Genomic DNA, 72089 nt, shown 5'->3' on the forward strand with positions numbered 1-72089 from the left:
AGGCCTTGCGATTTCGGGTTGATGAGTTATCGGGATGTCATTCGTGACATGTCGGTTTCTCATTGGCTCGGCGTCGCGGCGCTGTGGGACCCCTCTCTCGGTCATCACAATTGAATTGCAGATGTAACTAGTGTTCTGCCCATATTGGTCCAATTTCTGTTCTAGCATGCGTACCCCTCAGTGAACTATTGATTCATATGTAGCTGGAACTATAGAAAGAGAGCAAAAAGCTTCTACAGAAGCTTCCAAAGCTAGACTCCAATGAGGCTATGAGAGCAGCAAAGCTAGACTCCTTAAGTAAATTTTTGGATGTATATAGGAGAGTAGTATTAGATGTACTCCTTTTGTGGATGAAAGATTACCTTTACACAATCTATTTTGGTGCATGATGTGGATTAAAACAATTTCTTCTATATATTGATCAACTACTATTAATTTGATTATTTTTTATTCAGTTCCAGCAAATATAATACATTGAATCATTCTATTACGACAACAATAACCACAAAAAAACTGTCGTATGTGCACAAAGATCACAATGACCCCAAAATAAAACTGTTGTCTGAATTTATAACAGATAACAGATACTTTGAAAAACTGTCGTTTGAATAAAAGTCACACAATAGCTATAAAATAAAGCGACCTCTTAATCGCAATCACACAACGGTTTCTAAAGCCCGTTGTCTGAATAATAGTCGCACAACAATTAATGCTGTCGACATGCTATCGAGCCGTTCACATGACGGTTCCCTACAATCGACCTTCATCAGACGACGCCTCGATATATAACGGTTTAGCTCTATATCAGATAACGGTTTTTAGTCGTTGTCTAATTGAATTTTGTAGTAGTATATCTATCCTTATGTACTCGTGGTTGCTGGAAGATCAAGTAGGGTAGCTAGTTATTACAAACATTAAATGTGCATGCTTTTCACTGTCAAGGCAACAGTCTTTCTCTTCTATAAACCAAAGCAAAGCCCATAGAGTTAACGGCGGCTGGCCTTTTTTTCGGGCACCAATCCTGGTGGTCAAGTGGAAAACTGATGTATTCTTTCCAGTGCCTTAAGCCACAAAAAAAAAAATATTGCCACTAAATTTAAAATGTTTCTTGGCGACTTTTCTGATATTGAATCCAGCGACTCTTATTAAATGTATCTCCACTATTATAAAAGGGATTGAGGCCTGAAGTTTTGTGTCAAAGATTTCACCAAATTATGATATGTTTAAATTAACATTAAATAAATGAGAACTCATAGGAAAAGCATCTAAAAAACGTAAATATTGAAAAAATTGAAGAAGTGAGCGCGGTAGAAAGAAAACTTCCACATTTGTTCCTCCTTCAACAATAACACATCATTGCATTAATATGAGGCTAGTGTTTATGAATAGTGTTGAAAGAATACAAGGCAAATTAATACACGTATGAGTAGTTTTTTTTAATCTATTTTAGCCGTTGCTCCAAACTCTGAAGTGACTCTCCTTTATAATTTTAAGGATTAAATTATGTTTAGTCCCTGTACTATGACCATTTTTTCGTTTCAGTCCCTGACATTTTCAATTAATCTGAAAAGTCCCTAATGTCAAAATTTCCGTCTGATTGGTCCTTCCCACATCAAATTAGGAGTTGGTCTTAGGTGAAACGTCTAATATACCCCTCAGTTATTTCTTTTTCATTTTTAATTTCTTTTTTCTTTTTCTTCTTCTTGTTCCTTTTAATTTCTTTTTTTCCTTTTTTTTTCTCTTCGTTTTGCGTACTTTCTCCTTCCTCAACCTACCAATCTCATTCCGATCAAACTCCACAACCAATCTGTTTCTCTCCCCAAATTGAAACCAAACCCATAAAGACCTAGCTTGGCGGTGCAGAGATGGACATCGAGCAAAAGCAAGAGGCTAGGAGCTAATCGATCACTTCTTCACCTTCTCTGAAGCCACCTCCCAATGTTGGGATCCCCCCTCGCCTCCATCGTCGCTGACGCCATCTCCCAAACAAAAGCAGATCCCAATCAGCTCGAAAATTCGTAGCTAAGCCACTCCCCTCTTGTTTTCACCGCCTACTTCTCTCTCTCCCACTCAAATCTCACTTTCTCTCTCCACATCAAGTCTCAATTTGGAAACTTTTCACTGAAAACTACCATTTTTCAGACCCTGAGGTTTTTGGGTCTTGCTCAAAATGGTGATTTGGACTTTGGGTCTAGTTGAATGATGGTGTTTGATGGCCAAGTTGACCAAACCAGAAGTGAAGAAGAAGAATAGTGATGGAAAAGAAAAATGGCCATCGACGTGGAGAACAATAATTGGGGTTTCAGGTCGATCTGGATTGGTTCGCCGACGTGGCTCTACCGATGCAGCAAGATACGATGGTCATTAAAAAGAAAAAAGAAAAAGAAAAAGAAAAAAAGAAAAATAAATAAAAAATAAAAAAAAATTAAAAAGGAAAAAGAAAAAAGAAAAAAGAAAAAAATTAAAAAAAATTAAAAAGGAAAAAGAAAAAAGGAAAAAAAAATAAAAAGGAAAAAAGAAAAAGAAATAGCAAATGGGTATATTGGGCATTTCACATAAGGCCAACTCTTAATTTAACACAGGAGAGACCTACATGGGGGGAAATTGTAAGGTCAGAGAGTTTTTAGATTAAATTAGAATGTGAGGGACTGAAACGATGAGAGAGACAAAGTGTAGGGACTAAACATAATTTAATCCTAATTTTTAATTAACTATCTCTCTCCCAAATATAGAGAGAGCATGATGAGGCTCTTTATAATTTAAAAATTTTATTTGAATAATTTTATGTAATTTATAAATATATTTAAACTATTTATTCTTCATTCAAAAATAATATAAATTCATAATTAGGTAAAATAAAGAGAACGATGCAGATGTATTTTAGAAGTGGCTAACCAAAATAACTTTTTAACTAGTTTGGTTTAAATTTAACTAAAAATGGTTAGCATTGCTAAAGATGCTCTAACCAATAATGTCATACGACATACGTATAAGGGTGGAAGTGTGGAACTTCAAATTGAAAATAGTGATTAAATATTAATGCCCTTTTTTGTTTACAAATTTTTGCTTTCAAGGCTTTTAAAAGGGAAGGCTTTTTATTCCTTACCTGTTCTTCTCTAATCGTCTTGTTTGATTGATTTAGAGCAAGATATTCACAATCATTTATGATGTTAATGGGTAAACAAATAAATTCTTTTTCTGGGCGAGAGTTCTCCTCTTCTAACTCTCCAGCCCTAGCGTCGCAAGAGAGAAAAGCCAAAAGCACCAAAAAGTTTTCTGTCTAGCGATGGCCAGGGATGGTGTCGGCATCTCCGCGTTGTCACTGTGCTCACTGTCGGATGGGCACTTCAATGCCCTGGGCTAAGGTTATGAGAGAAGATGTTTGGTTTGAGGTTTTGATGTCGGGTTGGGGCGGCTTTTCTGGGCGTCTTGTGGTGATCCTTGTGCAGGGATGGGGCGTTCCAGATCTAGTGGTGACGTGGATCTTGGAGCGTCTAGGCGACGGTGCGGCTCATGGGGAGTGGGGAGTGGAGTTGGGGCAGGCAGTGTTAGCGTGTTGGAGCTCGACGGCACGGCTCTTGGCAGAACTCTTGGTAGCGTGGCTCATGCTGAGACTCTGTGGCGGAGCAGCTCGTGGGCGGCGTGGCTCGTGGAAGGACTTATGGGCTGCACTGCATAGGCGGCTGCAAGCAGGACTTATGGGTCAACCCTGGCTTGCTGGGCCTTGAGTTAGGCCTCTTCTTGGGACTGCCCTCTAGAGCGTAATTTGGGCGGGGTTTTACCCTAGGCCCATACCTAAGTTTTTAGTTTTGTCTAATTACAATAATTCCTTGTATTTAGGAAGCTAAATACCGTTGTGCACTCTATGTGTGACTATACTTAAGTGAGACTAACTGATTTTTACAATGTTGTTGAGTTTTAAACAGAAAATTAAAGAAAGAAAAACTAAAATTAAAGACAAGAATGAGCAATGAGATTTCTTTAAGTTTAAGTACAGATTATGAAGCTGCTAAAGCATTGAATCCACCACCTAATACTTCATATTCTCTAGTTGATACTATTGAACACCTAGATTACATGCTAACAATTTCCGTACATAGCTTTATTGATCCAGACATATGCCAAAGTTCTTCTAACCTATGAATTCCAACTTATTGATCATGTATAGAACTCAAGTAGCCAAACTATGATTTACTCCACTTAATGATCAGGTTCAAGCAAACATGTTCAACTCCATTAAGCACAAAAGAACTAGAAAATCATAAAAACAAGAATATCGACTATGATCAAGCACTTGTATTCTTAATTCACAACTCTTTAATCACAAGATTGAATTCTCTTTTGGCACCCTAGAAAACATCTACTCATTGATCAAGCATCATGTTCTCCAACCAAATAACTCATAAACAAAACCTAGGTCTTATTGATCCCGAGCGAAGATTTTGAATAAAAGTTCTATTGAAAACGGTGATTAAGAGTTTAACATAGAAATCCAGAAATTCAATAGCAAACCAACTAAACAAATAGAATAGTCATACTAGGGGCTTTATCTCAGCCCTAGCTTAGAAGTTTAGCAATCCATAACTATGAAAATGTGATGCCCCAGAAATTCGTATTTATTTTCCAAGGATTCCGGAATCTAATTTATGGTTGTTGGACGGTTTCGTGGCTCGTGGACGGAGCGGAAGTGTTTCGGACGAATTAGTTATTGAAAAGTATGACTTTAGGGGGGGTTCAAGGTTGACTTTTGATGCATTGGGATTCTCCAAAAACTTCCTTCACGAAAGTTGTAGAGCGCGTTGATACGAGTTCGTGGACATGTGGAACGCGAGAATCGGAGTTCGTATGAGAAAGTTATGAGCGTTTGAAATTTTGGGAAAGTTCTATAAATAGGAGTTTCCATTTTCAGAAACTTACTATTTCCATTTTTTGCATTTTCCTTTTCCGGAAACCAGAAACCTCCGTTCTCTCTCATCACCTGTGCTCGACCCGACCCGAACCCGGTGATCCGACCTGGTTTTTTCCGGCGAGCTCCGGCCATCTCCGGCGACGAGACTTTCCAGATCAGTTCGTCTCCTCCGTGCGCTCCTCCCTGTGGTGTTCTCTAGTGCCAATTCTCGGTGGTAGCGGCGGTAGAAGGCGGTGCAGGTTGGTGTTTCGGACCCGGCCAGAAAACAACTCCGGCGATTAGTGGCTTCGTGTTCCTTGGTTGAGTTCAGAATAGGCTTGCTGATCGATCTGTGGTGTTTGTTTTGATCGGTTACGTGGAAATCGGTTTCAACTCAGTTGGGATTACTGTTCACGGCTTGTGAGGTAGTTTTCGATCCCGTAGGCTTGTTTTCTGACTTCGATCCAGTTATGAAAGTTCACAAGCATGCTTAGATGAAGCTTTTTGATATTGGGAGTTTTGTGAAATATTGAGTTTTGGCCGGCGGCGGTGCGCCATCCCTGTGGCGGTGTTCCGGCGGTGTTCTGGCCATATATGGGTCTGTTTCTGGTATTATATGTCTCTACTTGTCGATACGAGCGTTTCGATATATAATATGCAAATTTTGGAGTTCGAATGGATTTGTTATGATTTTTGCCGTTTCATATCAGTGAATTATTCGATCCGTGAGGATACGAGCGTCCGATCGACTTGTGGTTTGGTCACATCTATCGTGGGCGCATTCCAAGACTTGGGAGTCTCGGATGTGGTTTGCCTCGATTGGCGCCACTTTGGGGATTTTAGTTCAAAGCAGGGGTTTCGAACTTAAATCAAATGTGAATCGTTACTGATTGAGATCATTGGTGATTAGGCTTCTAAAGGTGAATTGGACGAGTTGTTGCTGATAGTGTTAGTTCAGTTCTGTATAGAAGACGCAGCGGGATTCTGAGGTGAGTAATCTCACGAAGTTCATTAACGAACGGGTTCACCATACTGTTTTGAGTTATTTAGTTAACTGCAAACTATAGTTGGTATTAGTAGGCATTCCTGAGCGGATGACTACGTAATATATATATTTACGTGAATATATATGTTTTGGTGGTTTGTGGATTTTGAAACAATATGCATGAAATGATGCTTTTTATTGTTTTGGGTTGTGGCTTTTGGAAACAAATGATTGTGGAAATGTTGATTTGATTTGTTTTGAAAAGCGTGTGATTTGTGTGTTTGAGGAACATTTTAGTTCGCGGGTGGTTTATTTAAATATGGGTTTTTACGGGGAGTAATTGATACGGATCAATTACGGGGAATCTTTCATTTTAGATTCGTGTAACATTTTGGGTCCATTGTGACTCCTTTGATGTTTTGGTATTTATCCGCGGTCCAAAGACTTACGAGTCAAGGATCGTGGGTCACAAAATGTGATCGTGGGTGGGAAAATCGGGACTTCATGCCTTTGGCCGGGTTAGTTAATACGATCAGTAGAGCTCTAGTCTGTCCGCCGTGCTTGTTTATTGATTTAAACGTGATTTGAGTGGTTTATCCCGTGCTTGTTTATTGATTTAAACGTGATTTGAGTGGGTTTATCTCGTGCTTGTTTATTGATTTAAACGTGATTTGTGTGAGTTTATCTCGTGATTTTGTGGGTTTATCCCGTGATTTGTTTATTGATTTAAACATGATTGGTGTGAGTTATTCTCGTGATTGGTGTGAGTTGTGTGGGGTTTGAGTTACTCATACGGGCTTGCAAAAGCTTACCGGGTTTGTTGTGGCAACCCGGTGCACCAATCAAACGGTTAGGGTTAATCCTGCAGGTCAGGATAATCGTGGCTGAAGTGGGGGTTGCATACTTGTAGCTAAACGGTAGAAGAAAATTTTGTGACTTTACCGTTATTTGGACTTCCGTTGTAGTAAGCTCTGAGGAGGATTTACGTTTTATCTTGTTGTTGACAATTTAATTCGTAAGCTTGTGTAATATATAAACTCTTTGGAGCGAGTGTATATTAACTTTGAGGGTTCAGGGCATCAATATGTGTGTAAGTTTAAGGAAAAAAGGATTTCAGGTATTTTGTATTGATGACTGGACGTTCACGCATATATAATTATGGGGTTATATATATCGATTTTCATGTGTGTAAAATCAGGGGCGTGACAGAAACGCATGATTAGATCAAAGAAATCATGAAACAGACAATGGAAGAATTAAGGAACTCAGAACCAGCGATGGTGAGAGCTTTTTCTTCTCCTTGTTCTCTGCAGAATATGCTGTGTCTTTCATCTCCATGCATGCTAGGTTTTCTGCCCTATATCTCTCTTCTCAAATCCTACTTGACTTTGGGCTTCTTAGGTCTTCTAGTCCTACTTGGAATAGATTCCTTCTCTCCAAAGAAAACGCAAGGCTACTACGCAAGGAATTACTCCAAACATTTAGACACAAGCCCGTCAAAGTGCTAAGAGCATGCACTTGGGCTTCACAAATCAGATTCCGAAAAGATATGCAAGATCAGTCAGAATCTGCCTTCCCGAACTAGGTTCGCTTAAATCATTATAACTTCTTCCAGAAGGATGCGAATCCACTTCTGTAAAATTATTCAGAAAGCTAACATCCGTATCTTTCCAGTGGTATAAAGACTCGTCTGATAGTTCCTTGTGAGAAGGTACAGTTTAATACTTGAAGTTGACGCAAAACAGAGACAATCTGGAAAATCAGGATGGCCAGCATCCTTTCAATCCTGCTTGACTCTAAGCCCAAATCTTTCGCTTTCTCCAATTTAACCTACAAAACAAAACACAAAGTAAAAGACTCAAAAATGATAAGAACTAAGCCTAGAATCCGATTAAGGGTATAAAAATGTATGAAATTATGAGTTATCATTTAGTTTCTATTCCTAAACATTCAGGTCATATGTATGTATACGGGACATCTTAATGTGTATTCCCTGAAGAGCATCGGAAAGAAATTCTGTGTTACCTATACTTTCATCAGGTGCATATAGTTTTAACATTTATTAGCACAATTATGACCAAATCTTTCCATTTCGATCAGCAACTGTATAAAGATTAAAGAATCTAATCTTTAGTGTATATTTCGGGTACTTCAGAATGACGATGGTGGCTGGAGACTACACATCAAAGGTCATAGCACCATGTTCAGCACAGCTCTCAGCTATATTTGTATGCGTATTCTCGGAGAAGGACCTGATGATGGTGATAGGAGCATAATTATGCTATGATAATGTTGTTAATTCCCATATTTACTTGTTAGTTTATCTTATTTTCTGGTTAATTTAGTTGTTTTTATGTTTATTAGGTTTTTCCAACGCAAGGAAAGAATAAGAGCAAAAGGAAGGAGATATGTGCAAATAATGGAGTCTTGATGAATCAAGGAAGCTTAAGGCAACATGAAGAAAAAGATATTCAGTAATTAATTCTCTTGGCTGCTCCGATTGGATAGAATGATGTCAATGAATCCTAAATCAATCATAACATTAATCAAGGAGTTAGAGTCCCAAAAGGAAAGAAGAAAAGGTTACAAACTGAATAAATTTCTCCTTGGACGTGGAAGAAACCTACCATCTCACATACGAAGAAGCATAGACGCACAAGAGCTGGAAAGAAGAAGAACTACAACCTTGCCAAAAACGATCGATCGCTGCACACCAGAGATCGATCGCCGATCCATATTTTCCAATTTTCTGATTTTTGTTGTCTTCTTTCTCCATGAACTCCTTTTTGTTTTTATTCCATTATGTGTAACTAAATTTCCAGTAGTTAGGGGGCTGTTGAAGCCCCTAGACATGATCCATAACATGCTTTGATATTCAATTGTTTTCCAATTAATAAAGTTTGAGGTTTGTTTACCGATTTCTCATTGATGAATTCTATGTTTGTGTGCTTTGGAGGCCTACTTAGTATGCATGCTAGGGTTCTGATACTTTGATTGTTTGATGCCTGGATCAATAGTTGGATTCCTCAAATTATGAGAAGTAATGGTAGTTTTAACTAGCAAGTAAACAAAACCCTAGGTTTAGCAAGGCTCTAAGTTATTTGCGATGCCTAGTGATTGCTCAAACTCTTTTCAAACTTAATGATTCTGCATGTTTAATCTAATAAACGTACCTTTAGGTTGCATTGCTTGGGAATAGTCTTGGTGTAGAGCGCTTCTTGCCTAGCGTGCAAAGTAAGAAAGAGTAATAGGGTGCTCAAGCGTACCGAGCCAATCTGAGTGTCTTCACTAAGTTAATTGGTAGTAAATTGGACAAAGTGTGTTGTGTGTGATTGTTGGGGTGATACTTCTTCCTAGCTAGTTCATTATCTTGATCTCAACCATTCTCAAATCAGCTTTTCTTTATTTTACGTTCTGTTCTCTGTTTTCCCATATTTATTTAATATAGTAATTCAACTCCAAAATTGACCAAATTTTGTGTGCTGGACGCCTTGTGTGTCCAGTACGTCTCTGTAAATTTTAGTATTTTTCTGGGTTTTTTAGTTAGATTATTAGTTTTTTTTCAACTGCTGTTCAGTAGGAACTGCAGTCACGTTTTGTGACTTTTGTTGAAGCTTTTAGTTTAACTTAATCCTCTGTGGGAGACACTTATTTATGTATATTACAATCGACATATTTGCAGGAGAATAACGAAAATCAATAGGTTTAAATTTAGCTATCAATTTTTGGCGCCGTGTCGCCAGGGATTACTTTTATTCTAATTGCTTCTACTAGTTTGTTTAATTTGATTTCTGTTTTAGTTTCTTACTTAATGTTTCTTTGTTTGTGTTTTCAGGTGTATGCTTACTCGTAGAACTGCTCAAGGAAATCTTACGCCCTTGGATTCAGAGATAGAACGCACTTGCAAGTCGAATAGGAAGCAAACGAAGGGAACTAGTTTGCCAATAATTGACGACACAACGGCGGGTTCTACTTCTTCACAAGGGGAGGAGGACGAGAATACACCACCAAACTCACCTGCACATTCAATTCACGAGGACGAAGAGGAACCCCCAAGACTCGACATGGCATTGAAGGATGCTTTTGTTCCTACAACTTCGGAATGCCCCTCATGCATAGCTTACACACCTCCGGGCAATCAGGCCTTCTCTATTCCTATGCAGCTCTTGAACTCGTTGCCTAAGTACTCGGGCACACCATCTGAGGATCCTAATGTTCACATTAGGGAATTCTTGGATATTTGCAAGCTGCAAACCATTCAAAACATCCAACCAGAAGGACTCAAGTTACTTCTATTCCCCTTTTCTTTAAAAGATTATCCAAAACGTTGGTTGTACTCGTTACCTGTAGGTATCATCACAACTTGGGATGAAATGGTTAAGAAGTTTTTGAAACAATATTTCCCCGCTCAACTGACAAACGACTAAGGAGGGAGATTCAAAACTTCACTCAAAAGGATGGAGATACACTATATGAGGCATGGGAGGAATTTCAAGAGTTGCAGAGGAAGTGTCCCCATCACAACTTCAGTCTGAATGACCTTGTCCAATTTTTCTATGATGGATTGGACATAGCTAATAGGGGCAGCGTTGATTCTGCGTGTGGAGGGACTTTCATGAATAAAACCGGTCAAGAAGCATATAATCTTGATTTGGCTGACAACAATAGACAATTCTACACAAGGGATAAACATACAAGAGGACATAGAGTGTATAAAGTTGATTCAAGGAACCAAATGGTGGTTGTAGAAAGAAAGCTTGACATGCTAATGAATGCCTTAGGAAATGGCATTAAGGCAACACCTCAGGTATGCTCTATTTGTTCCTGTTCTGATCATACTACTGATAGATGCCCTATGTCTTCTTTGTCAGAGGAACAGGTGAATTACATGGGGCAACAAAGGCCCAAATATGACCTTACTCTAACACGTACAATCCGGGATGGAAGGATCATCCAAACTTCCGTTGGGGCGGTAATGACAACGTGGTTCGACCTACTCAAGGTGTCTACAATGGACCACCTGGATTCCAACAAGGGGCTAGGCTGCAAGTCTATCAACAAACTCCTCCTCAACAATCCTCAAGCAAGTCCTTGGAAGAACTAGTGAAGGAGATGACTCTGAACAAGGCATCTTTCCAAAAGGACACCGCAGCTTTCATCCAAAGGACTGAGATTCAGTTTCAAAAGCAAGATGCCTTAGCTTAGCAACATGGACAAGCTATCAAGAACTTGGAAAGGCAAGTTGGGCAACTTGCAACGGTGATTCAAACTAGACCTCCTGGCACCCTCCTTAGCATAACCGTTCAAAATCCTAAGGATGGGAGCATGGCTGAGCTCAATGCAATCACTTTAAGGAGTGGTAGACAATTAGAAGAAGCTTCTAGGCACCAAAAGGCACCAACGAAGGGTCAAGAAGAGAAGGAGGAGCAAAGAAATACAAAGGAGGAAGAGAAAATCATCTCTGGTGAAAAAACGATCGATCTCGGGAATTCCAACGATCGATTGTTGACAACCTATAAACCAAACGATCGATCTTGCCAATCCCAACGATCTATCTCACGGGGGCCGATCAGAATATTCATGTTTTTTCTCCTCCAAAGGTAAAAGATCCTAGTCCTCCTAAGTTGGCTACTTCATGCATTCCTTTTCCTCGCAGGTTCATGAGCTCTAAGAAAGATCAAGAAGAGAAGGATGTCTTGGAAACTTTCCTTAAAGTCCAAGTTAACATCCCTCTCTTGGATGCTATTAAGCAAATACCGCGATATGCTAAATTCCTCAAGGAGTTGTGCACTAACAAAAGGAAGTAAAAGGAGAAGGAAACCGTTGCTCTAAGTGAAGAAGTGTCCGCTGTGCTCTTGAGAAAGCTACCTCCTAAGTTGAAGGATCCCGGAAGGTTTACAATCCCTTGCACAGTTGGGGAAAAGGTTCGGTAAGGCTTTATTAGACTTGGGTGCTTGAATTAATCTAATGCCTTTCTCTGTCTATGAGTCTTTGCATCTAGGTGAGCTCAAACCAATACCGGTAACTATCCAATTAGCGGATCGCTCAATTGCTCTTCCTAAGGGTCTTGTGGAGGATGTCTTGGTTCAAGTTAATCATTTGATATTCCCCGCGGATTTCTTTGTGCTTGACATGGAACCCGAGCCGGTGCCATATGACTTACCACTCATTCTTGGTCGTGCATTCTTGAGAACCGCTCGCACAAAGATAGATGTCTTTGAAGGAACCTTGACCATGGATTTCGATGGAGATGTTATAAGCTGTAATATCTTTGAAGCTATGAGGTACCCTAGTGACATTCATTCCTGTTTTTCTATTAATGCTCTTGAATTTTTAGAGCAGGACACCTTTGATGCGAGTGTAGGGGAAGACCCGCTCAAGAAAACATTAGAACTTGGTATAAACTCCCAGCAGCGATCGATCACAAGGAATGCAGCGATCGATCGTTTGTTGTCTACCATAAAAGTTGCTGCTTCTTCTTCTATGGTTTTCGATGAGGAATTGATTGAAATAGCTGCTGCCCTTGATGCTCCACCTTATATCCTAGCTAAGTTTAGTTCTAAATTCATTCCTCTTCCATTAACTGATTAAAAACTTGCTCCTTCTGTGGTCCAGTCACCCAAGTTAGAACTCAAACCATTGCCCGAACACTTGAAGTATGCCTTTTTGGGAGAGAATGAGACATTACCCGTCATCATTGCAGCCAATCTTTATGTGAATGAGGAAGAGAAATTGGTGAGAGTCCTAAGGGAACACAAGTCAGCAATTGCATGGAGCATAGCAGATATAAAGGGAATAAGCCCTTCCATGTGTATGCATCAGATTCTCTTAGAGGAAGGCACCAAACCATCAAGAGAGGCTCAAAGACGTCTCAATCCGCCTATGATGGAGGTAGTAAAGAAGGAGGTTCTCAAACTCCTCGATGTGGGCATCATTTATCCCATCTCTGATAGTGAATGGGTGAGTCCGGTCCAAGTTGTACCTAAACGTTCTGGCATCACAGTTGTGAAGAATGAAGATAATGAATTGGTTCCTACCCGAGTTCAAACCAGTTGGAGGGTTTGCATTGACTATCGCAAACTCAACACTACTACACGTAAGGACCATTTTCCTTTGTCTTTTATTGATCAGATGTTGAAAAGACTTGCAGGTCATGCATATTATTGTTTCTTGGACGGATACTCCAGTTACAATCAAATTACTATTCATCCAGAGGACCAAGAAAAGACAACTTTCACATGTCCTTTTCGGACATTCGCATACTGGAGGATGCCTTTTGGTCTGTGCAACACCCCCGCTACATTCCAAAGATGCATGATAAGCATATTTCTGATATGGTTGAAAAGATCATCAAAGTCTTCATGGACGACTTTTCTCTCTACAGTGACTCTTTTGATTCATGTCTATTTAATCTATCTTTAGTTCTTAAGAGATGTCAAGAAACTAATCTTGTTTTAAACTGGGAAAAGTGTCATTTTATGGTGCAACAAGGTATAGTTTTGGGTCATATTATATCTGCTAAAGGGATAGAAGTAGACAAAGCAAAGATAGATCTTGTACGCTCTTTACCACCTCCCACATCCATGAAGGAGGTGCTCTATTTTCTTGGTCATGCAGGTTTTTATCGACGCTTCATTAAGGATCACTCGAAGATCACAAGACCGTTATGTCGACTACTTCAAAAAGATGTACCTTTTGCCTTCGACAAGGAGTGCATGGAGGCATTTGAAAAGCTAAAGAAGATGTTGACTGAGGCTCCTGTGATCATGCCACCAGATTGGAGTCTCCCATTTGAGCTTATGTGTGATGCATCGGACTATGCCGTAGGAGCTGTTTTGGGGCAGAGAGTCCCTCATGTTATTTACTATGTGTCAAGGACGCTCAACGATGCCCAACTCAATTACTCCACCACAGAAAAAAGAATTATTAGCAATTGTTTTTGCTTTGGAAAAGTTTCGTTCATATCTTTTGGGTACTAAAGTTATTGCTTTCTCTGATCATGCAGCCCTTAGGTACCTACTTACAAAGAAGGAAGCAAAGCCTCGGTTAATTAGATGGATTCTCCTCCTTCAAGAATTCGATTTGGAGATAAGGACAAGAAAGGATGTGAGAATGTGGTAGCTGATCATTTGAGTAGGCTTGTGCATAGTTCAAAAGAGGAAGAACATGTATTACCATTGAAGGAAACCTTCCCGGACGAGCAATTGTTTGAAGTACAAGAATTGGGATCAGAAGGTAAAACGATCGATCTCACCGTCCAAACGATTGATCTCGCTAGGCACCCAAAATTTTCTTCTTTTTCTTTTGAGCCATGCATGGTTCACGGACATCGTCAATTACATGGCAACCAAGCTAATTCCAGACAATTTCACTCGAGCTCAAAAGGATAAGTTTATCAAAACCGTAAGACAATATGTTTGGGATGAGCCATATATACTTATGGAAGTTTTGTGCAGATCAATTGGTAAGAAGGTGTGTCCATGAATCTGAATTTCATTCTATACTAACCTTTTGCCATACTTATGCTTGTGGAGGACACTTTGGAGCAAAAAGGACTACCTTGAAGGTCCTTGAATATGGGTTCTATTGGCCTACATTATTCAAGGATGCTTATCTCTTTTGCAAGACATGCGATAGGTGCCAACGTACAGGTAACTTGGGTCCAAGGGATCAAATGCCTCAAACTCTAATCATAAGTGTTGAAATATTCGATATTTGGGGCATTGATTTCATGGGTCCATTCCCTTCTTCATATGGCTTTCTTTACATTCTACTTGCAGTTGATTATGTGTCTAAATGGGTGGAGGCAAAAGCCACCCGTACTAACGATGCTAAAGTGGTTTCAGATTTCTTAAAGCTTTTTTTAGATTTGGGACCCCAAGAGCCATAATTAGTGATGGAGGATCGCATTTTTGCAATAGGACCTTTGAAGCTCTTCTTCGAAAGTATAGTATTACTCACAAAGTGTCTACACCATATCATCCTCAAACAAGTGGGCAAGCAGAAGTGTCCAACCGTGAAATCAAGCAAATCCTGGAAAAGACCGTGGCACCAAATAGGAAGGATTGGAGCTTGAGATTAGATGACGCTTTATGGGCTTATATGACTGCCTTCAAGACTCCCATTGGCATGTCACCCTTCCGAATTGTTTATGGCCAAGCCATGCCACTTACCCGTGGAGTTGGAACATCGAGCATGGTGGGCGGTAAAGAAATTTAACATGGACTTGGATGTTGTAGGCTTGCATAGAAAACTTCAATTGAATGAGCTTAAGGAAATTCGCAATGAAGCTTATGAGAGTGCTAAGATATACAAGGAGAAGACTAAGGCATTTCATGACAAGATGATAATGAGGAAGACTTTTGTTGTTGGACAAAAATTTCTTCTTTTCCATTCCCGCCTTAAATTATTTCCTGGTAAGCTCCGTTCACGTTGGATTGGTCCATTCGTTGTTACTAATGTGTTTCATCATGGTGCAGTGGAACTTCAAAGTGAAAAGGCCGGCATGAAATTCAAGGTCAATGGGCATCGACTCAAACCTTACTATGAGTCCATTATGGAGCAAGAAGTGGAGGATGTACCCCTCCATGAACCCCTTCCCTTGAGTAAATTTCTTGGTACACGTCAGGCTGAAAAGACGTTAAAACAAGGGCTTGTTGGGAGGCAACCCAAACTTTTTCATTTTTAATTTGATTCTTGTTAGTTTGTTAATGTGTTTTGTGAGTGTGTAGGTGTACCCATTAAGAAAGGCGAGGAAGACTACTTTCCTGCTCAAAAACAGAGTTCCGGCTGTCCAGTCAGTTAACTTTGGCTGGCTGCCGTTTTCAGCTCAGAAAGAACCAGGAGTAGCCATGGGTTTAGTTTTTGTATGTTTTTACAGAACTGGATTTAGACTTCTGATGCATTTGAGTACCGAAAGGTCAGACCAGCAAAGCAGGAACCTGCGCAGTTGGGTCATATAAAAGGCAAAACAGGAATACTTGCGGGGGTCCAATAAGGACAAACCTTATATGTACTTAAACCTTGAGATGTCTACTTCACAATTGATCTAGAGTAACATCTCCATTGGAGCACCGTAACCCTTCAGAATTGAGGTTGGAATGGGTAAATGTCCTTTTCTCAGCTTTTCTGTGCAAAATTCTGTTTTTCTTCTAACTTCGCAGGGCTGCCATTTTCAATCTATTTGGAGTTAGGAGACGTGCTACATATGCACAGACAGCTTGTAACACCAATTTTCAGCTCCCAGTAGCACCCCATCCATCAGGCTGTCCCTACAGAAGTTATAAGGGCTGGAAGTTGGCCTTATGACAAAAAATTGCGACATTTTGGAGTCCATATAGCACGGAGCTTACATTTTGGAAGTCAAGGCCTTGTGCCTTGCAGATGGTGTCTGACTTTGGTCTTCTCCAAAGGTCGTGAGCAGTGGGAGGTCTACAAGGGGAGCTTTTCTATAACCTTTCTTATCTTTTCACTTGCCCTCTTTTGGATTTTCTTTCTCTATGCTTTCCTTGTGCATTGTGCGTTACATTGCCATACATTGAGGACAATGTCTAATTTAAGTGTGGGGGAGGGAAATACGAATTTGTCAATTTGTTTTTGAGTCATTCTTTGTCAAAAAAAAATATATAAAGAAAAAAGAGTCTAGTTTTAGGTTTTATTTTTTTTGGGCTAAATACTAGTTACTACCCTGTGGTTTAGGTCCAAAATCAATTCAGTCCCTGGACTTCTAATTTCATCAAAAACACCCATGCACTTTCAATTTTGATCTAATAGGTCCAATTCGTTAATATTCTGTTATGAGTTCAGGTTATAGTTGGATTATTTGTTATAAAAACTATTTATTTTATAGTATGACTCACTCCTAAATTGACTATGCAGACCACCTCGACACTCATAAAACATAGGCCATATATGAGCCACATTAACAAGTTAAATAACTTCAATTACTGAAAAACTAACAAATTGGACATATTATATCAAAATTGAAAGTGCAGGGGTGTTTTTGATGAAATTAGAAGTTTAGGGACTGAATTGATTTTGGACCCAAACTACAGGGTAGTATTCAGTATTTAGCCCTTTTTTTTTCAATGAGTCTTAGGAGTCTTCCAACTCTATGATGAGCATGAACTTTTAGAATTATATTTTGGTCACAAAAGGATTGCAGGTATGTGTTAGATTCTTGATTTCAAATAATTGTTAATAGATTTTGATGATTATTGTGATTGATTTATATACATTGATGGTTGGATTAATGTGAGTTGATGCTATGACAGGTTAAACTTGATTTAAACCCTTGTGAGCTGTTGAGCATGTATTTCTATTTCTGAGTGCTTAGCATAGAATCATCTTATTTTCTTGACGAGGATTTTGCATGATCTCATCTCGTATTCATCTTGGTTGAGACTCGGATTCAACTTGCATATTTTACAAGGACAAATGCTAGAACTTGCCCCAAAGCCTCTTGAAGCATATGGTTGAATTGCATGATGGATGGGAAGGGATAAAGGCACTAGGATCACCACCATAGCCAAATTAATCTGTGTCCCTTTTATGCACACAAGATGTTCACTCCCCTAGTTAACCCCTTGAGCCTACAGTAAGCCTTTTTGTTTCATCGCCACAAATTCCTTAACCCTAAGCTTAGTATAGATTTATCCTTACCCTATTCTAAGGAATTAGTGGAGCAAATATTTTTAGAGATATATGTATGTTCAAGGTACTTTTGTAAGAAAGTGTGGGGGAGTTCATTGTACATCGATCCAAGGAAGAGAAGAAAAAAAAAAGTGTGTTTTACGACCATCGAAAAAAAAATAGAAAAAAATGTGATAGCCGAAAAAAAGAAAAGAAAGAGCAAGAATGCTTGAAAAGACACATCAAAAGAATAGAAAAGCAAAGTACTTCCTTGGATTTGATACATTCATGTTGTGGTTGTTGATGTTAGAATGAAGCAAAGGCCAAAAAGATGACATATGGCCTTGAAAAAAATTACTTGCTTCATGTTTGAAGATTGATTACTTGAGGAGTTTCAAGATTCTTTTATCTCTTATGTTTTTTTGGTGCTCCACTAGGTTCTTTAGGATTTTTGTTATTCCCTATCTTTTCTTTCTTTTAACCTAAAACCCTTGGCCCATTACAACCCTGAATAAAGACATTTTTGATATTTGAAGTTGTGCATTCGATTTGTGGAGACTTTTGTGGAGGGGTGAGCATATGGTGTCACTGGCCTTTCGTCTGAGTTTTGGCATTCCAATCATGGGATCATATATATAAAAAAATTCAGAAAAGCCCTTCTTTCTTGTTATCATATGTGAGCTATTTGTTTGTCTTATTACATCATTCCTCTCACATATAACTTGAGTGAAATATATGCTTATACATCAAGTCAGAAAATCATGAGTGGAAAGAAATTGAGAGCATCTTTGTGAGAAATTGAGTTGACGCTTGTTTGACCCATGAATAAGTTGGTTCTCCTTTGTTGCATTAGTTTGATTGTCCTTGTATTATAACTTTAGCACTATGGTTATCATAAATTAGCTTTTAAGTGAGGTTGTGAATTCTGATATGTGATTGCGTGAATTTTGTTGACCATACTTGTGGGCATTATAAGTTCTCTGAGATGTTTGGAAGACATTAGGTCCGTGTCTTTTGTTCTAGTTAGTTCTTTGTTTGCTAGGGACTAGCAAAGCCTAAGTGTGGGGGTATTTGATAGGAGCATAATTATGCTATGATAATAATGTTGTTAATTCCCATATTTACTTTGTTAGTTTATCTTATTTTCTGGTTAATTTAGTTGTTTTTATGTTTATTAGGTTTTCCAACGCAAGGAAAGAAATAAGAGCAAAAGGAAGGAGATATGTGCAAATAATGGAGTCTTGATGAATCAAGGAAGCTTAAGGCAACATGAAGAAAAAGATTTTCAGCAATTAATTCTCTTGGCTGCTCCGATTGGATAGAATGATGTCAATGAATCCTAAATAAATCATAACATTAATCAAGGAGCTTACCGTTGAAGCCAAGGAGTTAGAGTCCCAAAAGGAAAGAAGAAAAGGTTACAAACTGAATAAAATCTCTCCTTGGACGTGGAAGAAACCTACCATCTCACATACGAAAAAGCATAGACGCACAAGAGCTAGAAAAGAAGAAGAACTACAACCTTGCCAAAAACGATCGATCGCTGCACACCAGAGATCGATCGCCGATCCGTATTTTCCAATTTTCTGATTTTTTTTGTCTTCTTTCTCCATGAACTCCTTTGTGTTTTTGATTCCCATCAGATGGGGGCCAAGACATTGCTTGTCCAAGAGCTAGAAAGTGGATTCTTGATCATGATAGTGTCACACACATGCCCTCTTGGGGAAAGACTTGGCTTTCGGTAAGATACCAGTAAAGCCAGGGCACCCAAATCTTTAAATTTGTTCACCAAATGACGTTGATTAGTACCTTATTTCAAATAAATTATGCTAATTTAGACAAAATTGGACTATTTGGTGACTGCCAGTATTCATTACACATATAAGTTATATTTTTGTCCCGAGGAGGAGACTAGTTGCAATATGCTTAAAGCCTCAAATGCTGTGCTTATAATTGTACGAAAATAATTTCTTGTAGATACTTGGTTTGTTTGATTGGTCTGGAAGCAACCCTATGCCCCCAGAGTTTTGGATTCTTCCTTCATTTCTTCCTATGCATCCAGGTAATTAATTAGCACACTTGCCTTCTCTCCTTTAAGTCATTTCTGCACTCATTTATATGTATTGGTATTTTTAATTCTATACTTTGATTTTAATCACCTCATCATACAAATGCAGCAAAAATGTGGTGCTATTGTAGGATGGTTTACATGCCAATGTCATACTTATATGGAAAAAGGTTTGTTGGCCCAATTACACCTCTCGTTCTTCAATTGAGGGAAGAACTTTTTATTCAACCTTACAATGAAATCAATTGGAAGAAAGTACGCCATCTATGTGCCAAAGTGAGTTGTTCAACTTGATTTACTTCAAATTTCAAGCCACAAATTAGTTTATAAATATTTGCAGGACCTGATTACAGTTATTTTAATTGCAGGAGGATATCTAGTATCTACTACCCTCATCCTTTGATACAGGATCTCCTTTGGGATAGCCTCGATCTACATCTCCACAGAGCCTCTTCTTACTCGATGGCCCTTTAACAAGTTGGTCAGAGAAAAGGCTCTTCAAGTGACGATGAAGCATATTCATTACGAAGATGAGAACAGCCGATACATCACCATAGATGTGTGGAAAAGGTAATGTGTATGGTGAACTTCTTTTCCTTGTTATATTGGATATCATGATTCAACCTAGTCCTAACTCATTTCCCATTCTACTGGTAATCGAACAACTCGATAAATAGGTTTTAGGTATGCTTCCTTGTTGGGCTGAAGATCCAAATGGGGACTATTTCAAGAAGCATCTTGCAAGGATCCCGGATTATTTATGGGTTGCTGAAGATAGGATGAAGATGCAAGTTAGTACACAACGAGATACAAATATATGATTTTTTTTATTCATCTTTTTCGGTTTTGAGTATTTAATTTTACTATATATTGTGGTACGTGCAGAGTTTTGGCAGTCAGCAGTGGGACACTGGTTTTGCCATTCAAGCTTTGCTTGCTAGTAATCTCACAGATGAAATTGGGCCAACGTACACTCGCTAGAGGACATGACTTCATAAAAAAATTTCAGGTTTATTTTGAGCTCCAATCAAGTCACTGTCATGTCTTTTGTTCGTCCAACTAATTGCTCAGACTAGCTAATGATCGACTTTGCACCAAATTTTGAATTAAGGTCAAGGACATCTGGTGACTTCAAAAGCATGCACCGCCACATTTCTAAAGGATCATGGACTTTCTCTGATCAAGATCATGGATGGCAAGTTTCTGATTGCACTGCAGAAGGTTTAAAGGTAACAAACTTTGCTCCAATGCTTCACATCAGTTTTTCTAATCCAACATAGCTTGTTAGTTTATTACTCCACGTTTCTCACCATAATCACCTCCACAGTGTTGCCTTCTGTTGTCGATGATGCCACTGGAGATAGTTGGAGAAAAAATGGAACCTGAGCGCTTGTACGATTCTGTCAATGTTCTACTTTCGCTACAGGTGATATAACTTGCCTGAAGTAATCAGATCAAGAGAAAGTTATTAATGATTCGTTCACCTTACAAGAGCTAGCTGCTTTAGTTTCAAGATTTTAATCACCTTTTAGCTGTTTTAACTACTTCTAGCTCGTTGGTAGTTTATGTCCGTACTCATATATAAAAATGCTTCACTTAACGTACCATTGCAGAGCAAGAATGGTGGTTTATCAGCCTGGGAACCAGCAGGGGCAGCAGAGTGGTTAATTAGAAGTAAAAATTTTATCAAACCGATATCATGCGTACACGTTGACCATGTGAATCATCTGTCCAATGAGTTGGCATATTCTTACTCTTTTTATTTCCTCAGCTGTTAAATCCGACAGAATTCTTCGCGGACATTGTGATTGAGCATGAATACGTTGAGTGCACTTCATCTGCAATACAGGCGTTAGTTCTGTTTAAAAAGCTAAACCCTGGCCACAGGAAGAAAGAGATCGAACATTCCATCACCAATGCTGTACACTACCTTGAAATATACAAATGCCGGATGGTTCATGGTATGTTTATATTCTAGGGAATCAATCTATGATTATGAAAATATGTTAGTTTCACCTAGTACAGAAAAAAAAAAAAAAGGATGAACTTGACTAATAACTAAACTCTTATAAACATTTGGACACGTATGGAAATTGGGGAGTTTGCTTCATATATGGTACCTGGTTTGCGCTAGGAGGATCGGCAGCTGCTGGCAAGACTTTCAGAACTAGTGAGGCCATGCGCAATGGGGTTAGTTTTCTACTTACGGCGCAGAGAGAGAACGGCGGTTGGGGAGAGAGCTATCTTTCACGTCCACAAAAGGTAACTAATTAATTAATTCAAGCTTCGAGTTCTTGATCCGTCTTGATTTTATATCTCTCACTTGGTTGATACAGAAATACATTCCTCTAGAAGGAAACCGATCCAATTTAGTACATACTGCTTGGGCTATGATGGGTTTCATTCATGCGGGACAGGCAGAAAGAGACCCAACACCTCTTCATCGTGCAGCAAAGTTTATAATCAATTCTGAACTGGAAAATAGTGATTTTCCCAGCAGGTATCTATCTATCTTTACATAACAAAACTGCATCCATGTAGTGAGGAAGATATGTGCAAATAGTATATTATCCTATGTTTTATGTTTTATGTGTACTCTGCAGGCTGTGTCACTACTACAAAATTGAATCAGACGACACCTCTCAGACGACGCATCATAGTTTTCCGTCATCTGATTGATTTTTATTTTTTGGACGTCATTTTTATAAAATCCGTTGTCTGATATGAAATTATGAACTAATTCAGAGGACGTTTAAAGACAAAACCGTCGTATGACCCTAAAAAAATTAAGCAGCAAGTTTCCCACCAATTTAAACAAATCCACTGGGCGCATAAGCCACCATATCTGTGTGAGTCCTTGTCCAAATTGACAGGCCAGACTTGAAATTCCAGCACTTGAGCGAAAAAATAACAAAAATAACAAGACAGACCCAAAACCAAAACCAAAACCAACGGCGCTTCACTTTCCCTCGACACAGACCCAAAACCGGAACCCTCACTCTCGACAGCTCCTCACTCTGTCGACAAAACCTAAAGCTAAAACCTCACTCTCCCAAACCCTCACTCTTCGCTCGCGCCTCACTCGCCTATTACTCTTTGCTGAATTCGAAATCCCCAATTTTCTAGGGTTTCAGTTTTCAATCGCAACAGGAAATTGTTGAAGTGGAAGGCATCATGGAAGAGAATGTTCTCCCTCGCCATCTTCGATACCAGCCCTCAAGGCCATCACCATAATCCAAGCGGTCATCATCTTCTCCGTCGATCTGAGGGCATGCCCGACAACTCTACTACAGCGACAACGAGTACATCGACCAAATAGAGAATCTCTCTCGCTTACGTGTCTCAGTGGGGCAACTCAAGGAGCCGGAGTAGTCCACCGCCAAAGCCACCACTTGGTTGAGGTGCACGGCCTAGAACCTTGATCTCGATCTCCTATTCCGGTTCGATTTCCTCTGATTCCTTCAGTTTCTTTAGTTTTCACCAGTGTATCTGGCTATGGAGGTTGAGATCTTAGATCAGGATTCGACTACTTCCTTTACTTTTTTTTTTTTTTTTTTTTTCTGGTTTCAACTAATTAGTATGAATCAGTAGAAATATCATGAGCCAAAATTGCGATCGATCATTTCTAAAATGTGGTTCTTGTTTAGTTATGAAATTCTGAGTCTGTTGGTGGATGAGGATTTGAGATATGGTTTTCACAACCAGTTTTGATTTAGCATTGTTGTTTGTTTGGTGGTTTTGATTTATATTGTATGTACAGATAGGCTGAGAGATTGTTGGCTGAAGCAGCGGGTATGGATCGCAGCGGGTTATGTTTCCGGAAGCGTTTCTGGGGAGGGTATCCACGTGGCTCCAATTTCAGGGTTGCGATTGGGAACAAAACTGCCAAGGGGAAAAAAGAGTTCCGAATTGAGAGGTGGGGAAGGTTGAGAGGAAGTGGATTCAGGGCATGGAAGTGATGGCAGGGGCATCGTGGGTTTCGGATGGGAAACGGGTCTTGATCGGCGCGGGGACTCGTGCGCTATTTTACCCGACTCTGCTTTACAATGTCATCAGGAATAAGCTTCAAGCTAAGTGGTGAGGTACAATATGCTCTTTCTCATAGTTTTTGTGTATCGTTGATTTGAATTTTGATCGAATGTGAATTTATTTCTCTAATGCTTTTTCTGCAATTGTGAATTGCTTTGTAAATATGGGAGCTTTATACATGGGTTAGCTGATGTTATTGTGAAAATATTTTGCTTATTAGTCAATTGGACATGTATGGAGATGTGCTACTTGTGAATAAACCGAATTTTTTGGGTATGAAATGTATGTGGCTTTTGCATGCTGAGTGTGTTATGTGACTGATGAGGTGTTCTGTTGATTAAACTGCTGTTCTTTGTATTAGACCTGCAACATCTTATTTAGTTTAATTTTATGTCGGTCTTTATGTGTGTGAAATGTTGGACTATCTAGATTTTGTTTAAATTCTAACAATTCTGTTTTCTTTGTATTGTTAGGTGCCTCACTTAAAGGAGGTCGGATTCGTGGAGTCATCACACTTAATGAGCCATATGAGACTGATTCCAACATCTCTTTATCAGGTTAGTTTACTACACTCCATACGGTATGCTTGCTGGCGTTTTATTTGGCACCTCCTTATTTTAACTTTTTGCTTAAATTTTGCAGTCCAATGGCTTAGCCATCTGGTGATCCCTACCAGAGATACTGCTTTGCACCAGATTGTGATACTTCTGTTTTTATTGCTTTGTTATTTAGTCATATGCAGACTTTCCTGAACAATGATTTAACTATATATTTCTGATTTTTTGTTGTCAATATATATATATATATGTATATGAGTCAATCTAGATGACAGAATCAACCCTATTGTAGTAGGATTTATATTAGATTACATAACCACTCCATCAGGCAATTAGCTAGGCCACATGGTTCAAATTATGATCTATAAAACACCTATTAATCCACAAACAGCTTTAGGACAAATGACCATGGACTTGAAACAAGACATAGATATAACAATATAGCTAATAGTACAAGTGTGTGTGTGTGTGTGTGTGTATTTCTAGAAATTTGAAGCTGCTCAATCAGCTGAGAGTGAAGGTTTAAATGAGATATGTATATTGTATAGGGATTGAATAATTCAAACGTATTACTCTGTTTCCAGTAGAAAATGAATGCTTATCTTAAACATTGAATCTAAAACGGTTTAAATATAGCCATGGGCTGGTCATGAAATATTATATGTATCTATGTATTCCTCTAACTAATAACTTTCTACAAGTCTCTACATACCTATATGCTTAGCTTGGTGTACCCTAATTTTCTGTAATTTTCTGAACATTTGCAAAATAATTGCTTTCATATGCTACAATTTAAAGGTTTATTTATTTATTTATTTTCAATATAACAAATTGTTGAACCGGGTTTTTAACTATATCTTTAATTGACTATGTTTGCATTACATGTGCGAGGTCCACTGTTGACTTTTTTAGTTTTATGTGGAGTTGTTTGATTATTAAGTTATTGATTGATGTTAGTTTTGATGTTCACTAATTTGTGGAGAATGTTACCGTATAATGTGTTAGCAACTTTGAGTTTAAAAGGTTGGATGAACTAAAGTTAAATTTACCTATAAGAATGTGTTAGCAACTTTGATGTTAGCTGTTGTGGCATGTACATCTTTAGTTATTCTTAATATACTAAAGCTCGGTTGGTACTGTACACTGTTCATCTTGGCCCAAAATGAAGTGACGGTTTTGCCCTCGCTACTTGCCTCAACTACAGTCTTGCCATTGTTTTACGAATAAGGGCGATGGAGGCTTCGAGAGAGACTGATCGAGAGAGAGAGAGACAGCAACTCTGAGACAAAGGAAAACACCCAAATACCCAAATCGTTGATCCGATTGTGCCACTATGATTCTTCCGTGTCTTCTACTTTTGCAGTCATCATCTGCTCGGCGTTGAATTCTTCTATCTCTACAGTCGTGTAACCAAGATTGAGAGAGTGGGTTCTTTGTTCTGCGTTTGTTTTCGATTGCCTGCCTTTGATTTGTGAATTGGATTTGGTTCCGTCTTTTTGCTTATCATCTTCCCTGATTATGATCCTGCTTTTCATGCAAACAGTTTTGTGATCGTGGGTTAGTTTGAAAAATGGTGAGAGCATTTCTCAGTTCGTGTAGAGGGGGTGGGTTATTCGTTTTGTTCTGTGGAGAGGAAGACGAATTTGGGTTAGTGGTTTAAGTATCTTATTTTTGCTTTTTTATTTTTTACTAATCGATTGAAATCTAATTGATTCTAGGGTTGTCTATATTAAACTCGGTTTGTTTAATAGTTGTATATTAAACTCAAGTCCAAAGCAGAGTCGGTGAGTTGGGGTTCCTCTAGCCCTCGGGATTGGTAGTCAAAGTTTTTTTGTAGTGGAAGAGCAGGTGAAAGACTGCCTGGCACTGGTGCATAGAGTACTGAGTGTGAGGAAAGAGAGAAGGTTAGGAATAGAGTACTGAAAATATGAAGGTGCGGATGAAGTAGAGGAACCCATATCTGTTTAAGATGGTGGGAGGCAGAGGAAGTGAGTAGTAGAGAGAGTGAAACAGAGAGTTTTGGATTGTTATAGTTGAGTTGATCGCATACATGTAGAACTGCAACCAGAATTTTATGAAGAGAGTGAAATGCCACTGGACAACGCTTCATCAAGTCTGCTGTTCTTCAATCCTAACGTAACTATGATCTTAAAGTCTGCTGTTATTAATATTATGATCTTAAAGTCTGCTGTTATGCATCTGCTACCTAAATATGATAATCTCCTTAAATCTCAGTCCTGCTTTTAATATCAATCTGGAAATCATATGCATCACGCGTCAAATTAACCCCATCATGTTATAGTACTATTTTTCCGTTTGTTTTTCTTTTTCTTTTTTCATCAGCAGTAAAATAGGGGTGGAAGACTGGAAGTTATACATATCATATATAATTTAAGGATATAATGCATAGAACTAGATTCCTAAAAGTAGTCGGAAAGCCTTAAAGCTTCCCAGCTTTTATTATACATATCATACCAGTCCCACATGCAAGAGGGATGATCCATTATACCTTGAGAAGGTAGGCATCAACCTTTTTATTGAGAATGAGAACAAAGTTCAGATACTTATTGGGAGGCCAGGTCAATATATTAGTTTCCAGTTACCCACCTTTGTATTAAGGAAGCAAGGAAGGACTGTCAATTTTCAGTGATTGTTTATATGTTCTGATCATAATGTTTTGTAAACCTGTAGCCTGTAAAAGTATTTCATGATCAGTTCTTGATCCATTGTTCATGACTTGCTATAATATAAATATATAAATGCGTACAGTCTGCAATGGTACCCTGAAGGAAAACAGGAGAGAAAAGCCCACAGCACAGAAAGCTTTGTCTTGGTGAGCTTAACAAACCACCACTTCCAGTTTGTGCTATCTCTACAGGTACTTAGCTCTCAATACCTCTCTGTTATTGTATTTGGGAATGTGGGTTTTTCAAATTTTGGGATCTCGGTTACTTTGTTTGAAGCTGAATTGTGATCGGTTGCATTGAATTTTGGGATTGGTTCATAAACCTGGGTGCTTTTAATAAAGTCGATACATTCGATGGCATTACTGTTTATCTCTGATATAATTACCATAACCGTGTTAAACCAAATGGTACCAACCTCATTCTCGATTTTCCTGTAATAAAAATGTATATGAATCTGAATAGTATCCATAGAAAATGAAACTACTGATGTTTTAAAGTAACTATATCAATCATAAACACATATTGTTTTGACTTTCTGTACTGTTTGATATTTCATTATGAAAAAATTCTGAAAATTTATCATTACGTTACAAATTTTTCATGTTGTGTGTCAGGAATGAGTACGGATGTAATTTATAACACAAGAATGCAGTATGCTATTTACTTGATAGATAATCTGCTATTTCTCTGTGTGTCAAAATTTAACAATTCAAGGCCAGCTTTTTCTCTTCTTCTACATCATTCATTTTAGAGAGGTAGGGCTAGGGATGGGAATGGAGGTTCATAAATATGTTGTTTTCTTTTTCCCTTGGTCTCAAATTCTAGCAAGCTAGGTAATGATTAATAATACCTTCTTAGACAGTATCTAAGAAGTGGTAACTGTATGTTGAAATCATTTTCCCCTTCTAAAACAAAGTTGTGAGAATTTGGTTGTTGCTGTATTATCATTATTTTTTTTAGCTATTGTTTTAGTGTTTGCTAATCACCATATAACTTCTACTTTCCTCTGCATAGAAGTCTGATTGAAATTGGATCAGTTCACTTAATTCTCTCCACATATATCTCTATTCAGCATAAATTTGAAAATACTAACATATCCTATATCTTCTTTATAGCTTTAAGCAACAATGAAATCTATACTCATCAATGAGATAGCAATTCCAGCTCCAGCATTTTGTGCAGCTGCAATGACTGCTGGTAAAATTGATAATATGATCTTTAAACCGACCCAAGCATTTTTGAACCTACCATTACCACTTTTCTCTTGCTTAGTGCTATATCTTAGACATGCTGTTCCTTTTGCAGGTAACTAATAGTTTGGATCAACTCCAACATTTTGTCAACCACAATTGGAGCAGCCACTTTTTTACACCTGCTCCAGCAACAACTTTTGCTACGCTGGCTCAGAACAAAACCTTTTGGAAAGTTACAACTGAAGCTGCTAAACCTGTTGTCCAACTAGCATTTCTAAACCAACTTCAGTGACAACTTTGTTAACCTATTTTTGTAATACACTTTTGTTAGGTTAACGTTTTTGTATAAAAAAAAATCTTTCACTGTTTCAATAGAATGCAATAATTTTCCTTTTGTATTTTATCATTATCATTTATTTACAAACACAATTCCGCAGCAAAGCGCGGGTATAATTTCTAGTAAATATACGGTTGCTGCTTTAATGTCATTGAATTGACAATCATATCAACCTCATATGTCGTTAACTTGTGGATTATGAACTAGAGTACGTATGCAGCTTCGTCAATATATTTTTGTACAACATTAGATGCTAAATGAATTTGGTTGTATCATGCTGATTTTGTTGTTGACTGCTTGCAGTTGTACATAGCACCTATATATTCATGTTGCAGGTTTCATAGCTATGTATGCTACACTTGCCAGTAGTCGCGATGTGGACTATTGTTTGATTCCAGATTCCCCTTTCTTTCTTTCTTAAAAGGACGAGGTGGACTTTTTGAGTTCATTGAAAAACGACTCAGAAAATGAACATATGGTTATTATGATTGCTGAGGAGCAGGACATGATCTTCTTTTAGAGAGCTTGTAATCCATGAACCAGGAAGATGCTTTAAGAAACAAGCAACTTAAAGACATTGGGTTATGGATATCTCAGAGGATCAGGGTATTACTTGCAATCCTACAGAGTTGGTGCTTGGAAACTTCCAAAGCTAGACTCAAATGAGGCCATGAGAGCAGCAAAGCTAGACACAAGTAAATTTCTGGATGTATTTTGCTAGGAGAGTACTATTAGATGTACTCCTTTTGGGGATAAAAGATTAACTTTGCACAATCCATTTTGGTGCATGATGTGAATTATAACAATTTCTTCTATATATATATATTGATCAGTTAATTTGGTCTTTTTTGATTCCACATCCAACAAATATTATGCATTGAATCATTCTATTAGGACAACAATAACCGCAAAGAAACTATCGTATGTGCACAATAGTCACAATGACCCAAAAATAAAAACTGTCGTCTGAATGTAAAATAGATAATGGATACTTTGAAAAACTGTCGTCTGAATGAAAGTCACACAACGGGCATAAAATAAAGCGATCTATGAATTGCCTTCACACAACAGTTCTAAAGTCGCCTGTCCTCTGAATTGCCTTCACACAACAGTTTCTAAAGTCGCCCGTCGTCTGAAGAATAGTCACGCAACAGCTAATGCTGTCGACAGGCTGCCGACATGCTGCGCGCCATGCTGCCGAGCCCTTCACACGACGGTTCCCTACAATCGATCTTCATCAGACGGCGCCTCGATAGACGACGCTTTGCCTCCGTATCAGACGACGGTTTTTAGCCGTCGTCTGATTCAATTTTTGTAGTAGTGTGTTTTCTAATTAACCATTATACACTGAATTAATATGGCAGGAAATCACTGGAGTCTTCATGAAGAACTACATGCTACATTATGCAGCTTATAGAAAGGGTAGTGAAATATGCACTCCAACTTTTACAAACCACACTCCCTGGATATTGATTTTACAAAATTACCCCCTTACACTTTAGCTATGAGTCGCAGAGCTCCTCGACCTCCTCCTTCTGTCCTTGCCTTCCTCCTCTCTTCGTTTCTCCTTCTAGCTCTCTTAATCATCTTCCTATCAATTGTGAATTCTTGTTTCTTCCTTATATCTCATGATTCATGATTCTCATCTAAATCGATAGGCCCAATATTAGATAGATTTTTATCTTTGGATAATTAAAGATTAGGGTCCGAATTGCAATCAATTCTTTCAACTCAAAACTCAAAATCCTACGAGGTCGATCTTTGATCAAGGTATTCTTCCCTTACCAAACCCAATTGGGTCTTCACCTGTTAAATGCATCAGAGTAGAACAAAGGTGTGGATGACAGATTGACAGTGATAATAGGAATTGGAGTGGTAATACATCATGAGAAGAGACCTATTCTATCCTCGGGAATTGGATTGCGTCAACTGATTGAAACTTTAATATACCTTTTCTGATCCCAGATCTTCTACTTTTTCTGGGTTAGCAGCATGCTTGTATTGGGTTCTCTCTCTCCTTGCTCGCGGAGCAACATTCCAGAGAAAAGAAATTATCGTTCTTTGTTTTTATGCTGCTGACTCTTAGTTTTCCTGCTTTTGGTTCATACGAGGCGAGAATGGTTACCCATTTGCTGTTCAAAGATGAGAGGATTCACACCTTCCCTCAATCAATAAGACTCGGATCCTTAGTCACAATCCTTCTTGAAAGAAACACTACACCAAAAACGTTAACGCACAACACTTTTTGCACAACGGAAAAAAAAAAGTGTTGTGTGATGAAGAAAAGTTAATCACACAACATGTTTAGTAAACTTACGTTGTATAAGGTGGTTAAAATTCTGAAGTTTTTTTTTAGAAAGTCATTGCACAACGGTTACAAGAATAATCTGTTGTGTGAATCAAAAAAAAATTTGCGGCAGATTTCCCTCCTAGATGGACTCAAATTTGGCTCCAAATTGTACAACAGTTTAGTTATTTGTGTTGTAGGAGTATACTTGCAAATCATCATACAATGGTTTTTAATGTGCCGTTGTGCAAGTAAGTGGCAGAATTTGGAGAAGTCTCCAAAATGACATTCATTCCCCCTCAAAACAAGCAAATTTGGCTTCAATGGTTTGTCATGCTTGCAACTTCCTACAACATAATGAACTATTTCTGTTGTGTGAATCAGAAATGCCTAACGTGAGCGCCAAAATTGGCATTTTAATTGCACAAGCGGGAAATTTTCATCCTTTGTTCCCTCAACTATGTAGCAATTCAGACAACGTAAATGTATCTATACGTTGTCTGAGTAACTTAAAAAAAAAAAAAAACTATTGCTTAATGCCTTAGACAACTGAGGGCACATTTAAACAAAGTTGCTTGGCTATTTTTCATAACCTCTCGATCTCTTCTCTCAGGACGCCCAACACGCACAATTCTCCATCTCTCTCGCAAAATCTCTGTCCTCCTCATCGTTGAACTCTCACGTTCTACTCTCTCTCTCTCTCTCTCCAGATTGCTCCTCTCCCTATCTCACTCTTAGTCTTCTCTCGCTCACTTCTTCCATCCAACTCTCTTCTTTACCCAGAAATCATAGTCTTCCTCTCTCTTTCATTCTGAAATCCCAAATAGGGAAACCCCAATCTTAGATTCCCCGAAATCAACCAAATCTCTATTGGTCGAACCCTCAATCTGAAACCCAAATTTCATTGACCTAACTCTCGTCTCCACAATTAGCCGGATTTACACCGCACAGCCATGGGCCAGGAACTTGATGAAGAACAAGCAGCGCCGCTGGTCATCCTCCGATGGCAAGATTTGGGCGAGTTGCCAGAAAAAAGAGCTGATTATTAAGGCTCCCGAAAAGGCGAGAACGGGGGTGGAAGATGGTTTGCAGAAGATTGCTCAAGAATAGCGGTGAATCTAGGGTTTTGTAAAAGAATACCCGATATCCATTGCTAGTTCCAGGTGAACTCTCTGCGAGATTGCACAATTTCAAGAACTCCCACTGCTTATTTCTGGGTATGATTCTTTTTCATGTTCTTCCTAGCGATAATTGGCAATTTTTGTTCTTTTTCAATTTCGTCAAATCTCTTGGTTTGATAAGCCTTAGTAATCTAATTTCTGTTTTACGAATCTCATCGATATATTCCCCGACATATTCCACCCTCATAACTATTTATTGTCTTTTCTTGATGTCTTATGTTTATGAAACAGGGCAGGAATTGAAGAAGACCATTGAAACAGGACAACTCAATTCACCCGGTTAAACTCTAAAAGCGTTCACTAGCGGTGGCTTTCTTTTCTATCCAAATCAGAACTAGATGGTAAGCAAGTGGCTCGATTTGTGTGGATTAGATCTTAGAGGTTTTTTTTTTTTTTTCAATCCACTCTTCCGCAGATTCCAAGCCTAACCCTCTCATCCTCTTCGCAATGTCACCGCCGTCGTCTCTCCCCAAACCTCTAACCTCGCCGTCTCCCCTAGACACCTCTGCGATGCCATTGAAGAGTTCCAGTGCCGCCAGCACACCGCCGAGTTATGCGTCCTCACTTACCCATAGGTCTTACACATCTCATATCATCCACCACTCCAAAAAGGTCCGCTCTTCAATTGAATTTGGTTTTCTAATCTGGGTGATGCTGTTTACTTTGGTGTTCATTTTGTTGGCCTTTAATTTTTATATTGACAGTGAGAAATCTCAATTCTCAAAATGGAAGGTGTGTCGCAGTTTCTTAGTAAAACAGCAATTTAATGGTCTCTGTTGTTTGTTTGTTGACAGATTGATAGTATCATGTCAACAAGGCATGTAAACGAAAATGATGCAATCAGAAGATTGAAGTCAAAGTTTCTAATTCAGTTTGATGGAGTGACATCTAATCCTAATGATCGAGTAATTGTGAATTGGTAAGCTTTATATATATCTCACTTTAACCAAAGCCTTTTGGGAACATTGCTAGTTAGGCATTATGACTGATTGAAGGAACCGTGGCTGTGTGACATTGTGGTAACCCATACTAGTTATGTATTGCTGCTGATTGACGTAAGGGTTGTTTCTGGTCTAGTAAATAAATGTATAGTTTACTTTGGTGTTGATTATGTTGGCTTATTGCATGGTGCTACTACAAATTTTATAAAATACATAAGTGCTTGATGGTGGTCCGATGTAAAAACAATTAATTTGTTGGTATTTTCTGCGGCACAAGGAGATGTTAATCCTTGAAATTTAGGACTGTCGTAGATGCTCTAACTTGGATTCCTTGTTGAGTCTATTTATCATTTCAGCTTTGTAACATGCTTGTTTGTTTTTGTTTGACTGCAAATGAAAAGGTTTTATTCTGGGGACAAGATCTTGGCCAAGAAACCACCTTATTATAGAACACTTGAGGTGCCTGATATGTAGTTTTCTCTGGAGCTTGTAGGGAAATAAGAGGTGCAGACTTTACAGTTTGATGGAGTGATATCTAATCCTAATGATCTAGTAATTGTGATTGGTAAGCTTTATATCTCACTTCAATCAAAGCTTGTGAATTTAAATAAGTAGTGTTGCCATGCTAGAAATCGATGGTCAGTGTTGGCTGGTTAGCTTCAACAATGCCAACTTGTTAGATAATGCCTTTCTTATTTCTAATCATTGTAGTCTGTTAGGGATTTTGATCAAGGAAAATAAGTTCACTTGGATTGTTAATAAAATCTTAGAAACAAACTTTGTTCATCTCCTAGAATTAGTTGAATTAAATAAGTCAGGGGATAAAAGGGTGACACGGAATAAATTTCTGACTTAATTTCTCAGATGAGTTTTGAGGGCTGTTATACATATATTTTTTTTTCATTTTATATTTTCATTCTAATCATGCCAAAACCTGAATAGATTTTAGCATGCCTCTCTAATACTGTTTTATATTCTTGTAGGTGCTACTAATAAGCCTCAAGAACTAGATGACGCAGTTCTTAGAAAGATTGGTTAGTTTTATTTTCTTCTCTCTTTCATTTTGCTGAGACTATCTTGTGAATTAGTATTTTGAAATTTTTTGTTGGTCTAGAGTGAACATTAATGCTATTCCTGTGTTGGTAGCCTAGTTGAATAAGCAAGTACCAACTGATAAGTTGGCTCTAGTCTCTACAATATTGCTAGTATAAACAATCCCACATGAGTGTTGCCAGTGAATCTCACATATCCAAAACCAAATTAATAAATAATATATATATATATATATATATAATATTATGCTCTACCTCTGTTCTCGGAATTATGGTTTGATAGAGAGATTCAAGCTAGTGGTTTACAAGGCCCTATTCCATCTAGCATTTCTGTCTTGAATAATTTAATAGAGCTGTGAGTTTGTTCCTTTCTTCTCCTAGATATTTTGTACACTTGTTCCTTTCTCTTCTCCTAGGTATTTATTTCCTCTACTATAATATTTCTTTTCGTCTAATTTATATAATTCAACCATGTTTTTTTTTTAGGGTTTAATCTTGTAAGAAGGTGATCCCAGGGGCCTGTCATTTCTGTTTTCTGCATGATTTTAGGAATTGTTAATTTGCTGAGCATTTTTCTTCTAGTATTACCGATATTGGCTTATCGTCTCTAGGTTCAAGTATCTACAAGCATTTGATACGAGTGGCTAAGCCTGTTTTGATATTCTGACTCTTCCTGCATTTGACACCCAAGCTGAACCAGTGGGGCATTTCATGATTTTTGAAATACCTACACTTCTTGTTTTACTCTCAGTTTTTGATATCTTAAAGGAGACTCTTCAATGATCATTTTGAACATGGTTTCGTGAAAAAATGAGTTAAAATGAGATACTTATGCTATTTTGAAGTTACTGCACTGTTTCAGGATTTCTGCAGAATTCAGCATTTCAGTCACTTTAGATTCTTGTTTGACCATCCATTTGAACTGCGAATAGCATGAAACTATGCAAAATAGTAGCTTTGCATGTCTACTTGAAATCTGGAAAGTTGTGCTTAAAATCACTGAAAGAAAAGTTGTTGGTGAATTTTTCTTTCTTGTTACCAGTTTTCTGAAACTGTCTCAAGCTTGCAGCTTATTGTTACTCTTAGAATGCTTATGAGTATGTTTGTAGGATTTTGGGTATTTCCGGCAATTTTTATGGTTTTAGTTCTTGTTTTTTCGACTTGGAAATCAAACCCTTTTGATTATTTTCTGGATAACTGTTTTAGAATTGAAAGGGGTTTTCTTGGTCTTCATAGATGCATATAAACACGGTGCATTTTTAGCTATTCTGGTGCTATACTTGGAGAGTTCAGTTTTTTTTCCAAATTATCTTTTGTACTATAAATGAAATTTTAATCATTCATGCTCTTTTTTTCCTAATGAAATTATCTTCTACTAATGTTTACCTTTTAATATCTTTTGGTGCATTTTTAGGCTATGGATTCATTTGAGCCCTATGGAAATGGAACAAATGGATCAAATGGAGAGAATGGCGAAAATGTAGAAAACGACAAATGGAGAAAAAGGGTAGATGGAAACGGGGTAGAGCATGCATTGCCACCCCCACCCCTGTTCCATTGCGTGCTCAAGTAGATATTACACCTAAACCTTTAAAGAAGAAGATTGTGCGCCTACCAATTGCTAGGCGAGGCCTTGGAACAAAAGGGCAAAAGATTCATCTGCTGACTAATAGATTTAAATCTCTTACTATTTGAACATATATAGGCAACAACTATAAATCTTGTGTGGTGAGGATGCATTCAAAGATGGGCATACAATCAGCTTCTACATGGAGCCTAAAGTGTTTAGATTACTCATTTGATGGTTTACAATGTTTGTATTTGATGAACTCCTGTTCATTTCGTAAATGGACCAAATGAATGCACAATCTAATTCCAGAATGGGATGTTCAAATGATCACACAACAAATTAGATATAATGATCACTGCCTGTTGTCTGAATGGCCAAAAATGGGAGAAAAAAACATTGTAATCAATATATCACACATCGGTTTTAACGAATCAGTGTCTTCTGATTTATACTCAGACAACAGAATTAATTGAACTCTGTTGTCTTAAAAGCTAATCACACAACAGAACTAATTAAACTCTGTTGTCCTAAATGTTAATAACACAACAGAACCAATTGAACTCTGTTGTCCTAAAGTTAATCACACAACAGATATAGTCTAAGAACTGATGTTTGAAGATCAATCAGACAACAGACAAAATAAAAAAATGTTGTCTGATATGCTTAACATACAACAGCTTAAAACTGGCACTGTTGTCTGAAGACAGCGCCTCAACTGCTGCACAGCTGCGCTTCGCATCTGCCGAGCTATCACACAACAGTTATAACACAAACCTGTTGTCTGTATGTTTATCACACAACTGTGTTCCACCGTTGTCTGATTTTTCATCAGACAACGGCTCACTCTACAACGGTGGGACTCCAAATCCCACATCGGTTTTCTGCCGTTGTCTGATGCAATTTTTGGTGTAGTGAAATCTCATAAACTGAACCCCCAATACCATCTTCTCCTCTCAATTATGAGTCGAATTTGTGTTTCAAAGAGATTAATTTGCCATGAAAATTGTCCCCTTTTGTATAGCACTACTAGAAATGTGGCCTATGGCCACAGCCCAACAGTGAAAATTTAATGCTCCGTCCCTATATTTGTACACAGGGTCAAAATTTGCGACGGTTAAGGTCTAGCTGACCCCTGTATATGTATTAGCCACAGTAAAAGCAAATTCCGTCGCAAAGATGAAATTATGAGCAATGGTAGGGAGAAAACCAGTTGTCCGTGGCAAAGCCATGAGAAAATCACGCGCCGGCCCCACAGTTTGATATTATCCAATTATCCATCCATTTGCTAGCTAAAAACAAAAAAAACAAAAAGATAAAACAATATGTCCGTCGCCAAACCGGTACATCCAAATATAATAATAGTTTTCATCCTCTTTTTGTTTATCTCTCTTTCATTTGAGTTTTCATTATCTCCTCCCTCTCACTGCCATGGATGCCTCCGTCAAAGGTGAGGGCGATGAGCGCGCGATAGCCGATCTCCTGTCTCATGCATGGCCGCTTCTTTTTCTTAAGGTTCATATCTTGTCTGATCTCCCCTCTAAATGTTTATTAAGTAGATCCGACGAAAAGTAGCCCAAATGCGAGGTCACTAGGGTTTCAAGTTTTAACTGGGTATTTTGGATTGCACTCCTCCTTGTGATGATCCAGGTAGGGATCTCAATTCTTTCAAGTTCTCAATTTTCTGGTCCAATTGTAAACTTTCGAAGAGGGATTATACTCTCTCAATTTCTTTACCCATCATTTTTGTTGTTTCGCTCAAGGTTAATAAGAAGAAGAGGGTTTAGGCCACATGAGCTTTCATTTCTATATTATAGCTGATGGGTTTACAACTACTCAATGCTTTAGTGTTTTATTGGTGCTGATGGCTGATTCGTATGCACTGAAAAGAAATCTTATTTTGTTGCTCAATTTTTTTCTCTTAGCTGTTGTTGTGAAGGTAGGCTGAGTACAAATTGATGTTTTTTCTTGACGTTGAGCTATCACTCAAGTATTTCTTTAATTTACATTGAAGGTTGTGTCTTTGAGGTTTCAGGGTAGTCCACTAAAGAACTCTAACTTCTTGTGCAGCTTATTGAGCGCCCCTTTACGCTGCTAGAGGAAGAACCACAGTCTAGAAGACAAGCCCTATATAAGAGTTGAAAAGATGTTTGAAAAAAAACTCTTCCAAGTCCACCTGACTTCATTCTTTGCGTTTTACCAGAGAGGAAAGATTCTTCTATTTATGGTACGGTATTGTTATTATAGTGGCATCCCACCTATCCCTTGCTATGATCGTATAATCACTTTGATGATCATATAATCACTTTGTGATATTCTACATGGCCTTGGAAAAAAAAAAAAAAAAGAGTCTCCAAGTGTTTTCAGGATTGTCACAAAATGCATTTTTCCTTCCAAGATTTATCATCACTACCTTACCAATGTGCTTCTCAAAATCAATTCTAAGGCAATAACTAAATCTTGATATCCATATCTTTACTTTTCTAATTTGTGGACGCCTATTGATTTCTCCTGTCTGTTTCTGTTAACCTTCATAACTTGGAGAATAATTTCTTTGTTGGCAGTAGAGCACTCCTCATATGCCCCTCTGATAAAAGATACTCCTACCATGATTTTGTGGACATTCCTTCTGTTGCAGCGGTAATCACAAAGCTAGTTTCTTTCATTATGTATTACTTACCAATTGTTGTTTTTAGTAGTAATGTCAATGTTTTTGGACCATACAGGTTTTAGGCTCTCGAAGTTGGCCACTTAATTCAAGGTACAGAGCAGCTGTTAGAACACAATCTTAGGAGACTATGCTTATTATTAAGCCATTGTTTATCTTTAAAGATACTCACATATTATCTGCTAGTTAAATTGCAGGACTTCATTCACAAACCATCTGAATTTTATAATGTTGAAGAGCTTTATCTATTAGTAGATATTCGCATTTCATATTACAACACTAATGCTATGTATCTAAAAAAGCAGTTGGATGATTCAAGCAGAAACAATTTGACATGTTTGACAACTCTTAAGGCCCTAAACTGAAGAGATTTGATCCTACACATTCGGATAGGTGATCTCTACCAGGTATTTACACATTTGGAAACGCTCTTGATGTTCCAAATTATTCATATGCCTCAGTACTTTGCTGATGGAATTGTTAATTCATTATTTGGTTCATCCACTCTGAAGATTAAACTTGAGCAGTGCTAATATGTTTTACTTGGTAAATGTCTGTACAATTTCGTCTCCTGGCCATGCTTATGAAGGATAGTAATTTCATGAGATGTACTTGGTCATTGCTTTCTTGTAACCTATATAGAATGGGATCACTTTGGTAGATGGAAGTTGTAATCACATCTTTTTAGATCCAGTGTTAGATATCTGGAAGTTGTAAAGTGTGCAAGAACTCTTAGCATGGAGTTGATATATAGTGGAATGAGAATGAGCTCTAATTCAGTTTATGTTGTTGCAGAAATGTTGGAATTATTTTAGTTTGCAGATATGTTTGAATTCATACTTGGCATTTGATTTGAACTATAAGAACTGGCTATCTTTGAGAATTTTATCCCAGCAAGAATTACCAGGAATCAATTTTGTTACCATAAAACAACTTGGATGGGGTCCATGGGTAAAACCAGAATGGAATATCTTCAAAACCATAAATGGTAATTTTTGTGTATTTCCACTGGTACTTTTTTTTTTGGGAAAATGATCATTTACCCGATTTTAGGCTAAAAATTGCCCACTTGCTCCACCAACTGTTTTTTAACCCCATTTACCCAAAACACTCTAAGGGATTATTTCCCCTTTACCCAATTAATTCTTTTTTTTTTTTTTTTTGAGACTTTTTTTGCCCTCTCCTTCTTTCTCACTTAGAGAGAGAAGTCACCTTCCACCTTGCTGTGCTACGGTGACCAGTGGCCGGCGCGGTCTCCGGCGACCAGACTCCGGTGACCGATGACCGGACTCCGGCGAACGGTGACCGGATTCCGACGACCGGTGACCGGATTCCAGAATCCGGCTATTATTGCCCCTAGTAATCATATTACTGCCCCCAGTAATCATATTATTGCCTCCCAAAAATCATATTATTGACGTCTAGTGAATTGTATGAACTCCCAAAACCAAATGAATACACTAAAGGAACAATTGATCAATTTATAATCATATTACTGCCGCCCAGTAATCATATTATTGCCCCCAATACAAAGTCCAATGTCTCTCTGCCTCCAATAGACCACCAAAAATGCACCATTTTGTAGGATTCACTGATAATTTGACCTTAATACACAGAAAACAACATGTAACTTATCAAAACACCACATTATAGTGATCCATGTCCCTCGTATTCAAAGTCTACTGGGGGCCAATAATGTGTCTACTGCCCCCCAGTAGACCATCAAACAAACCCCACAGTTACATTGCAATCTCAGGATACCAAAAAAAAAAAAAAAAAGTGCTCTGGGCACCCACGTCTAAAGCTGATCGTGATTTCTCGCGGTGATGGTGTAAGATAGAGATAGGCGAAACACCCAGAATTCCAAACCCCAAAATCGAAACACCACCCAGAACTTCAAACCCAATGAAAGGCCCAATCTTTCGAAACCCCATTTTCCTTCACTCCCTGATGTCACCAGCAACAGTGAAAAGCAAGAATTTTGAGAATCTTCCGAAGCTGCCGTTGATTTCAGCCACCAACATTGGAGTTTGGTACGAAGAAGCTGAAGATTTGGAAGGCAAAGTGGTCGGGAAGATGAAGAAAGCCGAGGCAAGGAGTGACAAGGAGTGGCGATGGTCGGGATCGCCGATCAATCGAACGGCGACGAGGACATTGGAGTGGCTGGATCGCCGATCATTCGAACGACGACGAGAACGGCGACGAGGACGTTGGAGTGGCTGGATCGCTGACTGGAGATTCATCGTCGTCTTCAGGTTTGGACTGCATCTCCGGCGCGGCGATCAGAGAGAGAGAGACAGACCAGAGGTGGAGATCATGGGGAGGAGAGAGAGAGAGAGAGAGAGAGAGAGAGAGAGAGAGAGAAAGAGAGAGAGAGAGTGGAGGTGGAGATGGGGGGGGGGGGGAGAGAGAGAGTTTGGGAAGGAGAGAGAGACTGATAGGAGATGGATGGGTTTTAATTTAATAATAGGGGCACAATTGTCAAACGATGTTAGATTTGGGTAAATGGGTTTAAAAAAACTCTTAGTGGAGTAAGTGGGCAATATTTATGCTGAAATTGGGTAAGTGGTCACGGCCCCTTTTTTTTTTGGTAATTTGTACCAATTGACCACAGATGAAAAAGGAGTAGTAGCAAAAGAACGAAGTGTGTGAGGAGTTGAGCAGGCAATGTTATATAATATAAACATAACAGTGAGTACTGTTCATTGTCAGAAGTAAACAGTACAGCGCGTGAAATTGTTAGGGGGCTGTGTACCTTAGGAGCGACGGACAGTTTGTGCAGTGGCTAGTTGGTTAAAATCCATTTGGAGTCAGTACAAATCGTCACGGACATCCAATCTGTGGCCAAAGACCAATGGGCACAGTAATCCGTCCCTAATAACATCAATGGCCATGAAATAATGGCTGTCCCCATAAGCCATATTTCTAGTAGTGTAGGTTTAGCCAGGAGGGTTCCTGGTAATTTAGATTGTACCATCTGCTTAAGCATTCTACTTCTATCCTGCAAGTCTAGGAATCGAATCATCAAATGAGAGGAAAGTTCTCTTAGTTGGTGCGATTGGAAGACAAGTAAAGAAGTGAGGGTAATTGTGGAAGAGAAATTGTCAAATAATATTAAACAATTTAAAAGGAGTGTGGTTTGTAAAAATTGGAGTGCATATTTCACTACCCTATAGAAATACATACCCACTCTGGGCTCTTGCAGAATACCACAAGCGGGTTCCATTGCCTTCCCAGGCCAGAATTATTCACCCTATTATGTAGCTTGTTCAAAATAAAGGATCAAACATGAAACCTCAGTAGATGCAATATATTAGTCTGGGCATATATAGATGAAAAATGTCAATTTCTTTATCTAGTAAAGATAGGGTCGTACTTTTTTTTATTCTTGTTTTGGAACTTTATTGCTCTTTCACTTTTTTATATCCGTTTTGTTTCTTTCTTACTTGGAAAGTTTTGGTTTAAATCCTCTGTTCTTCTATTTTAAACGTCTACTTCAATTTCAATTTTATCTGTTATTTATTTATTAGAAATTGAACTTTATTAAACTCAACCAATTCATCATTCTGGCAAAATCCCAAACAAGATTAATCTCCCACATCAATAATTTGTTCAGTTAACATACAATACATTATTTTTTAATAGAGAGCGATATTATAGATTCTCGATCTGTAATAGCTAATTTGAGGCATTATGCCCACCACCAAATCTGAAAGAGGACTGCTACAACTGAAAATCCACCACCAGTTATTTTATTAACATACATACTTTCATTTAGCGTTGTTCTTTTCATTTGTACATCAATCACCTTTATGTTCTCTAAACGTACTGTCAAAGCTGATTCAAAATGGACTGAGGGATGGCCTTAGCTAGGATTGGGTCTCTTTTCATTTAGGCCTCGTTTGGTTTGCGGAATGAAAAAGTTGGGAAATGAAAGTTGATCCTTTCATGTGTTTGGCACACCCAAGGAAATAACAACCTTCCTGCATGCATGAAGGGAAAATAGGGGTCACACCACATGGGATTCATTTTCCATCATACTTCCTTGCATTAATTGCACATTAATTACCTACTCTAAAGATTATTTTAATGGTTGTTATTACAAATTTATCCATGAAACTTTTAAATCTGGAATTGTTTATGTTTTGATAATAAGGATATTATTGGAAAGTTGATGTTACCTACTTTCCTATTCATGCACAAACCAAACATCAGAAATGAAAGTAAAAATATATTTTGCGATTACTTTCTCGGTGTTTTCAAACATTGGTAGGGAAACTAGTGGGAAATTTACTTTCCCATGCTCATGGGAAATGACTAAGTAACCAATTTCCTTTCCGGCAACCAACGATACCTTAGTGTAGTTCTTTTCATTTGCACATCAATCACTTTCATGTTATCTAAACGTGTAACAACTAATTCAAAATAGACCGAGAATGACCTTGGCTAGAATTGGGTCTCTTTTCATTTAGTATTTGTTGAAGGAAAATTCAAGTTTAGTGTGCCTTATCAAACTAGGAATAGGAATAGGAGAGAAGGTTCTAGATTTCCCAATCCTACACGGATTGGTATTCCTTGTAACATTAGATTATGCACTTTGTAATCCCTATATATAGGGCTCCTATTCTCAATAATAAGATCACATCTCTCTCAAATAATACATATATACTTAAACACGTTATCAGCACGACTCTAACCACAAAACAGAAAACCAAAACTCATTCACAAAGCAGCCCCTAGCCCGAGCTAGCCGAGCCTTCGCTGCAGCCCGAGCGCCCGTGTGCTTGCAACCTTGCACAGCAGCCCCTGCTGCCCCCTTCCTGCAGCCCTGCGTTCCAGCCTGCTGCCACCGAAGCATCCCTGCTGCGCAAACAAGCCAACGCACACCCACTGCATCTTTTTCCGTTCCTGTGCACATCCGTCTTCTTGCAAGCCTCGAAACGTCTAGTTCGGAAGCTCAGATCGAAAAACTTTCTTCATCAAAGTTGTTCGTCTCTGTCTCTTCCATCTAACCTCGAATTTCAGCCTTATCGGAGTCATATTGAGATCTGTACACCAATCGAGGTACAAGCTGTTCAGAACAGAATCTGCTCCGAATTTTCACCAAGTAAGTATTCAAAAGAGTAAGTTTTAAGTTCCTAAATTTGAAATTTGAATATTTCTTCTTTTCTCGGGGACTTAAAACCTCCCTTCTTCTCATCCCACCTTTCTTATAACGTGGGTTCGATCTTGAAAAGCGGAATCGTGGGGATTCACGCAATTAACGAACTAAGAGCGTTCGTAAGACTTCGGACTAAGAGCGTCCGTAAGCATCGATTTAACGAACTAAGAGCGTTCGTATGCTACGGACTAAGAGCGTTCGTGAGCATCTATTTTGACCATACAAACATCATTGTTTCGGTCTAATCCAATTATTCTTGGAAATAGATTTCTTGGTAGCATAGCTCGGAAATCTTATTTATATTAGTTTTCGTGGAAGCATTGACTCCGAAACTAACTTGTTCTTGTTTCATCTTTCAGGATGTCAAACATGAACAAACTCGATTTTGTTCCATTGGATTATGCAGGCAAAAGGTACTTAATTTGGGTCACTGATGTCGAGATCCACCTTATTGCCCGTGATTTATTGCATACAATCCAAGAGCTTTGTCCTATGAAACAGCTCCAGACCCTCAAACTGAGAAAGATAATTCCAAGGCACTTGCCTTCATGAAACGTCACATGGATAGTGACCTACAGTTTGAGTTCATAAATGAGGATAGCGCCATAAAGCTTTGGCATGCGCTTCGCGAACGATATGGCAATGTTCGTGACTCCATACTTCCGAATACAGAAGCAGAATGGAAGATCTTCGCTTCTCTGAATTTGACACTGTCATGCAATTTTATTCGGAAGCTCTCAGCATCAGAGCAATGATGCGTCTCTGTGGAAAGATGATCACAGAAGACCAATTGATTGAGAAAACCCTCAATACCTTCCCCGTCTATGCTATGAGGTCCTCTGACTTATTCCGGACTCATGTAAATGCAAGACGGATCACAAGTTTCAACAGCTTATTGAAGCTATGGCCACTACTGAAAGACATGGCAATGAACTTGTGCAAAGAAGATTTGATAGGCTTCAAGATAGCTATCAAGAGCATCGTCCTATGGCTAGAGAAAGTCGATCGACGTCATGATCCATACGATCGAAATGCTCAAGAAGGTAATCGCTCAAGGCGACAATCCACGACCGTAGGAGGCGTGATTTTGAGGGAAATAGGGTTGGAAACCATGGAGCCAACGTTGGCCATGGGCACCACTTTCCAACGCCACCAGTCCTAGGGACTATGCATATTGCGCCAATGCGCCTCAATCAAGGGAGAATCCTCTTTATGGTGTCTATTTCTGATATGGAACGTCTGATCAATGGACCTGAATTTGCAATGTACCTACGAAGGTAGTCGCATCATGGTGATCAAGACTTCGAGTTCACAAAGACTTTAAATCTGGCGATGAAGACAAAATGCCGCAGATTTTTATAGTCTTTATTTTTCCAAGAATTATGTAATGGCAATTATGCCTTAAATCAATAAAATGACTTATTGTATTAACTCTTTCCCTCTAGGCGTACTCAAGAGTATTGTGATGTCTAGGCAAGGTTTGATCTGAGAGAACGGTTTTAAAAGTGAGCAACGCTCCACCAAAATCTCGCCTTACCTTACCTGGTCACAACTAAATTGAAATTACCAAACGGATTGAGTGACTACGATTTGTCTACGGTTTGATTTTTATATTGGATTAGATTTGGTCAAGAAACTTTGATGTAATCATTGGCTATTATTAATAAAGTATCGATTTATTTTATCTCATGTCATGGACATATTTTCGAACTTTTAACTTACAAGATGTAAGAGCCAATGGTTTTCATGTGGAAACACATTGTGAGAATGGACAAGAGTTCCTTTGCATCACCTCTAATGACTACGGACATAAACGAGTCTTAGAGAAACTTATGTGTCGCTCTAGTGGGTTGTATGCAACCACTATTCGAGTCATTGAATCCAACCATGTCATGAGAGATGATTTATGGGATTCCGACATATAGGCTTTGGCACGACCGTTTGGGACACCCAGGTCGTGACATGATGATCCGTATATTAAAGACTTCACACGGACATCCCTTTTTCAGAACGAAAAGAAGTAAAACTCGGTTTTTGGACACCGAAGGAGCCCTGCGCCTCACGGCGCCGTTCACCCCCAAATCCGGCCATCCTTGGCCGGCGCCGCCTTCCCCTGCGGCCTCAGGGTGGCATTGACGCCACCAAGGCTCCTTTGTCTCCAACTTTTACTTCTAAAGTCACTTGTGACTTTGTGGCTCAACCAAAATCCTCATTGGTTGTTTCTAAAGCCCATCATTCGTTCTGCAAAGCCTGCTCTTTAGCAAAGTTAGGATCGAGACCATCCTATGCAAAGGACACCAAAGAAAATATACCATTCTTGCAAAGAATCCAAGGTGATATTTGTGGACCTATTCAACCATCATGCGGACCATTTCGATATTTTATGGTATTGGTTGATGCATCGACACGCTGGTCACATGTCATGCTATTGTCCACAAGGAACGCTGCATTTGCTAAACTCCTAGCACAAATAATTAAGTTAAGGGCTCACCACCCTGATCATCCTATTAAGTCTATAAGATTAGACAATGCTGGAGAGTTTACATCAAAGACTTTTGATGATTATTGCATGTCCATTGGGATTGATGTTGAACATCCTGTTCCTCATGTTCACACCCAAAATGGTCTCGCAGAAGCCGCCATTAAACGACTACAAATGGTCGCTAGGGCATTGGTAATGCGCACCAATCTCCCTATTTCTGCTTGGGGCTATGCAATATTGCATGCAGCTGTGCTTATTCGTCTGAGGCCCACTGCCACTCAACCCTTTTCTGCGTCCCAGATGGTGACTGGGTATGAGCCAATGTCTCACACTTACGCATATTTGGTGTGCGCAGTTTATGTGCCAATTGCGCCTCCACAGCGCACCAAAATGGGTCCTCAACGACGATTAGGCGTTTACGTTGGTTATGATTCTCCAACGATTATCCGCTACATAGAACCCTTGACAGGCGATCTCTTTACCGCAAGATTTGCGGATTGTCACTTCGATGAGACAGTCTTCCCATCGTTAGGGGGAGATAAGAACATCAATGTTCAACAGGAACGACCGGAATTGTCGTGGTCTGTCCCCACTCTGTCTCATCTTGATCCCCGAACCGCACAGTCCGAAATTGAAGTGCGGAGAATTCTCGATCTTCAGAACGTAGCAGAATCGATGCCTGATGCGTTTTCTGATATCGCTAAAGTGACGAGATCACACATACCTGCTGCAAACGTGCCTGCAAGGATTGATGTCCCTAAAAGTAGAGGACATGACGCCAACTCAAGATGCATGAGCATGGCGCCAACGTCCCATCTCTCAATGATGGTGACGTTATGGCTAGGCCCACGGCTCCTGCCAGGAAGCGCGGGAGGCCATAGGTTCGATGGATTCTCGCCCAAGAAAGAAAGCGAGTTTGGCACAGAATAATCCATTAATCATCGATATAAATAATCCATCTCATGAGAATATTCCGGATTATGGTTATGTCCAAGAGACATCATTGGGGGACGCTCCAATGTCAGAACCAACTCCAGAGAATAGAGAGATCTCCATAAATTACACTAGTGTACATGAGATGATGGATAGAAATTCTATGGCAATTGATGATGCATTTGCATATCATATTGCGAAAGGGATTATAGAATATGATGATATCGAACCTCGCTCTGTTGAAGAATGTCAACGAAGAGCAGATTGGCCTAAATGGAAAGATGCGATCCAGGTTGAATTGGATTCACTAACAAAGAGACAGGTATTTGGGCCTGTAACGCAGACCCCCAAGTGTAAAGCCTGTTGGCCATAAATGGGTCTTTGTTAGAAAGCGTAATGAGAAAAATGAGGTGGTAAGATATAAAGCCCGCCTTGTGGCGCAAGGTTTCTCACAACGCCCTGGAATCGACTACGAGGAGACATATTCTCCCGTAATGGACGTTATAACGTTCCGCTACCTTGTCAGTTTGGTAGTTTCCGAAAAACTTGACATGCAGCTTATGGATGTGGTTACAGCATATCTCTATGGGGATCTAGATTCAGAGATATATATGAAGGTTCCAGATGGACTTCAATTACCCAAATCAAGTGGCTCTAAACCACGGAGCGCGTTTTCAATAAGATTAAAACGCTCACTATATGGATTAAAACAATCGGACGGATGTGGTATAACCGTCTAAGTGACTACTTGATTGGGAAGGGATATATTAACAATGAAATATGCCCATGCGTGTTCATTAAAAGAACAAGTTCCGGATTTGCAATCGTAGCAGTTTATGTCGATGACATGAACCTAATTGGAACTCTAGATGAGTTAAAGGAAACTGCTAATTACTTGAAATCCGAATTTGAGATGAAAGATCTTGGGAAAACACGGTTTTGTCTCGGTTTAGAACTCGAGCACCGTAGTGATGGGATTTTGATCCATCAGTCTGCATATACTCAGAAAATTCTAAGGCGCTTTAATGAAGATAAAGCAAAGCCTGCGAGTACTCCCATGATCGGCCGTAGTCTTGAGCCCGGAAAAGATCCGTTTCGTCCAAGGGATGAGGACGAAGAACCCCTAGAGGCCGAAGTGCCCTATTTAAGTGCAATAGGCGCATTATTGTACTTAGCTCAATGCACAAGACCGGATATCTCATTCGCAGTGAACTTGTTAGCTCGACACAGCTCTGCGCCAACACGCCGCCATTGGATTGGTGTAAAGACATCTTTCGATACCTAAGAGGTACGATTGATATGGGCCTATTCTATCCCTACAGAGAGAAAAGGAATGACGGAAAATTGGGATCGGACCCCAAAAGGCAAAACGCCCCCGTCCATGGAATGGCGCCGGCCATGTTGCCGGCGCCGGCGCCGCGCTCATGTGGCCGGCGTCTCCTATCTCCCTCCATCAAAACGACAATGATGTCTTGATGGGTTTTGCTGATGCAGGGTACCTCTCTGACCCTCACAAAGGTCGCTCCCAAACAGGTTATGTCTTTACCATGGGAAGCACTGCGATATCTTGGAGGTCTACGAAACAGACCCTTGTTGCTACTTCCTCAAATCATGCAGAGATTATTGCTCTACATGAAGCTGTACGTGAATGTGTATGGCTAAGGTCTGTAATTCGACACATTCAAGGAAGTTGTGGTTTGAAGTCTACCACAGATGAACCTACATGCATTTATGAGGATAATGCAGCTTGTATTGAACAAATGAAGTTAGGTTTCATCAAGGGCGACAACACCAAGCATATATCGCCTAAGTTCTTTTATAATCAGCAACAACAATCACTTCTAAAGATTGAAGTGAATCAAATCCGATCAGAGGATAATGTAGCGGACTTATTCACTAAGTCGTTACCTAAATCCACCTTCGAGAAACATGTGAAGAGCATCGGATTGAGAAAGTTATCCGAACTCCCACGATTGTAGCAATCAGGGGGAGATATCGACATCAGGGGGAGTTATGATGTCTACATGTTCGATCTCGAAGAGTGAAGGACGTGTTGTGCTCTTTTTGTCCTTCGACCAGGATTATTTTTGTCCCACAGGGTTTTTGTTACCTGGCAAGGTTTTTAACGAGGCAACGGATGAAGCGTCACCACCAAGTTTGAGCGGCACAAGGGGGAGTGTTGAAGGAAAATCAAGTTTAGTGTGCCTTATCAAACTAGGAATAGGAATAGGAGAGAAGGTTCTAGATTTCCCAATCCTACACGGATTGGTATTCCTTGTAACATTAGATTATGCACTTTGTAATCCCTATATATAGGGCTCCTATTCTCATAATAAGATCACATCTCTCTCAAATACATTATACTTAAACAGTATTGATATTTTCATTTGTACATCAATCACCTTCATATTCTCTAAACATGTAACACGTATTCAAAATAATGTGAGGGATGGCTTTGGGAAGGATTGGGTTGTGCCTCGTTTGCACATGCTGCAATCAATAAGGGGTACCAACTTTTGTTAGGAAGTCCTCATCAAAAAAATATGGACGCCAAAATATGGACGTTCTGGTCCATATACATCCATAATTACGCAGGGCCATCTTAGTGTTGTCATTCCATCTATTCGTTAATGCCTTATTATCCAATATACATGGCACAAGGATTATCCAATATACATGGCACAAGGATGCAATGGCATCAGCTGTATGAAAGCGTAGTAGATGTAATTCACTAATGTGTTAATTGGCTAGTACGAAGATATCAGTAAGTCTGTCTGCAAAGAATTTTATTCTTATTTTTAAAGCATTAGTTACATGAGTAATATTCTTGCCTGATGAGTATAGAGATATCTACACATCTCCCGTTGATGCTCTATGGATAACACAGCATTTAGAGCTCCTGCAATTGAAAGTGTAATAACCTGTTTCAATCGGCAAGTGTTACATTCAGCAACATCGACCATTTAACAAATCTTGGTGCGTTTGCGAATAAAAACTGATAGAGACAAATACTGTTTACAAGTTTCTCCCTTACCAAACCAGGAAGTCGAAACATGAGACCCCCATAATCCCCAGGCCAATGACCATCATGTGCCTGGATTGTTGAATAAAAATTAATGGCCCTGCGTAATGTGGTTACCACGACCTCTTCTGTCACCTCTTCTGCATCTCTAACTTTGAGTTGTGGTAGATTAGTCACACATGGGTTCTCCTTTGCAAACTACAATTCAGGCATGATGGAGGAAACTAATGTTAAGTATCATTACTAGATCTATGCAGCCTATGTTTAACGAATTATCACCGATATTCATAAACCACCCATATGAAAGGAGAGAAACACCAGAAACAGAAAAGGAAGTAATCTCTATGAGTCTGAGACCATTGTATGAAAAATATTGGATGACATATGAATCAGCATATGAATGATAACATGACAATCCAATACAAATCATCCGGGAAGACAAAAAGATTCAAACTGTACAATGCCTATGAATCCACATAGAAGCTTAAAATGCATTGTGAACATAACTTGACCACATTGTGCAGTTGCATTCTCAAACTCACCAGTACCATACACGCATACAATTCCAAGATCCACACGACCCTAAGAAGCACCGATATGGTACGAGTATCCGGATACGATACGATCGGATACGTGGATACGGCAAATCTTAAATATAATAGGATACGGGTACGTGAAGGATACGTCGATTATGTATATATAATAAAAAAATCAGAAAGAAAATATGAAAATACACAATTTACAATTTAATTTTATACATTATCACAATGGGTGTGGATCCTCTATGAGAAAGCAACATAAGGAAAAAAAAGTCACGGTTCCCCGCACCCTCTATCAGTCCCCCCCCCCCCTCTCCTCTTTCATCTGTTTCTTCTTCTTTGCTAGTTTGAGTTTCCAGATCTCGTCTCTCCTTGTTATGCTTGAACTTTGCTATCGATCTATTTTATATATTCGGGAGAGGATCTGTTTATACCAGTTTCCATCAACATTTGGTTTCCAATATGAGCTCATGTTGATTGATTAAGAGAAGAAGAAAGGAATGCTATATATGAGAGCGAGAGAGAGAAGCAGAGGGCTACGAGGAGAAGAAAGGAGAGAGGAAAGCAGAGGGCTGTGGAGTTTTTCAGGGCAAGGAACTGGCTAAAGAGAGAGAGCTCGATCTGGGTTGGTTTTTTGTTTTTTTTGTTTTTTTTTTTCAGCGTAAAAAGTTACTATTACCCCGCGTATCCAATTTAATTACAAAAATTCGTATCCTATTCAGATACGGACGTATCCAAACCGTATCCAAATCCGAGTGTATCCTTGCATATCGTACCCGTATCCCTGATCGATACGGGATACGAGACCAAAATGGCGTATCCGTGCTTCATAGACACGACCTTATTAAAAGTTGATTCAATTTCTATACATAACCAACTACAAAGATCAAAGCTTGATTATTTCTTCAACAGCATTATGAACAGCTTTCTATTTCCATGTTCACCAGTCACAAGACAGATCAAATAAACAAATACCCTTTCCTATTCTTGACAAAAAAAGTCTTAACCAGGTGCCAGGAATAAATAAAGAAAACACCAATGAAATGAAAAACAAACAAAAACCCAGATTAAAGCTCAAAAATCCAGAATCGGGTGTGTTTGTAATACCTGAATTCTCATGAGGAGATCAGAGCTGTGCTTGGTCTCAAATCGATTGTCCCAGAAACCTTTTCGAGCATCTTCGATTTGCTGAAGCTCTTCAGGGGTCCCAAACTCTGGATGGTACTCCCAAACTTGGCGTCCCAAGTGATTGTTCACACTCCTCAGCCATTGATGATCACCACCTTCTCTTACTGTGTCTGCCCCAATTTTCAGCTTCCACATTTTGACTTGAATAGGTTTCTTGAAAAACAATGAGAGGTTTAGATTTTGGGTCTTTTTTGTTATGTGGGTTTATTGTTTCAACCGTTGAAACCTGAAAATTGATCGCTCAAGTTTCAGTAAGAAATAAGAAAAAGAGAGTTCATATTTTTCAACTTCGATTTTCAGTAGCTGCCAGTTTTTTTTTTTTTTTAGGAGAACGAAAGACTAATTCATTGATGAAACATCCTTACAATCAGAAAGTATGAGAGCCTCCACACTTAGAGGGATCACTACCAAATTGACCAACTTTGGCCTCCTGCGCTAAAGTATGCGCTACTAGATTAACATGCCTACTACCAAAAACCACTTTAGCATCTAAAGCATCGTGCAACATGTTTCGCAAGTCATCAATTAAGAACCCCAACTCCGATTGATCAAGGGATGAGCTAGAGATAGCTTAAACCAAATCCATACAATCTGTTTCCACAATCACCGGTGTGAAATGCTAATCAATAGCCAACTGCACTCCTAGAAGCAAAGCCAACAACTCCGCATGCCGAGCTGAACTAGACACCATTACTGTATGTCGAAATCCCCCAGAACAACTCCTTCATGGTCCCTGAACACACCTCCCAATCCTGTGATACCCGAATCCAAACAAAAAGCCGCATCAACATTCAATTTAATAAAACCAATAGGTGGCTTTTCCATTGGGTCAAAGACCCTGATCTATGAACAGAAGGTGACAGAGTGCGAGCAGCCTTGTAATCCGCCCACCAACCCATCGTTATTGGCACAATATCAGTAGTCAACTTACACTCCTCATCCCAAATTCGGGAGTTTCTGTTACGCCAAGTATCCCAGATGATCATCAATAAAGGAGCAAAATTTGCAGGGGACTGTGAGTAAATGGACACGAACCAGTCTGCAACACAAGAGGCACCTGAGAGATTAGGAATATGAGCTACCTGGAGCATACTAACTGCATGGGGACAATCTCGTAGGGCATGAATAGGGGACTCAACTTCTTCATTACAAAACAGACATTGGGTATCAATATCAATACCTCTTTCACTAAGCCTGCTTCGTGTAGGAAGAATATTAGAGGCCGTCTTCCAAGTACAAACCTTCACATTACCTGGCACAGGAGCATACCATAATTGTTTCCAAAGAGCTGCACTAGGGTTAGGATTGGAAGGCTCCTCTTCAAGAATCCTAAACCTAGCAATATGATAAGCAGATTTCACTGTAAATCTACCTTTTCTATCAGCACCCAAATCCATCTGTCGCATGGTTCTGAGGGCTAAGTGGAATTGCTTGTATCTTCTGAACAATATGTGTAGGGAATAAATTAGATAAAAGAGTAGAGTCCCACACACTTGGAGCAAGAAACAGATCTGCAACCACATTAGCACGATAGGACCTATACAAACTCAAGTCCTCCCTCATTAGCCAAGGATCTACCCAGGTATTAGTGGTCGTCCCATTGCCAATATGTCTCCGGATACCTGCCCATAGAGTATCTCTACCTTGCACGATACTCCTCTAAGCATAAGAGGGTTGCGCCCCCAAAGTAGCTTCCCAAAAATTACAGTGGGGAAAATACAAAGCTTTTAAAAGCCGGCCAATCAAAGAATCCGGGTTTTGGATTAATCTCCACCTTACTTTGCTAACATGGCAAGATTAAAAGCAAATAAATGTCTAAAACTCATACCTCCCATGCTCTTGAGTTTACATAAATCATCCAAGCACGCCAATGCATAGACCTCTTCTCCTCTGTACTACCCACCAAAACTGAGCACATAATTGGTGAATCTCCTGAATAAGAGACTGAGGTAGCAGGTAACAATTCATTGTATACAGAGGCATAGCCTGAGCTACTACCTTGATTAAGATCTCTCTACCAGCACTGCTTAATAATTTAGACCTCCATCCTGTCAGTTTATTGGACAAGTTGTCTTTAATATAGGCAAATGTATCTGTCCTAGACAGACCTACTAAAGTAGGATACCCAAGTATTTCTCATGCTTGTCTACCACCTGAACTCCCAAAATATTCGCCATACTTTCTTGCAAGTGGGGAAGCACACTACTACTAAACACCACATTACTTTTCTATAAATTAACTTGCTACCCCGACTCTTTCTCATAAATATTAAGTAATTGACGAATAAGATAGCAATCCTGAGGACTAGCATAGGAATATAACATGCTATCATCAGCAAAGAGCAAGTGACTAATAACAGGAGCCCCATCACATATACATAACCCCTGCCATTGACTACTAGAAACAGCATGAGAAATAAGCGCCGATAAACCTTCAGCACATAGCAGGAGAAGTGGGGCGATATAGGGTCACCTTGCCTCAGACCCCGCTGCAGAGCAATGAAATCTCTGGCATTGCCATTAATGAGAAAGGAAAAACATACCGTGGATAGAAAAAACATAATCAGTTCCACCCCAGTAGCAAACCCCATCTTGAGCATAATTTTCCGAAAAAAACTCCACTCCAGCCTATCATAGGCTTTGCTGATGTCCAACTTAAGAGCCAAAAAGCCCTCCTGACCCCGTTTCAATTTATGCATGTAGTAAGCCACCTCTTAAGCCACAAGTGTATTATCAGAGATTAGGCGATCTAGTACAAAAGCACTCTGTTGAGATGAAATAAGAACTGGTAGAAAGGTCTTCAACCTGTTAGCAACAACTTTGGATGCAATCTTATAAATGACATTGAACAAAGCTATGGGTCTCAAGTGCGACATATTCACCACTTCCTTAATTTTTGGAATCAAAACCGCATGAGTACAGTTCAAATCCGGGGGCATCTCCAAGTTAGCCAACAGAGACATAACAGCAATACTCACTTCATGACCCATCAAGTCCTAATATTCTGAAAAAAGAAAGGAGACGTACCATCAGGCCCTGGAGCTTTGGAAGGGTGCATTCGAAAAAGAGCTTCCCGAATCTCCTCCATGCTATACGGGCAATAAGGTCTCATTCATTCGATCTGTGACCCTTGGCGCAATGGTTTGTAGTACCATCTCCTGAGCTTCCAAGTCTGAAGGCTGAGAACTAAAAATAGATTGGAAATAATCCAAAACCACTTTATCGATCCCATTCTGTGAGTCCTGCCAGACACCATTTTCATCAAAGAGACCCTTGAGTTTGTTTTTTTGTTGTCGATTAGAGGCTCTCTAATGGAAAAATTTGGAATTCCTATCTCCATCTTTGAGCCATATTGCACGTGATCGTTTATGCCAGTAAGTCTCATCTATCGACATCAATTCGTTCAATCTTCTGGAGAGTTGCTGTTTAGCTTCCTGGTCATCTTAATCAAAGGGCTTCTGTAATAAGGTGTTAAGCTGCGAACGAACTACCTCCACCTCCTCCTCCGGCCTCGGAAAACAGTATGATCCCAAGTCAACAACTGGTTTCCAACTCCTCTTATTTTCCGACATAACTGAAACATAGGGTTCCCATTATAAGGCTCACTCCATACTTCCTCCACCTTCTTTCAAAAACCTTCATGAGCACACCATACTTCTTCGAAGCAGAATCGCCTCATCTGCCTCTCCAGCTGCTGTGGCTCACGATGCACCTCCAAAAGAATGGGAACATGATCAGAATGACTAGGATGCAAGTTCACCACCCTAGAGAAACCAAATTCTATCCTCCATGCTGGTGAACAAGTGCCTCTGTTCAAATGCTCTTTGGTGCCGGAATTGCTCCACGTGTATATACCACCGGCAGCTCCCATGTCCTCCAAATTACAGTACGCCAAAGCTTGTCGGAATGCCTGCATCTGGCCTTGACTCCGAAGCCGATCACCTGACTTTTACCCAGTTCCAGGATCTCATTAAAATCTCCAGCAGCAACCCATCTCTCCGCTGGATCTCTGGCCAAAGATCGCAGCACGTCCCAAGAGACATGGCGTTGACCAGTCTCCGGATGCCCTTAAAATCTGGTGAAACGCCATTCCACATTGTCTGGCCCTTTCACCATCGCATCAATGAAATACCTGTTCACATCACTCACCTGGACAAAGATCTAATCATCCCACAGCAATGCCAGACCTCCTGCTCTATCCACTCAATCAAAATGAGCGATGGGAGTCCCATCGATCGAAAGAGTGTCTTATGCTGCTGTTTGGTGCAATGGGTTTCACTAAGAAAGTGTCTTGTACTTCTGAATCAATATCTTGAGGGCATGATGAGTTCCTCTATTCACAATACCTTGACAATTCCAAATCAGACAATTCATGGTGTGAAGGCAAGGTGTCGAGCACCTATTGTAGCCGGAGATCGGTACTGCAGAAAACCCTAGAAATAGAGGCGGCAAACCCTAGTTTCGAAAAGTTCTCCCTATACGGTCTTTTTTCAGTAGCTGCCAGTTGGAATAGAAGAAAACTAAAAAAGTACAGAGAGCTCAGTTTTTCCCTCCTTTGTACCCTCCAATTTGCTCACCACACCACCCTCTATTAATTTATTCTTCAAAAAAGCAAAAAAAAAAAACCCTAGGAGAGTTTTTCTCTCAACCCTAGTTGCCAGCCTCCTAGCCTCCCTCACCATTCTCCATCTCCTTTTACCTACTCTCTCTCTACCTATGGCATCCATTGACGCGGTAACGGCGAGTTTGTTGCCTCGCTTGCCTTGGCCGAAAGAGGACACGCCCCTGACCTGGGGAAGATCGGCGGAGGTCCAGTGCGGAAGTCCTCCCAATCTTTTCTCCTCGGAAAGCCTTTGACTCGGAAACCCATAGACCCAAAGGCATTCATGTCTCACTTCCACCGAACCTGGATGATGGATAAGGAGTTTAGGGTTCAAGAGCGTCCTGGGGACCTGTTGTTGTTCTCTTTCGCTGCTGCACGTGATCGAAACAAGGTTCTTCGAGGGGGCGTATAGTGTTTTGACCGAGCCCCGGTCTGTTTTGAAGTGTACGATGGAGTCAACCCTAAGCATGAACGTCCATTTAAACATCTGCGAATCTGGACTAGGGTTTCTGGCATACCTCCTCTGTATGAAGAACCCGAGAATCTCACCTTGATTGGCAACCTTTTGGGCGGTTTTTTGGAGTATGACAAGAAGGAATTTAAGAAGGGGTGATTAGGATTTTATTCATTCATGACATATCTAAACCGATCCTGCTGGAAAGACAAGTCTTCCTAGATACTGGGGTTGAACCCATATTGCAGTTTCAATTTGAGCATCTGCGGGGGAGATGCACTCAATGTGGTTTGCTCACACATGCTGGCCTTTCTTGTGAGGAACCCACTGCAGTAAACCCTACACCTAGGGTTTTACACTTCCCCGGAGTGTCAACCTCAGGGAATTCCTTTGCCTTCTCTGCTAAACATCAGGGAGACCTTCTCTCTCCTTCCCGACCGTCCCAAGGAAGAAGCAGCCTGGTTTTCGTCGAGTGGAGCGCCCGACCTCAGAGCTTTCTTCTCCCAGTGACTCGGCTCCAACAGTAGTCAATACTGGGGTGGCAGCCTTTACTTTGCCGCACGGTTTAGAAGTTAACGAAAGTCTAGGTGAGGTTCCCGAACTGGCTATTTCTAGTGACATTGTTATTACTCCAGGTACACAGAAGCACCAATCTGTTTTGCCGTCCAAAAAGCGGGAGTGTGGTGGTGCTTGCCATCCTAGTCCCAAGAAGTTTAAAACAATCTTGGGTGGCAAGATTCCAACACTGCCTGCTGAGGCACTTGGTCTCCTTGAGGAGGATGGCGACCTCACTTTGGTCTCGTTGAAAAAGAAGTCTGGTAGGCCTCTTGGAAGCAAGAATAAGACTCAACGTGCAAACAAGAAGCTAGATGGTACTCCCTTGAAGATTACTTATCCTACTAGTACTGGAACTGATCCTAGCCCTAGGGACAAGGGCAAAGGAAAGATTTAATCTATCCAGTTTCCTTTGCCTTTCACTAGAAGTTGAATTTCTACTACTTGCATCTTAGTATCTCTAGTTGTACACCAATTGCGGTCTCTAGGCGACTAGGTTACTACTTCACGGGAGGTTAGTAGGTGGATTTTATTTCTTGTGTTTAGGCTCAATAATTGAGCGAATGTGTTAACAGTGAAGGTAGCCTGTCCTTTATCTGGTAGCTTATACCATTTATGAGTTTCGTGTAAGACAGTTTTGGATGTATGAGCCTTCTGGCCCTTGATATCTGAATGAAGTTATCTCTTTTCTCAAAAAAAAAAAAAAATTGATTCTTCAAAAAAAAATATTTAATCATTAATCAAGATTCACAAGGCAAGGCTTGAACACCGAAAATCCTATAGCACTTCAAAGTATTAAATTTTATAGCAAATTACTTATAACTACAATCTCGTGCAAATAATTCCCACGCGCAGAGTCCAAGGGACCTATTTCCTTGCGGTGAGTCATGTAGACACGCTTCCAAATTCTTTATTTTTACTAACGAAAATGTCCCTTAACACACATGAGGAAGACAGACGAAATAGAGGGAGGGAGGGAGGGAGGGAGAGAGAGAGAGAGAGAGAGAGAGAGAGAAGAGAGAGAGAGAGAGAGAGGAGAGAGAAGAGAGAGAGAGAGAGAGAGAGAGAGAGAGAGAGAGAGAGAACAGATCTGGATCGGGTCAATCAAGGAGACGAATTTGAAAATCTCACTCAAATATGAAATTTGATTTGTAAGCCAGAGAGAGAAGAGATCTAGATCGGTATCGATATTCGGATCGAGATTGAGATCAATCAAGGCGATGAATCTAAAGTTTTCATTCATACATGAACTTTGAATTATAGATCTAACACTTTGAGGTATGTTTTTCTGTATTTTGAATTTTTCAATTCCATTTCTATTGAAATTCACAATGGGTTGTTTTGCTTGTGGATTGTCTTGTTAATTCAAACTTAATTTTTATTATGTTCATGGTGTGAAATCAAATGCTAGCTAATATATATAATTTATTGTTCTTTTTCCTGGTTAATACTTAATACATCTGATTTTACTTAATCGTTGGTGTTTAGGTTTTCACCGTTCTGTTTTCATGAAGCAATTGGTTAATTCAAGTCTCTTCTTGCAGGGTATTTTAATTTGTATCCAGTGGCTGAGGTAGATGTTTTGTTCATATTACATAGTTTATTACCATTACATATAATGACGGTAAAGTTCTTAGGAACTCTAGCTATCTACTAAATCCCTACTGGCCCTCATTAGCAATTGACATGATCCTACTGACCTACAATAGGATTATTTTATTCCTACTGATCCTTAGTAGCAAAACCTAGACCCATATAGGTGTGTATGGTTTTCTATTAACCCTTATAGGCATATCTGGTTTGCGATTAACAATTAGTAAGCATATCTGATTTGTTATTGAGCCTCAATAGCCATATCTAATTTACTATTGAACTTTAGTAACCATATATGAATTGTTATTGAACCTCAGTAGCCATGTTTGAGTTGTTATTGACCATCAGTAATGATATTTGATTTGTTATTGAATGTTAGTAACAATTGTGTGATTGTTGTTACTAGTGAATGTTTGTGTGTAGCAGTTATGTTTGAAGCATTTACTTTTAGTTTTTGTGGTTGAATTTTAAGATTCTTGTGTATTGATTAGCTAATCCCTTTGTCACTGAAGGTCAGTAACATTTGTGAATATGGTCTTGTGGAGGTACTCACTTCATGATTATTCTTCTTGTGGAAGTACTCACTTCATGATTATTCTTCTTGTGTTATATATTCAGATCAAGGCTCCTATTGAGGTTTCCAACACATGGATGAGTTTGTTCAATATGGTCTTTGAAGTCGACCTAGTGGGACAACTGAATTTTGAAATTTCATTATTTTGAGTCAATTTATGAGGAACTTGCATGTAATAGTTTACTTACCTTTTTATAATAAATGGTACCTTGATATTGTCATTTCTATAGAACCTTAATTTTAATTACAATTAGAGCTTTGATTATACTTATTCAAATTCCTTTTTTGTTATTGTTTTTAGTAAGTATACTGACGGTCAGTAACAATGTTAGTAAGTATACTGACGGTCAGAAATAACATTAGTGAGTATAGTCAGAGTAAGTATCAAAGTTTGTAAGTGTACTTACTCAATAAAAATGTCAGCTACGAACTATCAGTAGCATTGTCGAAAGACTCTTAGTAGCCATCGTAAATATATTGAGTCTCAGCAGCAATTTAGCTTTTCTTCTTGAGTGAGAAAAAATATTTCTTATAATCTTCTAAGACTCCACAATTCATCTTGTTGATTTTCGTTGGTTACTTTGTTTAAGATTCATTTATGGATTCTTATTTTCCTTTTGGGTCCTTTTCTTTACTTCCTTTGATTTGTATTTGGTAGTTGTAGATACCTCTCACTATACATGGATAGTTTGCTACCTCACCAAGCATAAACAACACCCTCATGGGATCCAACCACTACTTGCATCTTGTAGCCCTATATTCAAGCTACGCTACGGTATCCGGAAGTGGCAAATACGTCTCCGGGAAGCCACCTTCCTGGCTTTGTCAAGTTGCCCTCACAACATAGCTTTTTTATACTAGAATAGTGATATTTGAGTCCCACATCAGAAACCATGTAAAGGAAGAGCATTCCTTCACCTATAAAAGGAATGCCTCCTCCCACAACTCAAGAGATCTCATTACACACTTTGTAATCTCCTTGGGCTGCAAGGCCCAAACACACATAGTACAATATTCAAGTGGACTTAGTCTCTCGCTAAGGCGGAGACGAACCACTATACTTCTCGTGTGTCTCTCTCTCTCTCTAAAGCTAACTAGAGACCCCCTCAGATCTCTGACGTTAACATTGGCACTAGAAGCACTCAACCTTCCTTGCCTTTTATTTCCAATCAAGCCTTACATCAGCCGCTATCCATCCTTGGCGGTAACAAAAAAAAATTCAAACATAAATTTGTCCCCCAGTACTTACAAAGTTGCAAGGTTTCAAGTCAAAACTTGAGCTCAGTCAATGCCAACCAACTCCGGTCAATGCTGGAGAGCTAGTCAACGCTGACAAGGTTGGTCAACAACCATCTCAAAAGGTCAACGCTGACCTACAAAAAAAAAAACAGTCGCCAAATACTCTGGGCACCCAGAATAATCCTCTGGACACCCATTTTCTTGAACAAAGCCTCGTCTTCCTCGTTGCATTACTCCCCACCAGCGACATGCCCAGGCAACCTCCGCAGACCAAAGCTGCACGGACAGGGCACCGGTGATTACACAATGGCTCCGGCAACCGCTAAGCATATGGCTCGGTTGAGCTCTAAGTTTTCCGCCGAACTTCGATCCTCCGCTGAGCTCGCGTCAAATCTCCGTCGAGCTCCAAGTAAGCACAAGGCTCCGCTCCTCCGGTCACCAGCGGCCTCCATTCGACTATGCTGACCTATCCTAGGCTGGCCTTCTCCGCTGGCCGCCACAGCTAACCAAAGCTCCCTTCGCCAACCATTTCCGCTGGGCAAGCTCGACTACCGCTGAGCATAGCTCCGCTGAGTTCTGAGTCTCCACCACCGCTGACCATCATCACCGCTAGCCAAACCTTCACCAAAGCTCCGCTCCGCTGAACTTCTCCATTGGGCTTCACCCCTGGTTGGCCTCCTTTGAGAATCACTGCTGGATACCCTATCACCGCGGGGTAGCCCATCACCGCTGAGGTTTCACTGCTAAGCTCTATGGCTAGGTGGAAGCTCCACTGGCCAAGGTTCAGCCAAGTGATCCCCGCTGAGCAAACCTCTATTACAGCTAGCGACTCTCCCTGAGCACCATCCGCCAACAGTGCTAGGAGCCACCGCTAACGGCCTGTTGAGATCATCAACCTTTAATCTCTTTTACTAGCGTTGTACCCAGCAGCTTCTGCTTCGCTCACTCAACGGCAAGTCCGTCGAACAGCAGTCTGGCATTCTCAAAGGAAAAGCTAAGTCTAATATTTTCTGCTTGTCTATCATTGGGTTCATCATATGTTTACACATATACCTATTGCATAGACAGAGCCATGATTCACACTTAGTTGCGCTGTTGATCAAGTACTTTGGATACACGCGTGTACTCATGCATACACCTTCATACTCTTATCCATAATTGTGATACACGTATATGCTCAGGAGACAAGGACCATGCGCAATTTATATTTTAGTGCGGTCGTACGCTATCTTTTCTTTTTCAAAATGACTTGGTCCACATCGTATGCCGCCATTCAGGTCCCCATGAATGCTAGCTCTACTTTACCTAGCCACATCTAACATGTGCTATTGACCTATTTTGTTTCATGTGCCATCTGTACTTAGATCTTCGACACACAAACATGCATGTTTTGGTGAGCTAGCTGTCAGCACTAGTTTCACCATATAATTAAGGTTCTGCAGCCTATAAGGCACCAGCAAAATGATGGATGAATAAACCCATTTATGGATGCCACTATCACCTCTATTACCTTTGGGATAACTCAATGTATTACTTTGGAACTAACGCTTCACACATTACCCTGTGCAAAATTAATACATTTAAACCATGGGCTAGAGATTTGGTTTGCCCTACTCTTTGGGCCTGCATTTGGAGTGGCTGGGCCTCTTGGGCATTGAACTGGTCTGTGCGCCTCAACTTTGGGCTCATTGGTGTAGGGTTTCAAGTGGACTGGATTACCCTTCTGCTATGAGGTTGGATGGATTGGGTCTCTATGACCCATAGTACTGTTTAATTTTTGTTTGGGTAGTAAAAACTAGAGGCTTAGTTGAAACCATTTTATGTCTGCTTTGAGGTTTTTAAGTTTTTGTTAGAATAATGGTGCATGGATTTCTTAAAATGTGGGTATACTGGGGGTACGCTGGATTCCTATACTTTTTTAGGATAGAAGTTTAGGATGCTCTAAGGAACGATTCTTTCCGTTGACCCTATAGGGATGTTTCGTTTTTGTTCTATTTGCTGAATCTAATGAATAGATTGACATTTTTCGATAAAAATAAAATAAAATAATAATAATAATATCTTGTTGGTACTAGTTAAAGAGTAGCATGAAATAAACTGAAAATCATGCATGATCGATCTTAGTGATCAATCAATGACAACCAATACTAGTGTAGTGACTCATGTAGCTTGTTGCCTGTAAAATGCTATTATTGGTGATGGTGTATTGTCATTATCTTGAATAAGAATACATCACATTCCATATTGCTAGTTGTTAGAAATTAGATATGTACACATCAAATCAATCACAATTTTCAATTGAGTGTACAAAATGACAATGAATTAAGTCTTCAAGTAGTATTTATCTTCTCAAATCATTATTAGTAGATCACCTTTTGTATATAGTACAAACTAGGTGATGTGGTCACATGGCTATAAGTTTCAAACTTCTTGTGTTCACATGGTTTGTGTTGTCAATTTTAATTTAGTACTCGCAAGTGCACGATTCAATTGTAGGATAGATGTGCAAGCACGAGGTCATTCCCTCAAGGACTTATTGAAACAATTTGCTATGACAAATGTGCTATACTTAAGTGAAACAAACTGATTTTTATTGATTGAGGTTTAATTAAAGAAAGGAAAACTGAAATTAAAAACAAGAATGAGCAATGAGATTTCTTTAAGTTTAAGAACAGATTATGAAGATGCTAAAGCATTGAATCCACCACCTAATACTTCTATCCTATTCCTAGTTGATAACCATTGAATTCTCTAGATTTCATACTAAAGATTTCCGTACATAAGCCTTATTGATCCCAGACATATGCAAGTTCTTCTAACTTATGAATTCCAACTTAATTGATCATGTATAGAACTCAAGTAGCCAAACTATAATTTACTCCACTTAATGATCAGGTTCAAGCAAACATGTTCAACTCCATTAAGCACAAAAGAACTAGGAATCATGCAAACAAGAATATCGACTATGATCAAGCACTTGTATTCTTAATTCACACTCTTAAATCACAAGATTAAATTATTTTGGCACCCTAGAAAACATCTACTCATTGATCAAGCATCATATTTTCAACCAAACAACTCATAAACAAAACCTAGGTCTTATTGATCCGGGCAAAGATTTGAATAAAGTTCTATTGAAACGGTGATTAAGAATTTAACATAGAAATCCAGAAATTCAATAGCAAACCAACTAAATAAGAGAATAGTCATACTAGGGGCTTCATCTCAGCCCTAGCTTAGGAATTTAGCAATCCATAACTATGAAAAACATGACTAAATCAAAGAAAACATGAAACAAACAATGGAAGAATTGAGGAACTCGGGTCCAGCGATGGTGAGAGCTTCTCTTCTCTCGTTCTCTGCAGAATATGCTGGTATTCTGTCTCTCCAAACGTGCTAGGTTTCTGCAGAATATGTCTCTTTTTCAATCCTACTGACTTGGGCTCTTCGGTTTTCTAGTCCAACTTGGAATAGCTTTCTTCTCTCCAAAGGAACGCAGGGTTATTAAAGTCAATGCAAGAAATTACTCCAAATATGTCAATCACGTTCAGCCTTGTTCCATTCAAGTGCTAAGAGCAGCGGACTTGGGCCTCACAAGTCAGATTCGAAAATCCGTCAGAATCTGCCTTCCTGAACTAGGTTCACTTAAATCATCATAACTTCCTCCAGAAAAATGCGAATCCACTTCCGTAAAATTCTTTAGAAGCTAACATCCGTATCTTTCCAATGGTATAAGGCCTGCCTGCTATTCCTTCTGAGAAGGTACAGTTTAATCTGTGAAGTTGACGCAAGAGAGGACAATCTGGAAGATCAGGATGGCCAGCATCCTTTCAATCCTGCGTGACTTAACTCCAAATCATTCTTTTCTTCAGTTTAACCTACAAAACACAAACACAAAGTAAATGACTCAAAAATGACAAGAACTAAGCCTAGAATCCTACATCTAAGGGTATAAAAATGTATGAAATTATGAGTTATCAATACCCCAAACTAGGTTTTGCTAGTCCTCGAGCAAACAAGAAAGAAAAATAAATATGACTCAAAGCACGGACCTAATGTCTTCCAAACATCTCAGAGAACTTATATTGCCCACAAGTACGGTCAGTCAAGATTCAGGCAAGCACAATAGCAAATTCACACTTCACTCAAAAGCTAATCTATTTTGATGACCATCATGCTCAAAATTTAGTGCAAGAACGATCAAACCAATGCAACAAAAGAAACCCAACTTCCTCATGTTTCAAACAAGTGTCAACTCAATTTCTCACAAGGATGCACTCAATTTCTTTCCACTCATGATTTTCTGACTATGGCATAAGCTTCCATTTTCACTCAAGTTATATGTGAGAGGAATGATGTATAAAGGCAACAAATAGCTCACATATGACAACAAGAAAGAAAAGCTTTTCTGACAATATTTTTTAATAATTATGATCTCATGAAAGGAATGCCAAAACTCAGATGAAAGGCCAGTGACACCATATGCTCACCCTCTGCACAAGTCTCCACAAATCGAATGCACAACTTCAAAAATCAAAGAGGTCTTTATTTAGGGTTGTAACGGGGTATGGGTGTAGGTTTCAAGAAAGAAAGGATCGGGGAATCACAAAAATTCTAAGGAACTTAGTAGAGCACTAGAATGATAATGTAGAGAGATAAGAACTTCAATGAATTTCCTCAGGCAATGAAACTCGAAACACATGAAGCAAAAAAACTTTTTCTTAAGGCCGGATGTCATCTTTTTGGGCCTTTGCTTCATTCTAAACACCATAATATATAAAACAACTTATCGAATCCAAGGAAATTCTTCTTTTTTTTTCTTTTTACTTTCGATTTTTTTCTTTGGCTTTTTTTTCTTTTCGATAGCCATCAATATATTTTTTTCATTCTTCCTTGGATCGACATTTACAATAACACTCCCCCATACTTGCTTACAAAATACCTTGAACCATAATGAATCTCTGAAAATTTTGCTCCACTAACTCCTTAGAATAGGGTAAAGATATAACTATACTAGGTTAAAAGGTAAGGAATTTGTGGTTGACAAAAGAAAAGGCTTAATGTAGGCTCAAGAGGGTTTATCTAGGGGTTGCACAACTTGTGTGCATTAAAGGGACACAGGCTTTATTCGGCTTTGGTGATTAATCCTAGTGCCTTTATCCTTTCCCGTCCATCATGCAATTCAACCATACGCTTCAAGAGGCTTTGGGGCAAGTTCTAGCATTTGTCCTTGTATAAAATATGCAAGTCGAATCCGAGTCTTGACCAAGATGAATAAAAGATGAGATCATGCAAAATCCACGTCAAGAAAATAGGATGATCTATTCTAATTCACTCAGAAAAGAGAAGCACATATATAGGCTCAAATTCTCACAGGGTTAAATCAAGTTTAACTCATCCTAGCATGCATCAATCAAATTTCAATCATTACACCAATCTAACCATCAATGCACGACAAGTTGAGCACAATGGTCATAAAAATCTATTAACAATTACTTAAAATCATGAATCAATACATGCTTGCTATCATCTTAAGACCATAATATTATCCGTAAGAAGTTCATGCTCATCATAGTGTTTGGAAGACCCCTAAGACTTAGACTCACAAACAAAACTAAAAACCCAATAAAAAAACGCAAAAATTTTTTATTTTAATTTTTATTATTATTTTTTAAATAAGTTAAAACAAAACACCGAACACAGACCTAAAATAAAATAAAAATATGAAATCCCACCCCCAACTTAAATTGAGCATTGTCCGCAATGTGAAGAACAAATCAGTCGCAGGATTGAAGTGCATACTGCAATCCCCGAATATAAAACAGCAGTGCAGCAATAACAGTAAGGGGACAGAACACGACCAAAACAACTAATGAATGAAAAAGAACTACGAAAATAGAAGAAAAGAGTTAGGAAACGTCCCTGGTATGAAGGTAGCAGATGTGAGCACGATTAGAAGCCTCATTCTTGCTGAACACGCACTCCTCTTCTTCCAACAATCATTGGGTTGCCTCCCAACAAGCGCTAAGTTTTATGTCTTCAGCCAGACTAAGTTTAAGCTCATTCATTTGGAGGATCAGTGAAGGAAACATGCTGCTCATTGGTGTCAAAAGATGTCTCCAAGTAAGGTTTGAGACGTTGACCATTCACTTTGAAGATTGAGTTGTTCCTCAAGTTCTTGATTTCAATTGCTCCATGAGGAAACACCTTTGTAATCAGAAAAGGACCCATCCACCGAGATTTCAGTTTTCCTGGAAAGAGTCTCAGCCGAGAGTTATATAGCAGCACCTTTTGGTTTGGTTCGAATGTCTTTTGACGAATGACTTTATCATGAAACCTCTTGGTGCGCCCCTTGTAAATTTTTGCATTCTCATAAGACTCATTACGAATTTCCTCCATCTCATTCAGCTGCAATGCTCTCTGTTCACCGGCTGCATTCATGTCAAAATTGTAGTGCTTGATTGCCCAATATGCTCGGTGCTCCAACTCCACCGGAAGATGACAAGCCTTCCCAAAAACTAAGCGATATGGCGACATGCCAATTGGAGTTTTATAGGCTGTCCTATATGCCCATAGAGCATCATTCAACCGTTGAGACCAATCTTTTCTATCCGGGCGAACTGTTTTCTCCAAAATATTTTTAATTTCCCGGTTAGAAATCTCAACTTGACCACTAGTTTGAGGGTGGTAAGGTGTAGCGACTTTGTGAGTGATGGAATACTTCTTCATAAGTGATGCGAATGGCTTGTTGCAAAAGTGTAGTCCTCCATCGCTTATAATGGCTCTAGGAGTGCCAAAACGAGCAAAAATATTGTCTTTGAGAAAGGAGAGTACCACCTTGTGATCATTAGTCTTGCAAGCAATTGCTTCAACCCATTTGGATACATAATCCACTGCCACCAATATATAGAGATTGCCAAAGGATTGAGGGAAAGGTCCCATGAAGTCTATTCCCCAAACATCAAATAATTCAACCACCAAAATATTACTCAAGGGCATCATGTCACGTTTGGAGATATTACCCATTCGTTGGCAGCGATCACATGAAGAACAAAATTCAAAAGCATCCTTGAATAATGTTGGCCAATAAAATCCACTTTGAAGAACTTTAGCCGCTGTTTTCTTGGCTCCAAAATGCCCACCACAAGCATAACTATGGCAGAAACGAAGAATGCTTTGAAACTCATTTTCCGGTACACATCTTCTAATCAATTGGTCTGGGCAATGTTTGAATAAATATGGTTCATCCCAAATATAATGCTTCACTTTTGAAAGAAATTTCTCCCTCTCTTGCTTGCTCCAATGATCTGGAATTTTTTAGTAACAATAAAGTTCACAATATGAGCAAACCAAGGAGGAGAATCACGTACCATAAACAATTGTTCATCAGGAAAATTTTCATTCAAAGGAAGGCAGTCCACTTCATCATCTTCATGCACCAATCTACTCAAGTGGTCTGCAACCACATTCTCACTTCCTTTTTTATCTTTTATCTCCAAATCAAATTCTTGAAGTAAGAGAACCCAACGGATCAATCGAGGCTTGGCATCTTTCTTGGCAAGTAAATATTTAAGGGCAGCATGATCAGTGAAGACAATTACTTTGGAACCAATCAAATAAGACCGGAACTTGTCTAGAGCAAATACAACCGCAAGCAACTCTTTCTCGGTGGTAGAATAGTTAAGCTGAGCATCATTTAGAGTCTTTGAAGCATAATAAATAGCATGAGGAAGCCTCTCTATACGCTGCCCCAAAACTGCACCCACCACATAATCCGATGCGTCACACATTAATTCAAACGGCAAATTCCAATTCGGAGGCTTTATGATAGGAGCTGAAGTTAGGAGGGCCTTGAGCTTGTTAAATGCCTCTAGACATGCTTCATCAAACACAAATTCTGCATCCTTTGCTAATAAATTGCTCAAGGGTCCTGCAATTTTACTAAAGTCCTTCATGAAACACCGATAAAATCCGGCGTGGCCAAGGAAAGAACGCACTCCCTTTACTGTTGTTGGTGGAGGAAGATTGGTAATTAAATCCATTTTTGCTTTGTCAACCTCAATGCCTTTGCTTGAAACAATATGTCCCAACACAATACCTTGCTTGACCATAAAATGGCACTTCTCCCAATTTAGCACAAGATTGGTTTCTTGACATCTTTTGAGCACTAGAGTTAAATGAAGCAAACAATCATCAAAAGAAGAACCAAAAACAGAAAAGTCGTCCATAAATACCTCAATAAATCGCTCCACCATGTCGGAGAAAATACTCATCATACATCGTTGAAAGGTAGCCGGTGCGTTACATAATCCAAAAGGCATTCTCCGGTAAGCGAAAGTACCAAAAGGGCAAGTAAATGTAGTCTTGTCTTGGTCCTCTGGTGCAATAGGAATTTGATTATACCCTGAATAGCCGTCAAGGAAACAATAATAACTATGACCCGCCAATCGCTCAAGCATCTGATCAATAAAGGGTAATGGAAAGTGGTCTTTGCGTGTGGCAGTGTTGAGCTTTCGGTAATCAATACATACTCTCCAACCCGTAGTCATCCTTGTAGGCACTAACTCATCTTTTTCATTCTTCACAACGGTTATTCCTGACTTTTTAGGCACCACTTGAACTGGACTAACCCATTGACTATCTGAAATTGGATATATAACTCCAACATCTAGGAGCTTCAAAATTTCAGAACGCACAACTTCTTTCATTGGTGGATTTAAACGCCTTTGTGCATCACGTGTTGGCTTCATATTGTCTTCAAGATGGATTCGGTGCATACACATTGTAGGACTTATACCTTTAATATCTGCAATTGTCCATCCAATCGCTGTTTTGTGACCTTGAAGAACTTGCAACAACTTCTTGTCATCTTCTTCACAAAGGTCCGAAGCAATAATCACTGGAAGTGTCTCAAATTCACCCAAAAATACATATTTCAAGTGTTGTGGCAGTGGCTTGAGCTCTAACTTCGGTGCTTGCTGAATGGAAGGCACAACTTTATTTGTGGATAAAGGTAAAGACTCAAATTGGTTCCACTTTCTTGATTCAAAAACCGGTGCAACATTAAGAAGCTTCTCTAACTCATCAACCTCTTTCTTGGCATCAAAATCCATTCCAGATTGTGTCAAACATACTTCAAGTGGATCTTGAGATGAATTCAAAACAAAAGATTCATGAGTAATAGGAGAAATTGAATCAACCATAAAACATTTACCGTCGTCAGAGGGACGTCGACCAGCTTCAAAAATCTTGTACTCCACGGACATGTCACCAACTGTCATAGATAGAAGTCCATCTTTTACTTTAATTATGGTATCAGCAGTAGCCATGAACGCACGACCCAAAATGATTGGTACATCCTCACTTGAATAAGCATCTGGTTCAGTTTCAAGAATGACAAAATCTGCAGGCAATATGAACTTATCAACCTTCACTAACACATCTTCAACAATTCCCTTTGGCCTCTTGACCGATCGGTCTGCAAATTGCAAGGAGATTGATGTTGGTTGCAGGTCACCAAGCTTTAATTTCAAATATAGAGAGTATGGCATCAGGTTAACACTTGCACCCAAGTCCATCAAAGCACGCTCAAAATAATGATCACCAATTGTGCAAGGGATTGTGAAGCTGCCCGGATCCTTCAACTTTGGAGGGAGTCTTCTTTGAATTACGGCACTGACCTCTTCTGACAACAACACTTTCTCATGATCTTCAAATTTCCTTTTATTAGTGCATAACTCCTTCAAAAACTTCGCATAAGCTGGGATTTGTTTAATAGCATCAAGCAAAGGAATATTAATTTGCACCTTGCGAAATAGTTCCATAATCTCAGTCAAGTGCCTATCTTTCGTTGGCTTCTGAAGCAACTGTGGATATGGAGGTTTGGGAACAAATTGAGACTCTGAATTAGACCGTAAAGGAGTTTCTGGGGTGCTAGAAGTCGCTGGGTTTGAATCAGTACGTTTTCGGGATTGCTGTTGCAGCTTCAATCCTTCTGCAGATTCCTTCTCTGCTGATTCATTAATTTCTGGGTTTCCCCGTTTGACTTCTTCTTTATCTCTTGGACTATGAACTTTTATATCAACTTCTTTTCCACTCCTCAATGTGATCACAGCTTTCATAGGCTCATGTTTCTCAAATTGACCCCTTGGATTAGCAAGAGTTTGGCTAGGTAAACGCCCTTGTTCTCTCTCATTCAAAGCAGTGGCAATCTGACCAACTTGAACTTCTAGCTTAGAAATAGCTTGAGATTGAACTTGCTGCTCTTTCTTGGTCTCTTGAATAGCTTGAAGCATCTGAGCATTAGCCTTTTGAAATTCCATCTGATTTTGTGCAAGTTGCTGCATGGTTTCTTCAAGAGATGGTTTCTTTTGTTCAATTGGCCCTTGATAATTTTGCATGGGAGGATTCCTTGGCATTTGCACCTGATTATTATTACTATAAGAGAAATTTGGATGTTGCCTCCAACCTGGATTATATGTATTTGAAAAAGGATCATTCACAGGCCTTCTATAATTATTCACCATGTTGACTTGCTCATCTTGGAAGAAATTTTCGGGACAAGCCTCTGTGGTATGTGCAATACTTGAACACGAAGCACATGTCTCCCTTGCAGCCTTATTTAACAGAGGAGTAAGGCTCTTCATTTGTCTTGCCAAGGCTGCAACTTGCTCCTCCAACTTAGTACTTGCACTAACCTCATATAGTCCTCCTCTTTTGGGCACTGTTGTATAAGGATCATATTGCTGCGAATTTTCACATATAGTCTCAAAAGCTTGAATTGCCTCATCTGCCGTCTTTCCCATCAAGCTTCCACCAACTGTAGCATCCACCATACTTCTACTTTGGGAGTTCAAACCTCGGTAGAAAAATTGAGCCTTTTGGGGTTTAGAAAATCCATGATGAGGACACTTCAAAAATAAATCCTTATAACGCTCCCAACTCTCATAAAAAGGTTCTCCTTCGGGTTGAGAGAAGCCAAAGATTTCTGCTTGGAGAGCATTAGTTTTCTTAGCTGGGAAGAATTTCAACAAGAACTTTTTAACCAAATCATCCCAAGTATTGATGGAACCAGGGGGAAGAGAGCTTAGCCACTTTCTTGCCTTGTCTTTCAATGAAAAAGGGAAAAGCCTTAAACGGATCTGCTCATCTGATATCTCATACTGAAAAGTCCCACATATGTCTTTGAATTCCTCCACATGGAGATAAGGGTCTTCATTCGTCTTCCCATAAAAATTAGGCAAACTCTGAATTGTTGCTGGTCTAATCTCAAAACGCACTCCTGCATGAATAGGAGCTACAACAATACAAGATGATGTTGTGAGAGCAGTAGGAGCCGTGAACTCCTTCAATGCTTTTGTTTCATCTTCTGCCATTGGAGCCGCAACTTGTACTTGAGTTCTTGCTTGCCTTAAAAGTCTTCTACGAGTTCGTTCAATCTCCGGATCGTAGACAATGATATCTAAATTCTGGGATCGACGACCTTGCATAAACAAAATTCAAACCTACAAGAAAAACAAACAAAAAATAAATAAATAAGTAAAAGAAAAGAAAAACTAAAAAACTATACATAAATTAAGTATGGCACAACTGACAAATAGAATTGAATTAAGTCAGTCCCCGGCAACGGCGCCAAAAACTTGTTGTCAATTTTAATTTAGTACTCGCAAGTGCACG

At 39.3% G+C, this 72089-nt stretch overlaps 2 protein-coding genes, 1 long non-coding RNA gene, 2 other non-coding genes and 1 pseudogene across 5 annotated transcripts; 3 read left to right on the top strand and 3 right to left on the bottom strand.

Annotated features, from left to right (window-relative positions):
* The first annotated feature begins 7862 nt into the window (after nt 1–7862).
* LOC112184804 lies at nt 7863–35409 on the top strand (annotated as a pseudogene).
* On the bottom strand, nt 10294–10400 carry LOC112191153. Its single transcript, XR_002932869.1, has one exon. It is a non-coding gene; the product is annotated as a small nucleolar RNA R71 (small nucleolar RNA).
* Nucleotides 26964–28746, top strand: LOC112188250. The gene is made up of 3 exons (XR_002931376.2): nt 26964–27036; nt 27961–28042; nt 28151–28746. It is a non-coding gene; the product is annotated as an uncharacterized LOC112188250 (long non-coding RNA).
* A 14048-nt stretch (nt 35410–49457) lies between the features above and the next one.
* LOC112188245 (cycloartenol synthase-like) lies at nt 49458–51583 on the bottom strand. The gene is made up of 3 exons (XM_024327327.2): nt 51316–51583; nt 49682–49867; nt 49458–49568 (listed from the first exon to the last, which is right to left on the bottom strand). Exons 1-3 carry the CDS (start codon nt 51529–51531, stop codon nt 49458–49460), a joined length of 513 nt encoding a protein of 170 aa, XP_024183095.1. The 5' UTR covers nt 51532–51583.
* Nucleotides 51584–66473: 14890 nt separating this feature from the next.
* Nucleotides 66474–71788, bottom strand: LOC112184806. Its single transcript, XM_024323042.1, is given in 3 exon segments — nt 66474–67732; nt 67735–68478; nt 68953–71788. Coding segments are annotated over 3 exon segments (4839 nt in total).
* LOC112191133 lies at nt 71307–71413 on the top strand. Its single transcript, XR_002932851.1, has one exon. It is a non-coding gene; the product is annotated as a small nucleolar RNA R71 (small nucleolar RNA).
* Nucleotides 71789–72089: the final 301 nt, after the last annotated feature.

This window comes from Rosa chinensis, chromosome 2 (genome assembly GCF_002994745.2).
Source record: "Rosa chinensis cultivar Old Blush chromosome 2, RchiOBHm-V2, whole genome shotgun sequence".
Lineage (NCBI taxonomy): Eukaryota > Viridiplantae > Streptophyta > Magnoliopsida > Rosales > Rosaceae > Rosa > Rosa chinensis.

Excerpts from the sequence above, each read along its gene's own strand:
- LOC112188245 (XM_024327327.2), bottom strand. The coding sequence starts at position 51,531 with ATGTGGAAGCTGAAAATTGGGGCAGACACAGTAAGAGAAGGTGGTGAT. Across the intron at positions 49,868-51,315 it reads ATCTCCTCATGAGAATTCAG|TTTGCAAAGGAGAACCCATG; the intron begins GTATTACAAACA and ends CCTGAATTGTAG. Across the intron at positions 49,569-49,681 it reads TGTTTCGACTTCCTGGTTTG|GTTATTACACTTTCAATTGC; the intron begins GTAAGGGAGAAA and ends CGATTGAAACAG.